Consider the following 58,756-nt stretch of genomic DNA (forward strand, 5'->3'; position numbering starts at 1 on the left):
TGTCTTATTTTTACGGAAGCCATATCATCAATTTCAGTAGTCATGTCATATTTGTTTTGTGAAATTGATTGTAGAGAGATATGTGGCAAAATCACTTCGCAGATACAGTCTAGGGGACTAGAAAAGCCAAGTGCCTTCTTAATTAATATTTAATATATAGTAGGATACATGTGTAAATTAAAACTCTTGACTTTGACCTGGTTGAACAAAACCGAGTTATATTCTCAATTTGGTTGACTTCTTAAACCTATACCTGCCGGAAATAAGTGTATATCGGAGAACGCATTTGAGAAACTTAAAACAAAAAAACTCAACGGAAGTATAGGCAACCATATTAACCTTACCGTTGACCACAGTGGTGGAAATCCGCCTAACTTAACCATAAACAAAGCCATCTAAATCAAATGATACTAAGAGCTAAGATCTTGCTACATCCTTGAATCAAAGAATTTACATAGCTTTTGCTATGTTGATTGATCAAATTAGGATATATAAGACATATATATTACATAATCAATCATCCATAAAATCTATCAAATTGACTCGCAAACTTTTTTGGTTCTTTTAATCATAAGAAAAGAAAAAACTAATTGGTAAAAAATTAAATTATCCAAACAAATTCAGTAGAACCCCAAGTTTCTTTTTTCTTAGATTCTCCTCATTTCCTTCCTATCTCCCTCAGTTGATTCCCTTACTTTTCACTATCTCCAAATCATCAACCTCAAACTCAGACACCAAAGTAGCCTTTTGGGTGTGTTCTTATGAGGTTGCAATGGTATAAGAAGATTCGACGAATGGTGAAAACTCAAGAACAGCTCAAGGTCTTTCCATCATTATTTGCTCGACTTCTCAACAGTGTTTAACCCTGTTGTTTTGCAAATTGGGCAAAGATTCTTCCTCTTCAGCCATTCTTTGATGCATTGGCTATGGAAGTCATGCCCACATTCCAGCACCCCCATTTCTTCTCCTTCCTTGTATTCCTCCTGCAGTATTTGCACCAAGTCAATATATACATTCATAACATTTTGCAAAAGTGAAGGTGAACACCAAATATTACCTGACAAACACAGCATGGCTCTACTTCTTGTGTAGATTTGGTACCACTATTGTATTTCCTTTGCTTCAACCGGTTTGATATTGTTTCTTCATTAAGACCGGTACAAACATCTCCAATCCTCTCTTCTAGAGACAACAACTCCTGCAGATTTGATGACACTGTTAATACGATGACCATATAAAGAGTATTTTATGTTCTGGCTTTACCTCATATGTCATGTCGTCAACATCAAGGCGCATGTCTCTATACCGGTCATGAACATCGGCTACACCTAGCATCATCGTCTGATTGAGAATCATAAAATCCTGAAATAAATCAGCACAACAAAAACATTAAACGACCATTAAAGTACATGTAGAGTTTGTTTATTTGATTGCCTTTTATCTAAAACAAAACATAGAAGTTAACCGAACCGAAAAATGAGGTTTAGTTCTAGTTTGGATCCTATCAATTTCCGAGTCAATCCTATATCTCTAGAACCGGAAAATTCGAAACCGAGAACCAAATGGGTACCCAAATTTCTATAATATGTACTTATAAATATTAACTATACTTGGTTTTAAAATAAGCAAATGAATTTAAAAATATTAATTATAAACCGAAATACCCAAAAAAAAAAGTTACAAGAATACATTTGATCTGAAATATTTAAAATTATCCAATTTTTTATTTAAAAACCCAAAAAAATCTAATAGTTAAATTCCAAACACCCATTTTTTTTACTTTTTTACCGACATTAACCGAAGAACCGGAACCGAATGAGATCCAAAATTCCTTTGGATATTAGTCGGTACCTAACTTTGTTATCCGAACCGAACCAAAAACTGAAATAACCGAATGAGTTTTCTAAATAACCAAACCTCTAGAACCGAACCGAGAACCAAATGCCCAGGGCTAACACAAGATGTGATAACACAAATATCTTTGGATGCAACTTAGACAAAATCTTTTTTGTTTAAAACGGTACCTCCACACGCAAGTTCCCTGTCCTACGCATATGATCCAAGACATTGCGGATCTGTTTCAAAAATAAAAATCACAGCGTCAGATCTATATAACCAAAACTATATCATTTTACAGTGTATATGAACCCACAAGGCAACACTAATCTTTACAGAAAACTAACCTCAGATGCAGAGGGTCTGCTTCTTCCTCGACTTGTGGATGCCAAGCCACGCAAAGAATGAGGAACGCCAACAGCAGTTTGTCCTTGCCTTGGTACTGCTCTCGAGTAAGCCTGATTCTGTGTCTGAAAGTTGTCATCACCGCCAGGCTGAACCACATGCTGATCCGGAGCGGGAGGAGGGACCATGGAACGAGCAGCAGCAGCTCTCTGGTTTGTAAGAAGGGAAGAAATCAACGACCTACGACGATGTTCAGATAATCTTCTTTGATTATGTGGCGACTGGTTCTGGTAAGGAGCCCATGTTGGACTCGAAGCTGGTGGCTGAACACTTGCCGATGCAACATGACCGTGGGCGAGATTCCTCGGTTCAGGAGGAGCTGGAACAAACAAAGGATTAGCTAGCATGTTGCTTCTTAGCCTGGATTGACCTGGACGAAGGGAGTTTCGGTCAACGGGAGCAGATGATCCAGCGGCTGCTACTGGGTTCCCACTCCATTGAAATGGTGGTATCATGTTTCTTGGAGGCATACTAGGAGCAGAAGCATTTGGGTTTAGAGGAGTAATATTGCTAAAAGGATGTCTATATCTCATGTCCATCAGCTGTTGATCTACAACAGGTTGTAGATGTCCTGGCGCGCTCATGGATGGAGGAACTGGTTGTCTCACAAAAACTGGTTGTTGAGCAGTGGGATTAGCCCCGAAAGAGAAGTTTCTGTTGGAGATGGCAGGGGAAGGAGAAGGAGACAGATTTGGAACCAACGCTCTTGGAGCATGGTTAAGAGATATGTTCAAATCATTATGATTATAAAACGAAGGACCAGACACCCAAGAAGAACTGCTCTCCCCACGGTGGAAAGCTCCGATTGATGATGATGACTGGCCAATGCCAGCATCAATAGCTTTTCTTTTACAACCAGCTCTAGCATTGTTCTCTGCTACGCTACCCTGACTAAGACCAGGATGACCTGTGACTGGATTCATGTCCTCAGCACGCTCAATATACTCTGCATTCAAATTGACATCACGAACAACTCGGTTTCCACTAGACGGTTGCTGCATAAACAAAGGGTTCAACTCTAGCTTGTCGTTTCTTCTTTCCTCAAAACGTCCCATTTGCATCCATTGCTCGCTGTGACTACTAGGGGCTTCGTTCTTTGTACCACTAGAGCTACCTTCACCAAGGTTAAACCTGTGTAAGTCACGTGGCTCATGATACACTGCGTTTGACATAGTAGTGTTTGTATCAGCAGCAGCAGCTGAACTCATGTAGTTCTGCAGATCATTATCCCAACGAATCTGCTGTTCTGCCACAGGGTTGCTAGATGTAGAACCATGCTCAAAGTTCATTGTCTCTGATAAAGAACCGATACTTGCCCTCTCTCCCTGCATCCTCTTACCACTTTTCACAATGTAACCGATGCTGGAAACTGAAACAAAACCAACAATGTAAACCTGTTTAAGTTATTTTTTTAATAAAAGAAATAAAAGCTCAACAATCTTGTCACTGGAAGCATTCAATTGTAAAGTTTTGTCAAGTAAAGTTAAATATGATATGCATAATCTTAAGACCACAAAACCAATTGTGTTGTTAACCACATACAAAAGCTGCATTATCAGTTTTGACATGTGCACTTTAAAATCAAGTGCAGCCTATATAAACCAATGGCAATTGCAACAGAAGAAGAATAAAAAGATCAAAGCTTCAGCAAATTCTCCACTTTAAATCACAATCTCAATTCAAAGAAAATCAACAACTTGAATGTATTAGGTAAACAAAAGCCTTGTTAGTTAACCAGAATCAATAAAATAAATCAGAAAAACAATAACAAAACATATTACATAATTAAAAAAAAAGAAAAAAGACAAGCTTTTGCCAAACCAAACACTGAACAGGTTCCTAAAGACAGAGATCCAGCCTAAAAACTCATTGCAAAGAAACTAACGTTTTTCTTACAAAACCTGAATTATTCAAGTTCTTTGGACGAACAGAGCCAAACCCACCAACTGATTTCACCAGTTAAGATCGAGCACAAAGAAGCCCACAACCCAGAAAGCAAAAAGAAATAGACCGATCTGAGAAGGTTTGGTAAGAGAAAGAAAGAAAGAAACGTTACAGCCCTAAATATCAAATAGATTCTTCAATAAAACACAATGGAAGAGGAAACCGATTGCGGAGAAAGGAGGAAAACAAACCACTTTTTATTAGCAGAGAGAAGAGGAGATGATGATGGGAATGAGGAAAGGTAAGCGAAGCAACACATAAACCAAATGGGAATAGAATCCGGAGATTATTAGGAAGAGAGAACAGTAATCTTGGTAAATTCACATTTAACCAAAGACTATATTATTCAAATTTGATAATAATAACAACAACAAAAGGAAGTTGAATATTTTTTAAAAGAAGAACGGGAATTAATTTTAAGAGAAAAAGTCAAGGAAAAAGAGCAGTTTCCAAAGACAGAATTGAATAGCTATGTTGCAAAAGAAGATAGGTACCAACACGAAACTATGGTAATAAATCTACTGTAGAGAGAGAAAGAGAGAGACTTTGTATTTGTAACGTGAATGTATATTGTATTAGATTTGGTGAGGAGAGAAGGAGAGAAAAGCAAGTTGGGCAAATTAAGACGAGAAGGTGTCTTTTGTCTCTTCTTTTCTCTCACGTCCAACCAAACGCACGCTGCCTCTTTTGCCTCTTCCTGTTGCCTCCTCTCTCTCTTCTTATTATTAACTTTGTAAATTAATAGTAACTTCAACGAATCCAAAGCTAATTGTGATATTAAACCAATTGTTCAAATTGGTGATAAATGTGTATAGTATAGTATATTATCTTTTCTTTAGAACATGTCTGAAAGTATGCGTTATCAATCTACTTGTTTTAGTTATATATTCAACATAGATTTCTAAATCATTATGTTATGGGCTGTCATACATAATAGATTTGATTGGCAAATGCTTTGAAATCTTTTCACAGCTATAATTTTCTAAAACACAATTTTTCTTATTATGTTTTATACAGATTTCTTAGAGCTCTTTTTTCTTTCTTTTTGGCTGTAAAGAGCAAAATACTTAAACACTAATGTCTCGACTTTGGAAGATTTATGAGTAAATCATTAAAAAAATTTCAAATCTACCATGGATAAAAATCTATATAGTCTTAATTCTACAACAACAAAAAAAGATTAAGATATGGCTCCTTCAGTCAGAGATTATCAATCAAGAGATAGGTTAGACATATGATTCACACAAAAAAAAAGAACAGATAAGCTTTTAAAAACTTATGGGAATTGGCATTAAAGATGAATCAAATATCAATGAAAATCATAGTCATATTCGGTTTGACTGTTTCTGATTTGAGTATTTGCAAAATATAAATGTATGTATATCATTATTGGGGGAAAACTAATTATTATTTGATTAAAAGTTCTAAGTAATAAAAACATAATTAAATCATTAAATTTGTGAAAATTATGTTTATATATTTTATCTATTAAAATAGAAGTCATAACTTATTTCATGTGTGATTTTTTTTTAATTTGCACAATCATTTAAATTTTTTATTATATGTATTTTATCAAGACTATTAATATATAAAATTTTTGAATTACTTTAATCATAATATCTTTTGATATCTTTCATTTTAAATATTAATATATTTATTTAAAAATTCTAACAAATCTGTTTCAAAAGATTTTAACAATATCCTAATTTTCAAAAAATATATTTAAATATTTTAAATAATTTCGAAATTAGTTTTGAAATATTCTTATAAATTAATATACTCAATTATCATTTATAAAATGAAAAATAAAAAAAAATTCTATCCTGTTTTTTAATCTCTTATATAATTATAATCAATCATATTAAAAAATACTATATTAAGCTAAATATGATAAAATTGTATTAAATTGATAAATTTATATATTTTATTTTCATAACTATAAAATATTATGTTAAAAAAATAAAATATGTTTGTAAGATTGATTAGCATTAACAGACTATATGATACATGTATAAAATCTTTGTAGCAACTTTAATCATGATATCTTTTCATTTTAAATATAAATATAAATTTAATATTCTATTTTAAAATTATAATAAATCAGTTGAAATATATTTTAACAATATCTTAATTTTCAAAAAGTTTATGTAAATATTTTTACTAATTTCTTAATTAGCAATGAACTATTATTACGCATTATTATATATTAATTTATCGTTTATAAAATGAAAAATTAAAATTCAATCCTATTTTATATACATTATAATAATAATAATAATCATCATGTTAAAATAAAATTATTATATTGAACAAAATATGATAAAAGTATATTAAATTGATAAGTTTATAAATTTTATTTTAATAAATATAAGCTATTTATGTTAAAAATAAAATATGATTATAGAATGACTTAAAATTAGCAAACTATATAATACATGTCTAAAAATTAATATATCTTAGACTTTGTATATACAATAATATATTATCTAAAATGAAGAACCATAAAAGATATTGGTAAAATGAAATCCAGCTTTGAAGAGCGGGTCAGAATTTAGCATAAATTAAATACAAAATAGTATCAAATATTTTTTCTCATGAATATATTAATTTTTTTTAATAACTAAATTTAAATACAATAAAATAATATATATAATAAGAATTGACAAATACATCTGACGGTTTTAAACAATCGATTAATTATAACATGTTAATTATAAAATTATTTTATTTGAAATATTTATATAAAAATTTAAGTATATGATTAACGTTAAAAATATATATCACTAATGATCAGAAAAATAGATATATATATATATATAAAACAGAAAACAAACACCGCGCGGTTGCAGGAGTCAAAATCTAGTAATACATCTAAAACAAAAGGATATTTAAAAAGATAGAGTTTCTTTTTTTATAAGTATCATACATTGTATTATATAAAATTTGATTATTAAATTAATAAATAACATGATTTATATCAAATTTATTGGTTAGTTTTCAATACATACGAACTAGATTAAGATATAATGTTAGTAAAGATAGATAATTTTAAATATAAACTAGATTTTGATCCACTTTTGGAAATCGAAGATTGCTTTTGAAACTAAATAAATTTTGTTTAATGAACTTTTATATGAGATAATGTATAGGTCTGGTCACATTTATCCGGAACCGCGAATCAAACAGTACCAAACTGAAAAAAAAAACTATAACTGAACTGAGTTTCAAAAATAATTGAGCAGATCATATATCTATGAACCAAAAAATTAAAACCGAATCAAGAACGAAATGGATACTTGAATTTTTAAAATATAAATTATATATTTACAAATATTACATAATTACTAAATAATCTACTTATAAAAAATCACAAGTACATTTATTTGACTCTTTACTATTTCTACCTAAACTTAATTGTTATACAATTTAGCTACAAAAGGATGTTATTTATAAAAAAATATAGGTTGGTAGAGAAACTCCTTGCTGAGATTTCTCAATCATGAATTTATTTAATTTTTTCTTATCTATACTATTATTTGCTAAGTAACTTTTTGCAATAGAACTCTCACGTTAAAAATTAGAATGGTTAATATAGTTTATACTCTTAATGAATTTTTCTTTTTTATAAATTATCTACAAAACAAAAACGAATTTAAATTATTTTCAATAGATAAATGATTAAAATTATTAATAATGATAAGAATGATCCAAAATCTAATATTAGAATAAAAAGATAATTCTTATATATATTGTGTTTTTATCTGACAAATATCTTTTAATAAAAAATTTAAAACTAAAAACAGAAAATACATAACCAAATATTAATCAAGTCCATTTTTTTTAATTTTATATAATTGAAAAGAGGAAATTGAGTAACATTTTAAATTTATTTATTAATAATTAATATAATGTATAACAAATTTTTAAAAATATTATATATAATAATTTTCAAATTAAAAAAAAAAAATATATATATATATAATAATTTGTTAGAAAACTTAATTAATTTATCATTATATTCTTTTAATTAGTAATCTATACTATTATTTGCGAAGTGATTTTTCGCAATGAAACTCTCACGTTAAAGTTACATTGCCTAAAGTCTATGTTACCCTTAGTGATTTTTAACTTATCATGTAATTAAAAACAAATTTATATTAATAATATTATAATATATGTTATATTAGATAATTGATTATAAATTAATATAAAAAATTTCCAAAAATAAAAATATATTCAAAAGTTAAGATAATTCTTATATGTATTGTGATACTATTTGGAAACAATATTTTTATCATAAAATTTAACACCTTGAGATATAAAACAATTTATAATTATATATTAATCCGAAAAATATCTCTATAAAGATATTTTCTAAAATATTTCTAATACGTGAGTTTTTTAAACATTTAACACAATAATAAACATATATATTTTGATAAAAGCTTTATCATATATAAATAGTTTGATGTTTGATTTAAGCTTTTCGAAAATATTTAAATTAATAAAATATAATTAATAAGTATTCATAAGAAAATTATGTCTGCATCTGCGGGGAAAATACCTTGTCTTTACTATAATCATAAACTAGGGGTGGATTTTTATTCTATTTTTTATTTTGTACTTGAATATATATATATATACATATACATTGCAAAATTAAGTTTGTATACAAATATATAACTATTTTATCAAGTGTTATCTACCTAATAAAATTGAAATGTTAGATTTTAGTTTGTTGCATATTTTATTATATAAAATTATGAGACGATGGTATGAGTTAGAAATTAATTATACATTATTTTATTTAATTATTTTTATTTCTTATTATGTACATTTCTATGTAAAATAGTTGTTATATTTACTATGATTTAAATCTTGTTATGAGTGTAGAATCATTAAGCATATATTTTACTTATCCTCTGTTTCAAAAGAAAGTCTAAAACCCTGTATAAACCAATTTCTACTTGGTTTATTTCAAAAATTAAATATATTGGTCTAGCTAAATTTATATTTATACACGTAGATACATACATGTATTCTGGTAATACTAAGTAAATCATGTACTGATCATATTTATTTTCATAACTATAATCGTGAGTGAGGATGATTAAAATAGGAAACATCAAGTTTTTTTTTTGTATGTCAATTATGCTATTATAAAGTACGGGAAACATTACATAGACAATATTACAGCCGACAATTCTACATGTTTTATGAAGATTCACATCTGACTGCATCACCCTTGAACTGTCGTATGAGATCAATTCCTTACGGTATTTTTACGCCATGCTAGAGATCTCTGGTAAATTTTTTCTCCAATACTCTGTATATTTCGTCTTTGCTGGGAATCGAAACCTACACTTCTTAGTGTAGAAGCATTAGTGGACCATTGGTCAAACCACTAGACAAAGGGAACTTCCACGAGGAAACATCAAGTTTATGACTTTTTTTTATAACTAAAGCTTTGAATGTTACGATCCGTACCGTACCGCAATTAACATTAACAAAAATATTTACATATACCATTTACAGTTAACATACTATATATGGTTTTATTATTGTTTTAACCGAACCGCATTTGTACCGCTTGACCTGCATTGTTCAGTCTGTTGTTATCATATGGAGTCTAAGAAGTAAGCTCGACAAAATGTAAGTGGGTTGTGTTTTAGACCATGTGGCGTTGAAAAATTCGGCATATCGAACATGACCTTTTTGATCTCTTCATCTCTATCCTCATGAGCAAGGTAGTCGTGATCTTCTTTCTCGCATCTGAAATCCATTACAAAAATTTTAGCCGTTGTCTAATTGTTACTAAGACTTTAATGACCACAAAAACTGATTTTCTTATTATTCCCTATTATTAGTGAGTGCAGTTTGTCAACAATTGGGAATATTTTTCTGCTATCTACTGGAAATATCTTTCTGCAATCCAATTATGAACTCGTTCAAAGTGAAAACTAGCTTCATGTGCATTTCTTAAATTTGAACCTATATATTTGATACACTAAAATTGTGTCTTTACTACTCCAATCTAACAGTGTAGATGTAATATTTGAGATTCAATTCCAGATAATCAGTTTACATTTTATCTTTATTGGATCAATACTTAACTAAAATAATGATGGGTTTTGAGATTAAAGTTTCGTGAGAAACAAGTAACAAGATTAATTAAAGTATGTAAATTAAAATGAAATGATACACTAAAATTGTGTCTTTACTACTGCAAGCTAACAGTGTAGATGTAGTATATGAGATTCAATTCCAGAGGATCAGTTTACACTTTTTTTTTTTTTTGTCGAATGGCTATTCTATTACTGAAACTTGAGGTGGTCTGGGTAGCAAGACCGGAACAGAAAACACTTTATCTTTATGAGTTCAATATTAAGCTAAAACAATATGGGGGTTTTGAGTTTAAAGAAGAGAAATAAACAAGTAACATATTGGACTAAGGTTTTCAGATGATTAAGAGAGCTAGGTTCAGGGTGATTCATTGGGATACTTAGGACCATGAACCACACAACTATCCAGGAAGACAATACGAGGCAATCTAGAACTTGAACAACAAGATTAAATAAACCCACTGTCGTGGTGGTGTCTACCAATTTATCAAGCAATCCTAATGCCTAAACTGTCGTTTGGATTAGAGAATGATGACAAGCATTAAGTTCAGATTCAATTGGTTCACGATTTTCCTTAACATCAGCTTTCGTTGGCTAAGGACAAATCACCTATCTATGCTTTTTCTAGCAACCTAAAACACTTTTGGTGATTAGATTAAACCTATGATCAGATGATAAATTTCCAGTTTAACACAAGAAATAAGTATAGCAATAGATAGAGATGTCAAAGAATAACAATCATATTTGTTTCTAGCTCATTGATCTATGATCCCTAACACCCTAAACCTAACAAGCGATTACCCAGCCATGAGCAGAGAAATCACAGAGACAATATATGAAAAAAACATGCTGAATCAATAAAGAAATAAGATAGGGTTCAGGATTCATCTCAAGAGTGTAGAGATCCTTCTCCCTTTACAAAGTGGAAAATCCCAATAATGGAGCTCTAGAGTCTGGTTTCTTCTCCAAAAAATAGCGTAGAAAACTATAGAAAAACTGAAAAAGAAGTTATATGGAAGCCACAGGCGGCTGGGAGAGAAAATATAGAGATTAGGGCAAATTCCGATATAGGTTGTAGTTTCCTTAAAAATTTATGCTGTTGGAACAGGCACTCGGGTTGCTCCGCTCGATAGGATACAGTCACTTTAGACTGTTCTGCGTGAAAATCACCAAATTGCACTGTTTTCTGCCTCTTTTGCTCGAATTGGTCCATCTCCTATCCACTGCAACTCCAGACCTGTAATAACTCGAAAAGGACTAGAAAGAATCGATAAAAACCTGAAAACCAATTAGAAAACTTATATACAAGATGTCTAAAACACCATATATCAATTCCCCCAGACTTAGATCCTTGTTTCTCCTCAAACAATGTCAAGTATCAAGAACAGGGAGAAAGGTTTGAAAGTGTGGGAACTCTCCTATTCTCAGCAACAATACTTTAACCACGAATCTCTGAACCATACAAGCAGTAAAACTAGGACAACACACCCTTACCAAAACCCCACTGACTGATGTTCAAGATCGGCTTCATACTCTATATCTCAAACCTGCAAAAGTTACACTTTCCAGACAAAGCTCCTTACATTCAATTAAGAGTAGCGTGAGCTTCTTATCACAGGCACTAGTCAGGGTAGACGGTCTAGGTATTGAATATGTTATTTGATGGTGGAGTTAAGAGTGTTTAGGGGCTACCATGTTTTTGTAGAGGATGCAGCATATCGCACAAAACTGTAAGAGAGAACGGATCCTTTGATGTCCACAGCCTCTACTCGTTTTTGCTTTTTCAGGAACGACTGTTCTGTTCTGTCTGGATCAGCCGTCTGGCTGCTCCGATCATCCGCCTGCTCTTCATGTTTTCAACTCGGTATCCCACTCTTTTGCTCGACCTTCCCTGTGGCTCATGTTTCTTTGATCTCTTCCCCTTCTCCATTACCTTATTCTTGTTTTGTTTGAAGACTGATATGGTGATGTGACGAAGAAGGAGGTAATACATGATGGTTCTGAGTGCCACTGGTGGTTCTGATTTCACAACCATTCTGGTTCTCCACCCCTGCTCTTGCGCAGTTCTTTAGTTATGGAGTGGTTGCTCCCTTAATCTGCTTGTTCTCCTTTCTGACTGAATATCTGCAGCAGTAACAAGTAAGAGGCTGCGTTGATCCTTTCCTCTCCGACCTTTTTGCACATATCTGCACATATGACACCGAAAAACAAATGCATGAAGGTCGAATAAAGGGTAAGGTGGAGAGTGGGAACTAGCTAAAGATGAGCTAGCCACTCAGGATCAGTAAGATGGATAAAAAGGATAAGAAGTCCTGAGTGTATTCTCGTTTCCCTGATCTAATGCCCATAATAAGAAGAATTGCAGTCAAGATTACGTTCAAGTTAAATGGAGCTAAGTCTTTCCAGTGTAACCTCGACAAGCCGAAATCTTCTGGAGAACCAAATGAGATAATGTTAGGGTGTTCCAGGTCTACAAGTGTGTCTTTCGTCACTGCTAAGGTCACTGAATAAGATAACTAAAGCACGAGGTGGTTAGTGATCAACACAGAATAATGTCATAATTCCCACAAAGTCTTGACTGACTCGATCATAAAAACTGATAAAATGACTCAAAAAAAAAACAAAAGAAAGAAACGAGTTAGTAAACGACGAAAACCCTCCCTCAGACTTACTTCACACCGTCCCTGGTGTGAAAATAAATCAGAGAGAAGGTGAAAACAAAAATTAACAGTTTTTTGGTCGAGATACTTACCTGAGTGGAGTGGGCGCTCCATGAAAATTATGGGTGTTCTATCGTCAGATGGTCGCCTGGAACAGCCGCTCTTTTCAGAGGGCAGGTTGTTCCATTGCTGCAACCCAGAATTTTTGAAGTATCTCGGGTTTTCTGCTTTTTGACCTGAGACTCAATAAACTAAAACAAAAAATAAGTGAACAAAAACAAAATCAACTTATATGTACACTTACGAGTGGGTTGCCTCCCACCAAGCGCTTGGTTTAAGTCACTAGCTTGACTTGGTGACAGGGATCAGTCGGGTTGATCATGATGGCTTGTTCCAAAACAAGCTCCACAATCAGACATGTTCAGCTTCAGAACTCTGCTCAGCAACCCCTTCACAGTAGCTTCTCCTTTCTCTTTCAGCTCACGTGTGAGAATAACTTTAACTTTAGAGAAAGGTTTGGAGGTACCTTTGCACTTTACTTCATACTCAATGGAGTTCTCATCACACATGTGAGGTATCAAAGTCTTTGTAGGATCACCCTTGACCCTTTTCTTCTGGAATTTTTCCTTCACCATTGCATTTCCACTGAGTTTCTTGGTATCAGTGTGAGGATCTCCATCCAGAAATTCTTTGATCTCACTCTTATCACCAAACTCCTTCTTTGGAACAATTTTCGGCTGTTCTCCACTGACCATTGAGATGCAGAAGGCGTATCGGATTTGTGATCTGGTTGGGACAGCCTTGTAGAAAACCTTCTTGTTGGTGTTGGAGAAGGAGACTCTCTTATTAGGCATGTCGACGATTGCTACCACTGTAGCCATAAATGACCTTCCAAATATCAAAGGCATCTCATAATCCTTCCTCATCGCAACAACTTGAAATTCGGTATGGAGCACACAGTCCCCAACCTAGACAGGAAGATTGTGAATGGTTCCATAAGGGACTGCCATGAAAGAGATTGCAAAAGCCAGCTTCACCTGAGAAGGCTCAACATTAACAATGCCCAGCTCGTCTATAATCGCTTTTGAGACAAGGTTCACACTAGACCCAGAATCACAAAGAGCTTCCTTGAATTCCACTCCAGCAATGAAACAAGGAGAAACAAACTTTCCATGGTCATCAACCTTAGGCAGTACCTTCAGCGATGGTGTCAGTGCTTCAGTAAAGATTGCCTTGATTTCCTCCTAAGATTCTCTGTAATTTTTGAAGAACATATGCAATGGGCGAATCTCCCAAGCATGTTCAAATGAGATATTTTGAGGAAGCCTCCTCACCATCTTCCTAAACCCAGCCAGCTGTTCTGCACTAATGAGATCCATCAAATGTCTAGGTGGAATTGGATATGGAACCTTAGGAACATAGACTCGCACTGGTGGAATCTCAATAGGTTCGTCGGGAGCAGTCAATTCAGAGCTAGCAGGCTGCTCTGTTCTCTCTTTTGCGCATGGAGCAGTCTCAGCAGACAGTTGCTCTGGTTCTTTTCCCTCAGCTTTCTCACATCTCAGCTCTGTTGCGTAAGTGCTCAACCTTAGGATTCATCGCACTCTTTCCAGGAAGCATACCATGCTGCCTCTTAACACTCTCAGCCGTTTGAGCAAACTGAACATCAATCCTCTTTATGTGGTCGCTCACAGTATCATACTTTGTATTCAGCTCGGTGAACATGTTGTCCATCCTAGTGTTGATGTCTGTAGAAACCTGATTCAATGCCTTGCCCTGAATCTGCATACCCTGCAACAGCTGTTGCATCATCATACCCCGACCCTTCAGCTCATCTGGTTGACTGTTCCCGGTAGCTGGAACAGCTTCCCGATTGCTCTGCGGTTGTCGCTGGTTCTGGTTCTGAATCTGCCCGGCCGTAGCTTGCTCCATGCTGAAGACGTGCCCTTGGTTGTTTTTCAGTAGCTGATCAACCTTGGCAGTCAGCTCATCTATCTTCTGGGTGTCGGAACTGTTCCCTTTCTTAGAGCAATCACTCTCCTCTTTCTTATTAGCTGAGCTAGCAGCAATGTTCTCAATCAGCTTAAACGCTCCATCAGTGGTCTTAGTCATGAAGTCTCCATTGCTGGAAGAGTTTAGAGCACCTTGGTATTTCCAGTCCATTCCATCATAGAAAATGCCCAGGAGGTAATCATCATAAAATCCATGGTGAGGGCATTCTCTGTGGTAGTCATTGAAGCGCTCCCATGCATCGTAGAAAAGCTCACCAGTGAGCTGTTTGAAGGAGGTGATCTTGTTCCTCAATGCAGTTGTTCTCGCCTTAGAGTAGAAATGGCTGAGGAACGCTGATCGGACCTGCTCCCATGAAGTGCAAGAGCCGGTAGGGAGGGAGTTCAACCACCGTGCAGCTTTTCCATCAAGAGAGAATGGGAATAGCATGCACTTGATGTAGTCTGGTGGGACACTATTCGTGCGAATGAAACTGCAGACTTTTTCGAAGCTCTCAATATGCTCCATTGGAATTTCAGTAGAGAGACCAGAGAACACCTTTCTCTGCACTAGGCCGATGAAAGCAGGCTTGATCTCAAAGTCCTGCCTGGTGCAGTCCGGAGGAACAATGGCAGAGTGTGTAGTAGGGACGTTACGCGGAAGGTTTCTCTCTTCAATCGGAACAGCCTGCGCCTGCTGTTCCTGCTGCGCGAGAGTAGCCTGTTGAGCAGCATCCTGCTGAGCTTGGATGGTCTGATGCATCTGAAGCATCTATTGTTGCATCTGTTGCAACTGAGCAGTGAGTTGCTCTTGATTGTCGTAGTCGCCTATTGTGGCGTTGTTCCGCCCTAGTTGTTGACGGTTTGTTCTTTCTAACCTTGCTAGCTCCTGGTTGCTAAATGTACCTAACTCTCCTTGTGTGTTTCTCCGAGTATGTCTACTGGTCATGCACCTGGAACATTAGCTGCAGCAAAAAGGATAAGCCAAGTTAGAGGTCTTAGACTAAATATGTAACCGAAAAATAAAGGTAAAGAGTTGGTCCCCGTCGCAACGGCGCCAAAACTTGATACACTAAAATTGTGTCTTTACTACATCAAGCTAATAGTATAGATGTAGTATTTGAGATTCAATTCCAGAGGACCAGTTTACACTTTATCATTATGAGTTCAATATTAAGCTAAAAACATATGGGGGTTTTGAGTTTAAAGAAGCGAAATAAACAAGTAACAGATTGGATTAAGGTTTTCAGATGATTAAGAGACCCATGTTCAGGGTGATTCATTAGGATACTTAGGAACATGAGCCACACAACTATTCAGGAAAATAATACGAGCCAATCTAGAACTCGAATAACAAGATTAAATAAACCCACTGTCGTGGTGTCTACCTATTTATCAAGCAATCCTAATGCCTAAACTGTCGTTTGGATTGGAGAATGATGACAAGCATTAAGCTCATGTTCAGTTGGTTCACGATTTGCCTTAACATCAGTTTTCGTTGGCTAAGGACAAATCGCCTGTCTATGTTTTTTCTAGCAACCTAAAACACTTTTGGTGATTAGATTAAACCTATGATCAGATGATAAATGGCCAGTTTAACACAAGCAATAAGTATAGCAATAGATAGAGATATCAAAGAACAACAATCCTATTTGTGTCTAGCTCATTGATCTATGATCCCTAACACCCTAAACCTAACAAGCGACTATTCAGCCATGAACAGAGAAATCACAGAGACAATATATGAAGAAAACATGTTGAATCAATAAAGAAATAAGATAGGGTTCAAGATTCTTCTCAAGAGTGTAGAGATCCTTCTCCCTTTACAAAGTAGCAAATCCCAATAATAGAGCTCTAGAGTCTGGTTTCTTCTCCAAAAAACAGCGTAGAAAAATATAGAAAAAATGAACAAGAAGTTATATGGAAGCTACAGGCGGCTGGGAAAGAAAATAGAGAGATTAGGGCAAATCCCGAAATAGGTTGTAGTTTCCTTAAAAATCTCTGCCGCTAGAACATGCACTCGGGTTGCTCCGCTCGATAGGGAACAATCACTTCAGACTGTTATAAGTGAAAATCACCTAATTGCACTGTTTTCTGCCTCTTTTGCTCCAACTGGTCCATCTTCTATCCACTGCAACTCCAGACCTGTAATAACTCGAAAAGGACTAGAAAGACTCGATAAAAACCTGAAAACCAATTAGAAAACATATATACAAGATGTCTAAAACACCAAATATCAAGAAGCCAGCCTAGGGTTACTTCATCGGGTGTCAATACTTGTGAGCCAAACAATTATTCAAGTTCAATTTAGCACTAGTCTAGAACTCGGATCACTTAAAACAGATCAGCCCACTGTCGTGGTGCTTCACCTTTTGTCAATCGATCTCAGTACCTAAACTATCGTTTGGACTGAGACGCGATGACAAACATTAAGATCAAGTCCAATATCTTCACAAAACATCTTAACCTCTACTTTCGCTGGTTAGGGATGCAATGCTCATTCATAACAGATCTAGCAACCTATACACGGTTAATGAACAGGTTAAACCTAGGATCTAACATTAAGCGGCCAGTTTAATGCAAGCATTAAGAACAGCTATGAATGAAGACAATCAATGGATTCACTTATCTATGTTTAACTCATGAAATCAACACCCTAGAACCCTAGACAAGCTAGATCGACTACTCAATCATAACAAAAGAAAACGCAGAGATCAATTCTGAATAATACTACATGTTAATAAAAGAGATAAAAAGAGGGTTCAGGGTAATCTTCTCTATGGCGAAAGAGAGGGAGCCTTCTCCCTTTACAAAGTAGCAAATCCCAACAATGGAGCTTTAGGGTCTTGTTTTTGTGTAGAAAATAACGTAGAAAAATATAGAAAAAAGAAAAAGAGGTTATATGGAAGTCACAGGCGCCTGGGAGAGAAATATGAGGTGATTAGGGCAAATCCCGAGATAACTTGTATTTTCCTTAAAAATCTACTGGAACAGACACTCGGGTTGCTCTGCTCGATCAGAAACAGTCACTTCAGACTGTTCTGCGTGAAAATCACTAAATTGCACTGTTTCCTGCCTCTTTTGCTCCAACTGGTCTATCTCCTATCCAGTGCAACTCCAGACCTAAATAACTCGAAAAGGACTAGAAAGATTCGATAAAAACCCGAAAACCAATTAGAAAAGATACATACAATGATGAAAAACACCATATATCAATATTATGCCTTTGGCGTTCTTCCAATTTGTTCTTTGGACTCGGCTTTTGAAGCTTCAAACAATATATGAACTTGACCATAAGCATATACTAGATTTTTGATCCGCGTTAAAACGCAAATTATAATTTTTTTTCATATAAAACCGATAAATAAAATGATACAAATGATAGAAAAAATCTTATTAAAACTTTTAGGGTTGAAAAAAATATTTGAACCCAAAGAAGTGATCTAAACTAAGACAAAAAATCATAGCAAATTCGAACCAAAATTGGTAAAATATCAGAATAGATCCAAAATTTTGGTATATGAAGAACCGGATCTGAACCTGAACAATACCAAAATATTTCAGGTATCACTATATACGTAAATAAAAATTATATACTTACATATATTAGTTATCTTTAAATATTATATTCTTAAAATATCCAACATACTCAAAATACTTGAAATTATCCAAAATATGTGAAAAATAGTTAAAACTAAATATCTAAATATATTCAAAAATACTCAAAAACCAAAAACATACCCTAAATACTTATTAGTTTTCAATCCAAATAGCTAAAAGTAACTAATTTCATGTTAATCTTAAATATTTGGCATAAATTATTCAAATTTATATATTTATATTATTTTATTTTTGGACTTTAATGTATTTTTAAATTATTAAATCTGATTATATAGTTTTAAATGAATCGAACCCGAAATGAAAATTATAAATAGTCAAATGGAACTTAAATCTCTAACTCCAAAAACCCGAAACCAATATAAATCCGAACCAAACCCATATATATATCCTAACCGAATAGACTCTAATCAATCTAGAACGGATACTTGAATATCCATCCCTAAAATTTTTAGTGATTATTGTTAATATTATTAAAAATTATTGCTTAAATATATAGTTAAGATCGGGAAATAAAAACATCTAGATTAATATTGAACTAGATCTCGATCCGCGCAACCGCGCTGATTTTTGTTTTCATTTATTTTTATATAAATATTTTTTTTTTCAATTCTAAATTGGTATATATTATAATATATATATATGTGTCTATCAATTTTTAAAACATAATAAATTTACGGTATATTTTTTCATTGAATAGATTATTTCAAACTTTCACCTATATTTGTATCTTCATCTATATATATATTTTCGAATTATTATTTCATTATTAAAATCGTAACTATATATATAAAGATTAGTAAAATATTGTTTTACTGTCATATTCAAAGATATTGTAACATTTCACAAATTCAGATTTTTTTTTTAAAAAAATAAACTTTTCGCTTCATAGATTTATATTATCGAGTAAATAATTAAACATTTAGTTTTTGTTTAATTTTTAAAATAAACTATATAGTTTAAAATTTGTTTTCCTTGGTTTAAGGTAGTAAAGATTAATCATTGTTAGATAATATGTTTTTTGTTATTTAAAAAAAAATCTTCATAATTTTAAAAGTCAACATCGATAAATATTTAACATATGGAGTTATAGTATTACAACATTAAATTATATATATTTAATTTATACTATCTATAAATCCAATGAATTATCTATTGTTTAAATCCAATTATTTATAGCCTAATAAAAATTTCTGGTAGGTCCAAAATTTAAATGATAAGATTAGAGATTAAATGTAACATGACTTTCTAAGAATAGGTCCATTAGGTCTATTTAAAAAAAAATCACATATGAATCAAAGTTATGACTTCTGTTTGAATATATAAGACTAGATCACGATCCGCGCAGGTTTTTGTTTTCATTTATTTTTATATAAATATTTTGTTTTCAATTCTAAGTTGGGATATATTATAATATATATATATGTGTCTATCAATATTTAAAACATAATAAGTTTACTGTATATTTTTTTCATTGAATAGATTGTTTCAAACTTTCACATGTATTTGTATCTTCTTCTATATATATATTTTCGGATTATTATTTTATTATTAAAATCGTAACTATATATATAAATATTATTAAATATTGTTTTATGGTCATATTCAAAGATATTGTAACATTTCACAAATTTAGAAAGTTTTTAAAAAATTAAACTTTTCGCTTCATAGATTTATATTATCAAGTAAATAATTAAACATTTAGTTTTTGTTTAATTTTTAAAATAAACTATATATTTTAAAATTTGTTTTCATTGTTTTAAGGTAGTAAAGATTAATCGTTGTGAGATAATATGATTTTTGTTATTTAAAAATTATCTTTATAATTTTAAAAGTTAACATCGGCAAAAATTTAAATATTTAGCAGATAAAGGTATAGTATTACAAGATTAAATTATATCTATTTAATTTATACTATCTATAAATCCAATGAATCATCTATTGTTTAAATTCAATCATTGATAGCCCAATAAAAATTTATAGTAGGTTCAAAATTTAAATGATAAGATTAGATATTAAATGTAACATGACTTTCTAGCAATATGTCTATTAGGTCTATTTTTTAAAAAATCACACATGAATCAAGGTTGTTACTTCTGTTTTAATATATAAGATATGAAGATACGAAGCATTAAAATTATGAATAGTGTACGTGTCCAGGACAATGCATCTTTTACTTACTATAGACATTATCATGAAAAATATGTATAACTGGAGAACCCCGGTTTTACTGCAGAACGGTTTACTAAACCATAATATTTTGCTAAAAATCATCCATTTATATTCAATATATGCCCAAAATTTTAAAATATTAGAAGCAATATTTTTGGTAACAATATTTCGAACATAACAAAATCGGTTATAGATTTGTTCAAATCATTTTTTAACTCTGGTTATTATTAAAATCATCAATGGTTTGCCATACCAAAATGGTTCAGATAAAAAAATAAAAAGCCATACGGCTTCAAATAATAATAAAATAGTTCTACACGAGCTCAAAAAGGAAGAAATGCAAAACAGAGTACAGAGAGCTCTCCTGCTCCCATAGTTGAAAACATCAATGAAAGGACTTTATGATCCTCAATCTGGCACCATTCTGAACAACATAAGATTGATGTATGTGATCCTTATAACGCTTTGAGCCATTTCAGTTGTCATAGTGTTATTGATATCCAGTGTATGGTCAAGAGACCAGGCCGAATGAAGGAGAGGCTAGTCGCTATTCCTTCAAGGAGGTAATGAAACTGAGGAAAGAGATGAGTGTGGAGCATAGCTTCCCTTGTGTCAAACATTGACGACTCAAAGATGATCCTATGGGGGTGATTGGTAGTTGCTGTAGGTGTTGTCCACAGCCATATTTATTTCTACAGCACCAAATTCAAGCAATCAAGTTTTAAATTTTTTTTTGAAACCACAGCTCTTGAAATAACCTACAGCTGTACAAGTGCTCTGTAGAGCCAAATATCCAAAGCAATTTTTTAGTGCTTTCCATAAAATTCTACAGCAATAAAATTTAAAGCCACAGCAAAAAATCTACAGATTTTTTTCTACAGCAAAAATTTTAAAGCAACAGCCATTACCAATCGGATTATATGGTATGTAAAAGTTTAGATTATTGATGAGTATTTGGTTATGTAAATGTTTAGATAATTGATGAGTATTTCGTATTGGTTAATTTCGGTTAGTGTTTATAGGGATAAATATTGTATAACCGAATAGTAAGAGATGTTATATTTATTTTTAATGGAACGTGAATAAGTCCAAAACTAAAATGACAACATTTTTAATTAGATAAAAAGTAGGACTCTATTTTAATAGAGTAGATATTTTAGTTTAGTTTTTTTTTTCGAAAATGCATATATAGTTTAGTTTCTACAATTTTGTAAGATATCATACAGCTGCCTGTTTTAAATAAATTAAAGACTAAATCTTTTCTGCTTTAAATAGAAGAATATTTTCAAAAAAAAAAGAAAGACTAAATCTTTTTATATACCTCGTTTGGATTTGGTGTGTGTTTTAGGGTTGCAGTTGGACGGTTTGAATTCAAATTTATAATATAAAGAATTATGGTAAGATGACTTTTTCTGCAATCATATAAACGAGACTTATCTTGTAGGAAAGGTTGCAAATGTCGGTCTAAATTAGAGTTATTGCAAAAGAAAAGATAACAAAACGAGGACCCAAACTACTTTTCAAGATAACCAATTTATAATATATGACGTGATTCTCTTAATCACCCTATTATATACTTGGTCATTCATGTTTAGATTTTGGAAAATGAATATGATTCAGTGTAAAACATATGCTGGTTTGAGTGTTTGGAAAATTTGGCTGTGAGATCTTTTTGATTGAATAGAAATTTGGCAGAAGTGTTATTATTATTTTCTTGGTACTAATGTTAGCAGAAGTGTTATTTACTTATTCATTTTGAATTTATACAGTGGAACTATATTGAGTTGAAATGGTTTGTGACTACTTATTTCTAAACTCTTGTAGTGTTCTTTTATTTGAGTTTTTTTTTTTTTGGAGTTTGCTCATTAAAATCTTAATATTTTGATCACTGTTCTAACTCTTATTTACATAGTAAATTCTCAGTAGAATATAGTTTCGTGTTCTTTTTACTTTTTACATCGAAATGGTTATATTTTCGCTTCTCATATATTTTGTCATCATCAAAATGCTTTTTCTCAGCCCTTTCTAAAAAATGTTTTTTTCCTGGCAAATTACATAAGTTCGATAATCTTTACCCACTCTGATATTTATTTGTTAAAAGCATTATAATGACCAAAATGGAAAAAATCTTGATCATTTTTACAAAAAGAGCCGCTTCAAGTAGTTTGGAAAGACCGGGTGATTTTGGTCGGGTGGTAAGAAGGTGGGGTTAGGACCCTAACACGTTTCAGTTTCGAACCACCTGCTTTGCAAAACTAAATCCCAATTATTCTGGTCACTTAATAAGAATATAGATCCATGCTTTAGAACCCATTTGAATGCCCGGAAAAAAAAATTATTTATGGACTGCACCTTTTTTGGGGAATTAGTTTGGACCTCACTATGGACCTGAGATATCTCCAAATTAATTTTTAAAAAAGTAGTTTGGGAAGAATCAGATATTATCCATGATGGACATAACATATGGTAAAAGTATACTGTACTTTATAGAAGAACTAGTGATATCTCCCACGGGTATTGGTTATATATATAGATACACTAAATATAGTATTTGGGTATTTGACAATGAAAAAAATGTTATTTTGCATCTGAAAAATAGAATGTTGATATTTATATCTTACAATAGCCTAATATAAACCCTGAATGTAAGATATCGATCTCTTTTCAGAACCAATTTTTTTTATTACATATGTATTTTTCTTTTTGAAGAAAAGCATATTTTTTATGAAGTCCAATTAAAATACAACTTTTAGTTTTGTAGGTAATTGACGTTAGTATCTTCTGTAGCTTTTGTTTTTTTTTTCCATTGTCTCTTTTACAGCAATTCATTTTCAATGATCTATTTGCTTCAACTTTTTTTTGTTTCTAAAACTCTACAAATTTAGTTACTGTATATAAGAAAAAAAAGGAAAAAAAATATCGATCAAAAGTAAACAAAACAAACACATAAAGAGAAAATAAGGAAGACCAACCTGATCAAATATGGTTTCTCTAGACAGTAGGCTCTTTTTGGTGTACCTATCACATGAGTTTCTTAAATTCCATTTGTTGTTATCAAATTTATTTTCTTCTTGTGAGATATCTCAAAGGCCTTATACGCAGAACTGATTTAATCGAGAATTGATTTAATCGAGAATTGATTTAAATCATTTTGCAAATGTTATTGACTTGTTTTGTTTTCACCCAGTATGTAGCTTTTGTCTATATCCATTAAAGCAGAAAGAAAAAGAAAAGAAATAAGTAGATTAGAAAAGAATAATACTTTTTTTTTTTTTTTGTCATCAGCATTACAGACTCATGTTGACTCTGTGAACCAAACCGGGTGAGCTGAATCCATGTGAACGACAAAAGACGATTGCTTCCTAGCACTGCGTGCCAGACTATCCGCCTTTGAATTTTGCGTCGGTACATAGATAATGTCTGCTCTTATGAAGCTCTCCTTCAGGATCGTGATGTCTTCTAAATAATTTGCAAAAGCTGGCCATTCTTCTGGTTCCGAAACCATCTTCACCAATTGAGAACAATCCGTTGCAAACGTAACCTGAAATTGACGTAAATTCCTCATGCATTCCATTGCCCAGAGTAACGCTTCTATTTCCGCATGAAGAGGCGAAAGACTAGCCCTGACATTTCTCGCCCCCAACAAACCATCAAACCCTTCCAAAGTACTAAGCCAACCTTGTCCTGAGAAACTAACACCCTCTTTCCATGAGCCATCTGTAAAACACCATCTACCTGGTATCGACGGTAATATCGGATCTATTATTGATGTTATCATCCTCTGATCGATTGCTATTTGTGCTTCCGCCCACAGTATCGATTCTGTTTCAGCCAGTTTAAGCGTATCCATAGGGTCCATATCCAAATTACTAAAAACTTTATTATTCCTAGCTTTCCAAATGTACCAAAGTATCCATGCAAACTGATGATCTTCCATCGACGGGAGAATTCTCCAGAATAGATAATCGAAAAGAATAATACTTTATAAAAAGAAAATTCAACATGATGCAAATTAAGATTTGAGCATGAAAAGTTTGAGTGTTTTAGAGTTACTAACCTGGACTTTACGTTCTTCAGCATGCTATATGGAGTGTGTTTGGTCTACTCTAGTCCACAACATCTTGTTGGTTTTTTTCTCTATTCATGAAAAGAGTTTTTTAAGATTATTGGTGTGCCACTTTTTGGAAAGAGATTGTGTTGATATAGATTCAGAATTGTAGAGATTCATGGATACTGTCAGTAGAATTTAACATAAAAATATTTCATCGTATTTTGGAGAAAGAGTTAAAAGCTATTATAAAGAGTTTAGGGACTAAAAATTTCTGAAAACAAGTGGAAATGAATTTACCTGATAGGCATTTTGAGTTTAAAAAGAGAAAGATTAACTGTTATGATCGTGAGTTCATCATGGGTGTAAAATGAGAAAATGTAGGGATTTTTTAATTTAAAAACTGTTAGAAGATAATTAAACGAAATGTTTTTTGAATTTATTTTTGTTTTTGCTTTATTTTTTGAAAATATATTCCACTTGCCAAAATTTTATTGGGCAAGTGATTTGTGATTTAGTATACAACTAGTGTTCTTTCCCGTACGTAAATTTCCTTAAATTTTATATCAGAATTAAGATGTATGTAGCGTACTTAGTGTTCCGTCCCGTACTACTACTACTTACGGGTAAATAATTCCTTAAAACATAAGATATAGTGAAATCAATGCTTGTGGGGGAAATGCAGCTTAAAGCTAGTTTGTAATAAGAAATTGAGTCATAATTATGAAAAAACAAAGATAGAACTGTAAAGTTTGCAGAATCTATTACCTTCTCTATTGGACGGGATTTCTTTTTGCTGCGTAGTGCCTACAAAAAAGTTAGACATAACTGAATTTCTAATATTTCCTCATTTGCAAATGGTGTTCTTATTTTCATGTCTTTCTCTTTTGAAGAAATAAGCTTTGTAAAGCCCTTTTAAAAAGAATTGAAAAAAGCTTTAAAGGAACAGTGTATTTAAGTGACATATTCTATCTGAATCACGCTAAAAGAATCAACCGATATAGATTTGTGCAAAATAAAAAAAAATGAACACGAATATAGTAGTCACAACCCTCTATTGATTTTTGTTGATGCTAAGAAAATCTGAGGGAAAAAATTGATGAAGAATATGAAACATGGAGAAGAAGGAAGAGAAAAGATTGTTCAACAAAGAAAAAGGGGGAAGAGAAAAGACTTTACGTTCTTCAACATCCTATATGGAGTGTGTTTCGTCTACTCTCGTCCACATCATCTTGTGGGTTTTTTCTCTATTCATGAAGAGTTTTTTAAGATTATTGGTGTGCCACTTTTTGGCCAGAGATTGTGTTGATATAGATTCAGAATTGTAGAGATTCGTGGATACTGTCAGTAGAATTTAACATAAAAATGGTTCATCGTATTTTGGAGAGAGAGTTAAAAGCTGTTATAACGAGTTTAGGAACTAAAAATTTCTGAAAACAAGTGGAAATGAATTTACCTGATAGGCATTTTGAGTTTAAAAAGAGAAAGATTAACTGTTATGATCGTGAGTTCATCGTGGGTGTAAAATGAGAAAATGTAGGGATTTTTTAATTTAAAACTGTTAGAAGATAATTAAACGAAATGTTTTTTGAATTTATTTTTGTTTTTGCTTTTTTTTTTTTGAAAATATATTCCACTTGCCAAAATTTTATTGGGCTTTAGTATATAAAAGATATAATTAATTAATTGTTTTGAAATTTGAAAAGGTCACACATTAAGAAATAATTAAATCGAAAGAGATATTATTACAACCGCGAGGTCGTTGATCCTATAACCAACCAACACCATTGCACTCTAATAAGAAGCTTACCAAAACCATGAATCTTTCTGATTCTCTCTCATCGCCGCCCTCGTTTCCCGGAAGAAGCCATATATAGCCTGCCTCGCTGAGAGGTCTTCAATTAGGGTTTTCGTAACCACCCTCCCTGTTATGGATCGTAAGGATCGAGGCCTTTCTTCTGAAGTCTCGATTCCTTCCGGTTTGAACCGAATCAAGACTCGGTTAGCTCCATCTGGTCCCAAACCCGATGAATCGGCCGTCACCGTTCCAAAGCCTCCTCCTCCTTTTAATAACCGTAAGCCGAAAAGTATTGCTCCTCGTCGTGAATATGGCAAAACCACTTCCAAGCAAGGTTTTGATTTTTCCTATGATCATTTTGAAACTTGCCTTCATAGAAAAACAAATTGATAAGCTTTTCTTGATGTTTCAGAGCATAATAAGGGAAAGAAGTTGTCGAGGTGGCTTGCTTCTTACAAACCCAAGTATTCTGTGAACATTCACAAAGATTATGGCTGCTCAACTAGTGAGGTATGAAATGGGTTTTTGATGAGGGCGTTGGGGTTTTTGAAACTATCTGACCTGCTTTTGGTGGTGGCAGGATGCCAAATCTAAAGTCAACAACTCTCGTAAAGACGAGGAAACGATGGTCAAGCTATCTGAAACCAACCTTTCCTCTTGCAAGGTGCCAGCAATAGGTATAAAGAGCTTTTCACATGAGTTAGGGCCACGCGGTGGTGTTCAAACTTGTCACCCTCGTCCACACAGCTACAACGACCTCAAGGTGATGCTTGTTACGGGAGTGGGTTTGTATTTTGATTTTTTTTGGTTTAGTGTTCAAAAATATTGAGTTTGGAGATGAAATGATACTCAGGAACTTTTGGGCTCACTTCACTCTAGATTTGATGTTGCAAAGGAGATTGTGGATAAGAAGCTGGATGACTTTGTCATAGATGTGGAGGAAAATATGGAGAAAATGGATCCATCATGCCCTCAAGATCGAGAAACGGCAGAGGAGTTACTTAAGTTGGCTCAAACCTGTATAGAGATGACATCTGCTCAGCTTCGTGCTACTTGTGAATCTATTGTCCAAGACTTAACTAAGAAGATGAAACAGTGCCAAGCAGGGCTTGTGAAGTGGTTTGTTTCTCAGTTGCTTTTTATACTGACTCATTGTACAAGAGTTGTCATGTTTCAGAAGGAGACTGAGCCCATTGATGAGAATTCCTTCCGGAAATTTAAGGAATGCTTGGAAAATATCCCTGCTCTGGAAACAAATTGGGTTTCCACTTCTAGAGTTGATGAAGCAGGAAAAAAGTTCAAGAAACAGGACAAAGAATCTTTAGAGTCAGAGGCAACTTTAGGCTTTGGGATAACAGATGATCAAAGCAATAATGCTGCTAGAGAAGGTTATGGAGCTTCTAAACAGGGGTCTCAGTTTAATAGTAAAGTGGTGGAACAAAGATCTTATTTAAGTAATGAGTATCAAGATAATATGCCAAATGATCCTCCTAGGAAAGAGTTAGGTGGATGGGATTCTGTAATATGCCGCATATGCGAGGAAGAAGTTACTCTCTCCCATCTGGAACCACACTCTTACATATGCGCATACGCAGATAAATGTGAAATAAATTGTTTGGATGTTGATGAGCGCCTTTTGAAACTTGAAGAGATACTGGAACAGATCATTGATTCACGAAGTTCAAATTCCTTTCATCCCCAAGCTGGTGGCCTGGAAAACCCGGTCTTGCAGAAATCTGGAGTTGCATCTGAAGGTTGTTCTCCTAAAGTAAATGAATGGCGGAACAAAGGTGTTGAGGGAATGTTTGAGGATCTGCATGAGATGGACACTGCCTTCATAGACGAGTCTAACACATTTCCTATTAACTTGAAGAGCCATGTAGGGGCTAAATTTTGCCATCATGGCACTTCATCATCAACTGGTAGCATCACTTCAGTATCTTCAACAAATACCCCCAGAACAAGCCACTTTGACTCTTATTGGCTAGAGCGGCATAGTCCAGAGCAAGAGGATCTTCAATTGGTTAGCTTTCTGTTTCCACTATGTCTTTCTTATATATTTATTTCCTAATGAGTTTTGCCAGAATTTGGAAATCATTAATGTCTTTAATCAAAAACTGTACACTCAAAATTTTTTGTGGGTACTACTGCTGATGTCATTAATGGGTTGAGAATTTCTCCTCTATTGTTAAAACCTCTATGGGTTTTAGCGAATCCATTGCTTCAAATTTCTTCAGATTCAAATTTGTGTTTACCTGTTTCACTGATTTTAGTATAAAAGAATCTTAATTCATAACTGCTTATATTTTTTCCCATCTTGCAGATGATGGACCTTTCTGATATTGCCCGGTGTGGAGCAAGCACAGATCTCTCGAAAGAGGGTTCCTGTGACTATTTGCTTGCCTGCATGCAAGACATACAAGCTGTCTTGAAGCAGAGCAAGCTCAAAGCACTTGTTATAGATACTTTTGGGGGGAGGATCGAGAAACTTCTCTGGTAAAATTCAATGTGTTATAAAATTCTAGCCATATCTGTAGCGAGAAATATATAATAAAGTATATTAATTTCTGATCTTATCTGCAGCGAGAAATATATGTATGCCTGCGATTTGATTGGTGATAAGAGTTCAACGGGCAATGTAAAAGAGAGTGAAAGTGTCTCGGAGCATGCATCGCAAGGTTCCGCAATGACTACTCCGCACTTTGCGCAGAAAGAAAGGACAAGCATCGATGACTTTGAGATCATCAAACCAATAAGCAGAGGTGCCTTTGGTAAAGTCTTTCTTGCACGTAAAAGAACAACAGGGGACTTTTTTGCAATAAAGGTAGCTGCATTTTATCTTCTTTTTGTTTTTGTTTTGCTTTGTTGTTGTCACCTTCTCCATGTGCTAATCTTATGTTGCTCATATACCAGGTACTCAAGAAGCTGGATATGATAAGGAAAAACGACTTCGAACGGATATTGGAAGAGCGAAATATACTAATAACTGTCAGATACCCTTTTGTGGTAAACATTTCACTTCTTTGCTACTGTCCAACCCATAATACTATTTTCCAAAGGTTGAACACCTGGTCTTATTGATGCAGGTTCGATTTTTTTATTCATTCACCTGCAGTGATAACCTCTACTTGGTAATGGAATATCTTAATGGTGGTGATCTATACTCTCTGCTCCAGAAAGTTGGCTGTCTTGACGATGACATTGCTCGTATTTACATCGCGGAACTGGTTAGTCGAAGGCTTCATATGGGGATGGTTTGTGGGATTCTTAAAGAAACGGTTATCATTTATTTCAGGTTCTTGCATTGGAATACCTCCATTCTCTAAATATTGTGCACCGAGATATTAAGCCTGATAACCTTTTAATAGCTCATGATGGGCACATCAAGGTCTGTTATCTAACCTCTTGCATACCTATTTCTTGCAGTAGAGTGGTCAAATGTTTTTCCTTGATAAAATGAGAGTTCTATTGTGTTCTTACAAATATAGGAAAATAGCCATATGCTAACACTGTTTCCACTGCGATTGTTGAATTTAATTTGTTCTGCTGTTTAACCATCCAGCTTATTATTATCTTTGTCACCAGCTGACAGACTTTGGGCTGTCAAAAATCGGTCTTATAAACAACACAATAGATTTATCTGGCCCTGAGTCAGATGCATCTCCAAGAAAAAGTTCTCGTCATTTTCAGAAGAGCAAAGAAGAAGAGAGAATTCGACATTCAGCTGTTGGGACACCTGACTACTTGGCGCCGGAGATTCTTCTCGGAACTGAACATGGTTTGCATAAAACCTTAAACGTAGGTTCTTCTAAAGTGCGAAGAAATTATATTTACCTTCTTGATGTGTGTGCAGGTTATGCTGCGGATTGGTGGTCTGTGGGAATCATCTTGTTTGAACTGATAACTGGAATTCCACCTTTTACAGCAGCCCGCCCTGAGGTGCTTACAACATTTTAAACTTACTGACTAGAGTGTAGTTCTGGAGCTGCAGCAAGTTTTAAAGTCATAAAGCTTACTAGTACCATAATCATATGTTCACTGTAGTCCTATGTTCCTCAGGCATATATCTGACTAGTAGCTATGTATTTCCGTCTAAGCAAAGAATTCTCTGAATAATTCATTTTACAAACATTTTATCAGGCTCAACTTTTCTAATTATGCTGCGCAGATCATATTTGACAACATCCTCAACGGAAAAATGCCCTGGCCTGATGTGCCTGGTCAAATGTCTTATGAAGCTCAGGATCTGATTAACAGGTATTTTGGTTCCGTACAACATCAGCTGACTTTATGCTGTATATTTTACTAGTTGCTCCATTTTTATATAGATTCATTTTCTTAGGTTTCTTGTTCATGAGCCGGAAAAACGACTGGGGGCGAATGGGGCTGCAGAGGTACTCAACTACTTTCCCTTTTACTTTTTACTAAAGCCGCAGAACAGAGAAACAACTGGTTTCTAAATGCATGCTACAGCAGAAGGATATGTAACATTTCTGGTCTCATTTCCAGGTTAAATCACATCCCTTCTTTCGAGGTGTTGACTGGGAAAATCTTGCTATGCAAAAGGTAAGAACATGACTCCGCACCTGTTTTTCTGTCAAGGCAGATTTGATAGACAAATTATTGTTAGTCGCCTGGTGAAGAGATGGGAAAAACAGAAGTCTTATAAATGATCGAGTTGTTTCCTTGTTCTTGCTTTTTGGCAGGCTGCCTTTGTACCACAGCCTGAGAGTATACATGACACTAGCTATTTTGTATCACGGTTTGGTGAAAAGAGTTGCAGTGATTCTGATACTGACAACGACAATGAATCATATCCAAACTCAGGAGACGAGGTAAAAACATCTAGAAAACTCGCATCCTTTTCTCTCTCAAGTACTTCACTTGCAAACCTCGTATCTAATGCATATCTTGGTTTCGTCTGTTTTTTAAGTTGGATGAATGCACCAATCTGGCCGACTTTGATTCTCCACCTTGCTATCTCTCGTTCATAAACTTTTCTTTCAAGGTAAAATCTCTGCTTCCTCGCTAACGCAGCTAAAAGCAAAGTACGAATCTCAATTTACTTTAGTTGACGTTGTTGGGTAATCTTGGGAAACCTTAGGAATAGGTAACGTTGAGGATTATATTATTCCGTCTTGGGATTAATTATTATCAGCTATAAGATAATGTTAATATTATGTTGCAGAATTTGTCACAATTGGCTTCGATCAATCATGATGTGTTATTGCAAAAGGATCCAGCCAAAGGAGGAGGAGGAGCCTCACCTTTTAATAGCCATGGAACGTAGAGCGTTGCTACAACCGCCAAAGCTGGCTTTATTCCACGGGTTGGTCTGGTTTGCACCTGCTTTGACGTTTGTAGCTGCTGCTGCTGCTGCTGCTACTCTCCCTTTTTTTCTATGCGAGTTCGTTACCTTGAAGGTTTAGGGTAACTATTTATGCAGTTTTGTCATAAAATCATTTGGAATGGTTTCAAATGCAAATCTCAAAACTAATTAATAGTGTGGCAACAAAACTGGCATACCCGCCCACAGCACATATCTATTACATACGCATTTGTATTATTAGATTGGTGTATATTTCAGGGTGATGAAAATAAAAGAGAGTTTCTGGTTACTGAAAATTATGGCACCCCACTTCTCTAACATTTTGTCACAGTCAATGACAAAGGCCTCTTTAGAGGAAATTTCATAATGTTGGGTTAAATAATGCGTAAAAATCGCACAACTGCTTAAACCGATTCGGACATGGAATTCAATTTTTCTGATTTTAGAGGATTATTTTTCACTTAATTTGGCATGGTAATTTTTAATCGAACCTGAAGAATAACAGTGAAAGTAAACAAAATGTACTGAATAATCATAAAATGTTTAATACATTTATCAATATTGTTAAATTGGATCCACTTTTGGGATTCACCTTTGATCTACTTTCAGATATTACAAGTGTCACTTTCTATATGTATGTCTAACAATATTAACTATTATCGATTAAAAAACTATACATACATATTGCAACATCTAATAGTTTTTAACCGGACTTGTTTACATATACATACTAAAATTAATTTGGGAAAAATTCCATATTAATACACATGGTTTTTGTCTGACCGGGAAAATACACAATTTTTTTTCATCTAAAATCCGTGTAGCCAATTTTAGTTTGGCTCGTTAACACCATTACCGATACTGTTAACATCATAAAGTAATAGTTAATCTTATCGTTTACTGTTAAACCATGGTTAATAAACTAACATTTATCTTAAAAAATGTCAATTAGTTTACTCTCTTACTCACCTCCAATAAAAAAAACCTAATTTATAAGAAAAATAGCAATTGATTTTCATTTAAAAACACCTTCTTCATTATGTCGGAATGTTCGCCGTAAGAGTGTATCTTTGAGAAGAACAATGACTTAAGAAAGCCATCGTGATTGTCGTTGTTTGGTTCTGTGAATCATTGAATTGTTTGGTTCTGTGAATCATTGAATTATTTGGTTCTGTGAATCACTCATAATCTTGTTGTTTTTTGTGTTTACAGTGACATCGATGGTGTTTTAAAGATGCACATTGGTTATGGCGGTTCAGTGTCATACAAAAGAGAGAAGTTCTCATACTCGGTGGAATTTATGTTAGAGATTTGGTCGTCGACCCGGATCTTATTACATAGTCAATTTTTGAGGATTTTATAGTAGACAGAGGAATCAAGGGTAAGGTGGAGCAGGTTTGGTATAAAGTAGCCAACGAAGATATATCTACAGCTAGGTCGATATACAAAAACAAAGATGCTAAGATTAAGAAGTTGTGTGAAGAAACAAAAGGTGTTGGTGAAGCTGATTTGTATATTGTCTATGGTCAGAATGCTGACGAAAATAAGAGTGATGATGAAGAGAAGAGTGATGATGAAATTAGAGAAGAAGTTAGTGATGAAGAAGAAACGAATGAGACTTAGATTAGAGAAGAGCAGGAAAAAGCTGTAAATGGTCAACAATCTGAGGATGAAGAACATATTTTGGGTCAAGGAGTTGATCAAGATGTTCGATTCCAAAATATGTTTTCACAGGCTGCACAGACCGAGTGTACACAACCAAACCTTGTTCATGATGAAGAAAGTGAAAGCAATAGTGAAGATGAGGAGATGAATATACAGATTCTTCGGTTGATATAGCTGAGGATGGGCAAATTTTCACAAAGAAGATGGAGAAATAAGAAGAAGAAAAAAGCAACCTCACAAAGAAGCGGTGCAGATTATGATAAGCCTCTATATTTGTGACTAATTCAAACATTTAATAATGGTGATGAGTTCAGAGATCAGCTGCTAAGATATGTCTTGAAGACTAGTTTGACGTCAAGCTTGATAGATAGGAGTCAACAAAACAAGCAGCTATGTGCACCCATGAGAATTGTAAGTGAAGGATATATTGTTCTGTTGAGAAACTAATTTTTAAGTGGCTGGTTAAGGTATATGAAAGCATCCATTGGCATTTGCCAACAGGAAAACTTCAGATAATGAAACAAGGTATTATCACCAAACTGTTCAAATAAGAAGCTAGAAGATGGCCTAAAATAAAAATTACATATATCAAAGATGAGTTGATGCATCAGTACAATGTCTCAATTTTGATATATAAGTGCAGAAAAGCAAGAAGGATTGCCTTAATTATTGTGCTAGAAACACATAAACAACAATTTGCAAAGTTGTGAGATTATGAGGCAGAGTTAAAGCGATCTGGCAACAATTGCACATGAATTATAATAGTTGAGAAGGATGGAAGGCAAGTATTTGATAGGTTCTGTGTGTGCTTTAAACCATTTAGAAGAACTTGGAATAAATTTTTTGCCCTTTGATAGAACTAGATGGTACTTTCTTGAAGTGAGAATTAAAAGGAGAGATATTAGCATATGTAGGGAGAGATGCAGAAAATAAAGATTCATGTTGCTTGGACTATAGCTAGAGGAGAGAACAAAGATTTATGTAGGGAGAGAACAAAGATTCATGTTGCTTGGACTATAGCTTGGAATAAATATTTATCATGTTGCTTGGACTATAGCTAGAGGAGAGAACAAAGATTCATGGGAGTGGTTTGTTAAAAAATTGCAAGTGAACTTGAATTGGGTTCATGAACTGGATTTACTTTCATTTCAGAGAAACAAAAAGTATGTCTTTTACCTTAATAAATCACCACTTATAGCTTTCCCTTGGAAAATCATGAATATGGTTTCTCGTTGTTCATAACACATTTTCCTTTGCTTTTGGTCTATGTTGTGTCTTTACTTTTCATCTGCGTCAAAAATCATGATATATGGTCAACATTTTATTTTACATCAATGTCAATGAATAGCTTTATAATCTTATAAATGTAAATTATGTCTTCACCTCAGGTTTCAAATAGTGTCGTCTTATAAAACCTTGAATATGTTATATGTATTGTCTTTTTCCAATGTAGTATTCTTGATATGAAAAATATGTACTGGTTATATGCATGTAAAAACAAGCTTAAGGTATTTCAAGAAACTTGATTGGTCTCATTGTTTGATACCGAGGAGTTCCAGGGTCTGCAAGAGGATATCAAACTTAATTGGTCTCATTAATTTCTTTTTCTGTGTGTGTTTTCAGGGTATGGAAATTGCTCTAGCAACAGTTCTCCCAAACGAAGAGCATAGGAACTGTGCTAAGAATGTGTATGCTAATTGGAAGAAGACTTACGTCGATGAAGACAATAGACCTTTCTTCTGGAGGGTGGCTTACAATCGAACAATTTCAGAGTTTGAATCAATGATGGATGAGTTGTGTGTATTTGATAGAGAATTACATGATGACTTAAAGACATCTGATCCTAGCACTTGGTGTCGTGCTTTCTTCTCCACTGTAGCACAATCTGATAACGTCTGCAACAACTTATATGAGAGCTTAAACATGACAATTAAAAAATTCAGAGAGTTGCCTCTGATTCATATGTTGGAAACAATTAGGAGGCAAGCTATGATGTGCGTTTCTTGAAGGTGTGTGAAGGAAAACCAATGTCTACTGGATTTCTCCAAAAAATTAGTTGTTACTTTGGAAGCAGACCGAGAAACAAGCAATCGTTGTACCATATAAATTAGTAGCAATAATTTGTATGAAGTAAGATTATATGGTTTTAGCTTCGAGGTGAGTCTTTGAATAAAAACTTGTATTTGTCGGAAGTGGGACCTCACAGGCATCCCATATTGGCATGCAGTTCGGGTCATCAATGACATCAAATAAGATCCAGCTAAGTAAGTTGTTGTATATTTTATTATATCATGGTGGTTACATTTTTTTTTGATAATGTTAACATTTTTATGCAGTTATGTGATTATTACTACAAGATTCAGGTTTGGATAGAGACTTACAGGAACAACATAAAACCAGTTAATGGAGAATTTTTTGGAGGAAGGCTGGTAAAGACCCCATTGGAGTTACAAGTTTCAGGAAAATGCCCGGACGTCCTAAGAGAAAGAGGATTAAGGCAACACATGAGTTACCTTCAAGACCTAACCGATTGACTCTGATGGCAGAACAATAACATGTGGTAATTGCCAACAGGTTGGACATAACCGAAACACTTGTAAGAATGCCGCTCATGTGGTTCAAAGTCCAAAACATAAACATGGAAGACCGTTTAAAATATTTGTGAGTTATATGATATCTTCTTATCAGATTTGCCACTTATATTAATATGATAGTTTCGTATCTGAATTATTTAACATTATAGGATGAAGAAGAAACAAATCCAAAAAGACCAAAGAGACAGAAGAAAACATAGTTCCAATCTTCCATCAACACACCTGATGTTATATCTTCATGTCCCGAGGCATCTACAAGACCATCTTCGTCGATTTCCACTGATGAAACAACAAGACCACCTGCAACTGATGCATCAAGAAGACCACCTGCAACTGGTCGTGTCCGTGGACGTGGACATGGGCGACCTCTTGGAAAAGGACAAGCACGCAGAGAGGTCATTCCTAGGGGACATGAAGTCTATATAAATCCAATTACTAACAAATTATTTGAAGTTTATGGAGATAGTTCATGATTATAAGCTCTTCTTCTAAAAAATTAGTCTTTTGTTTTACAACTCGAGTTATTATGCTGTCTTTGGATGCTTGTCTTTTGTTTCACAACTCTAGTTATTAACCTTGTTAAGCTTTAGTTATTGTATTGTTTTTGTGTGCATATAGAATTTCAAAATCAAAGAACAAAATCTTATTATAACACGACAAACAACTTATTACTTGCCTTGGACAACACAACCATGCACACACTCTTACAACGAACATTCTGATAGAATGAAGAAGGGGTTTTTTTTAATGAAAATCAACTGTTCTCTTTCTTATAAATTAGAGTTTTTTATTTGGGAGAAATAAGAGAGTAAACTAATCGATATCATTTAAGATAACAGTTAGTTTATTATCCATGGTTTAACACTAAACGACAAGATTAACAGTTACTTTACGGTGTTAATAGTATTGGTAACAGTGTTAACGAGCCAAACTACATGGTCTTTAGTTGGTGTTTTAAATGAAAAAAAATTGTGTATTGTGTATTTTTTTGCCAGTCTAAAAATCTGCGTATTAAGTTGGAAATAGTAAATAAAGTTGTTTATTAATATGAAAATTTCCCAGTTAATTTTGCCTTTAAAATTCTAAATATACATATAGTTGATATATTTAATAGTTGTCTATTTTATAACTTATACTAATCATTTGAAAAGTTTGGCTTACCGGCTCTTATAGTATTATTGTGTATTAGTGAAATTAGTTTTTTATATTACATGTCCTAAAACATAATAACAATGATATATTTTTACACTAATATCTAAAAAAAATCATCAACGATATTGCATATTCTTATTAAATACATAGTGTCACCATCACTATTAATCAGCATGATCGATCATACAATATAATTATAACATATAATTCCATATTTATGTTTAGATAGTAGTTTAAAAAAAGATTATATATATATATATATTATGGTATAGTTGTGATTCACATACATATAAAATGTTGAAGTATAACTTTAAACCCTATGTTACAAAACCCTAAAATCCAAAACAATTTTTGAAAAACAATATTCAAGATTTTACCAAATATTCTACGGGATCTTTTATATTAAAATTGGTTCGTCTATTAATAAACTCTCTTTTGAATATATATATATATAGAAACTATCATACCAAATAAGTTATACGATTTTTGAATGTCTTAATAACGGATCTATTAATGGTCAGATTTTTTTATCTACAAACAACCAACCTCTTATACACACCCCTATATATTTGTATATATAATTTATGAAAGCAGGAACCTAATCGTTGCTGTATAATACAACATATCCAAAATATATTCTATTCTGTATATATCAGAAAATATTATACATAAAGCTCAAACAAATATAACTACATAATATATGCATATCTTAAACTAAATTTTCATGATTAATACACAATAAATTCATCGTTTAACCTATATCTTCTACCACTATAAATACCACCAATCTACCCCATCAAATACTAACACAAATTTCTTAAATGTTTGGTGTGAGAATGGAGGTCCCAAAAAATATAATATATATTTCTAATGTTAAACCATTTAAGACAAGTGGGTTTATCCAAGTCAAGATCATTCACACTTGGAAACATTTCAACGCACAATTTGATGAATCATTAGAAATCATAATCACCGACGAAAAAGTAATTTGACGTAAAATTAATATGATATTTTTTAAATGTCTTGCTATTAATATTGTTATAAATATTTAATGCAAGGTTCCTAATCCATGCAACATGTTGGAATAATTTAAAAAAATTGGGGAAGGTTCACATTTTTGGTTAATGGAAGAACATAAAGCATTTCACCCTAAGTCCTACATTGAGTCTATATAGACCAACAAATAATGTTTACAAAATATCTTTTATAAGCCACACCACCATTAATTCAGTGGATATAGTTAATGATGATATGTATATCTCGGTAGTTGATTGTGACACTGTTATGAGGGGTTCTCTTCTTGATTTGTAAGTTTTTATAAGGTAATCTTCATTTGGTGGTCACCAGCGTCAGCGACAAGAGTTAGCGACCAGATTCAGTGACTAGAGTCTGTTACTTGACGACGTTGTTCTTTTGAAGATTGTGCGGTTGAGCATGACAATCGTCGATGCATTGTTCGTTTTAATGTTTTACAGTTTTTGTGGCTATTGTTGATGCGTTGTTCGTTTCAATGTCGGTTGCGACCAAATGTTTACTTTTATTTGTTTTCAGTATTCAATTTTGTTTTTGATTTATATTATCTTTTGAACAGAAATATACTAATAAACTAAATATAAAATAAATGTTTAGAAACTAAAAGTCAAATGTCATAAAACTAATAAATAAAAATAAGTACAAAAGGTCAAATAAACTAGGAAGGTAAATGGTGTCCCTTACTCAACTCACTAGTAATATAATCACATAAATTTTCTATTGCTATATCTTGTGGGATATCCAACATCAACCAAATAATACTTTCCATTTAACGGATGTGGAAAAAAATCTCATTCCTCACATAATAAGTCAATACCTTTGTGTCATCTTTATTACCCGGTACACCCACATAAGCATATATGAAATTCATATCAAAGTTACATATAGCAAATAAATTCATGGTATATTCATGTTTTCTACCTTTGTATGCTTCTGCATTTCGCTTTGGATGACGAACTGAGATATCACCAAAGTTGTAATCTTTCTTAAAGAACCACCATAACTTTATTTTGACCCACCACTTCAAGAAACATTGCAACTCTTTCTTTAATATAAACATTATTCCTCTCTTGTAACTCATATCTCTTTGCTAACATCTTACATAAATTTTGAAATATTCTTTGGTTCATGCGAAACATCATAACACTTATGATATGATATGTGCATAAGTTGTTGAACATGATGTCATCTTGCGTCTTGATATGTTCTTTGAAGCAATTTATTTGGCTTAAGCACATCAAAAAATTAGGTTCATCATCCTCATCATCCTCATCATCAACATCATTCAACATCCACATAGCCACCTGCAAAATATTAAAAATCATATATATATAAGTACTGAATGCTAGTATATAAGTTGGTTTTATGAACATAAAGAATGATACCATAAACAAAATTGATTCTATAATCAATCATAAGAAATCGTAACAAAAATAATGAAACAAAGTTATACACAAAAATACACTAGAATGTTAAGAACATCTAAAAAGACTACAATCCACCATAAACCTTAACTCCAGATATATGCTCAAGATAGCTAATCTTATCATCATCACTAGGGATTATAGACGTTTGTATGTTTCCTTCATCGGCTTTGAGATGATTATTTACAGAAATGTGAAATGATGACCATTTTATCACTCTAGACAGCTCATTAATTATCTCCACTACATAGTCGAAAAGGCATTTGTGATCAAGTTCCAAGACATGTAACATATATTCAGCTAGCTTTTTTTTTTGCGAGAATTGCATTGCATACACATAAGGCTCTTGATCAGTTTTGACTTTGTATATCAAACCCTACTTTTCCTGCTCTTACCACTGACATATCAGTGTTAACTGAATCAAATTCATATTTCTTTTATGCATATACTCTAAAAGCTAAACTAGCTTCTCCTTGATGAACGTTCCATCCTTTTGCTTCAGTCACAGTAATAACACTAAAATTTGCTTCTAACATATCCATCTTTGGAAACAATTTGTTCTTATTCTTTCTTGCACCATGTGATTCATGTTAAAAAAATATATACTTAGAAACATATAAATATGTGCAAGTTATTAAAGCACGGAAGATTAAGAGAGCAATACGAAACATACAAAAAGAATATGATGCTCACATTATTAAACATGAAACACATACAACATTCTCAAAACAAATTGTACATTCAAATCAAAGAAATTATTAATATGTTAAAATTCCACCAAACAAAATTATAAAAGAAAAAACCTTAAAAAAAGTTAGTTAACACAATGCGTCTACCCCACCAAACATCTAACATCTCCAACCTTCCCATAATATCATAGACAAGCCCGGTTCTATTATTAGCCATCTTCTTAAATCTGACGTTTGTTTTTCTACTAACATCAACCTTGTTCTTGAACATGTCCCATATGTGTAGCTTACTAAATTTCTCTTCAAAATTCTTAATGATGAACTTTTTTCCAAATTCATTCATGCCAAGCTTCGTTATGTTTCCATTCATTTTCTTAACTGAATAAATGGTAAAAAGTATGGACATTCTTTGTCGGTACAACTCTAAATAACAAGTCTCATCAATAGTTAAACAAACTAAATTAGCAGAAAAACAGTCACAAAACATCTTTTTTGGTCAAGTCACAAAACATCTAAAAAACTAGATCTGCATAAAAAATTTCAGTTTAGTCATTCTTTTTGTCTAGTTGTGATTTATGTCCAAATATGAAAAATAAATACAAACATAAGTGAACATAGAGACAACAACGTTGGCCACTAATTACGAGAAGTCACCAATCAAAAACATGATGCAACTGAATCAAAATATACAAAATCATACTAATACACAATTGACCAGAAGTCATGTTTGCTTCAAGGGATGTTTCATTTTCTTTTTACTATCACTCAAACGTCAATGAAGACCAAACATCATCTTTAAGACATTGACTACAAGAAACTGAACACTCATGGATCCTAATGCATATCCACAACTTAATTTTTATCCAAATACTTGGGACACACCAAATGAGTATTGCTCCCAAAGTCAAAGTTATCAGACAAACTATCAAAAACGTATTTCACAAAGAGAAAAAGACTTCTCTATCACACTTAAAAGCTAATCAATAAAATCTAAAAGTAGAAACATACACCCTAGAAAATATCAAAACATATGATACAAAAGCAAAACAACATATAATAACTAGACAAATATAGATATTGCACTTTTTATACAAAGACCAAACCTTGTCGAGCTCAAACATTTGGAATAAAACTATGTAAACAACAAATCAAAACCTAAACTTTTGTGTATGAAATTATTATCTAACTCGTATAAATATACTAAACAAAAGAAATCAAAAACATCAAGAAAATACAAACACAAAATATAGATACCTAAATCAGAATCAATATCGAAAATTCCACAACCGTATTCATACCCACGCGCTCGAATTGAACTCGAAATTTTATCAGTTTCTAACATTTTATTTGAACCAAACTAAAAACTAAAATAACGAAACCCAGACTAAATCCCAATTTAAAATAAGGTTTATATATTTAAAATACTAGTTCAATTTAATTTAAAATAAATAAACTATGTGAAGTTTTTATTTATAAAGTAATTATTTTTATTTAATATTTTCTAAAAGAATATTCCAATATTTTTGACAACAAACCACTACAAGAAAATAAAAGATTATTTTTTGTCACCGAAAATAAAAGATAAACACAAATCTTAAAACAGTCTTGTTTGCCGAATTTTAATCCAAACCTGTGTGCAACATAGTTAACAGTAGATTGGTAGACTCCGTGTACTTAATCAAAAATTGTTTTCTCGAATCAAAAAAAAAAAATTTAAAGAGGAAATTGTAAAATTTATTGTTTGTGCTTTCAAATTTGAAAAGTACCTATCTTTTTAGCTTTTAGATTGCAATCAATTTATTTCGAATTAAGAGACTTATATATTATTTATTACTTCGAATTAGAACTAAACACTTAGTAAGCTGTTCATTGTTATGATTTTTCTTTTTTCAATCTTTTGGCGGTGCATTGAATTTCCTTTTATTTTTTTAACAACATCATTGAATTTCCTTTTTTGAGTGTCAGAAAAGGAAATTGTTAATTCAAAATTTCCTTTTTTTCGCATGTGTGCCGAAATCTATAAAAACAGTCTGAGATCACTACTTCTCATTCACTACAATTTCCTTTTTTTGCTCTCTTCCTCAATTTTCCTTACGTTTTTTTCTCTGCAAGCGATTCTGCTTCTAAACCCTAAAAAGCTTTTGCTTTTTTTTTCTTTCTCTGCAAGCGACTCAGTTTCGAAACCCTAAAAAAGCAGCAAAGATGCAAATCATTCAATCAAAGGAAGAATTCATAAGGTTTCTAGGAGAAGGCTCCTTTGGTTGCGTTAATCTCGTCCGCTACTCCAATCCCAACGACGGCTCTTCTTACCTCTCCGCCGTCAAGAACTCTTACGAAGAAGACTACGCCAATCTCCAAAGCGAGTTAGACATCCTGCTCGAACTCAGGGGATATCCCAATATTGTTACGTGTTTCGGAGACTCTCTCGAAGAAAGTTTCCGCAGATACGGGAAGAAACTCTACAAACTCCAACTCGAGTTCGCTTCTGAAGGTATTCTAAGCGCTTTCATGGACAATTACGCCGACAGAAAGTTTCTGGAACCTTTGATCAAAGATTTCACGTGGATGATTTTCGAAGGTTTGGTCTCGGTTCACGGCCACGGCTATGCTCACTGCGACATCAAACCAGACAACCTACTCGCGTTCCCTTGTTCGAGTAGTGAAGGTTACGAGATCAAGATTTCCGATTTCGATAGCGCGTTAGAGGTGGGAGACGTTCCCAAGTTCTGGGAAACAAATATGCCGTGGATGGGGACTCCGTTCTACATGTCTCCGGAGTCGGTCCGTGACGGGGTCGCCGAGATGTCTGTAGACTTGTGGTCGGTGGGATGTTTGGTTCTGGAGATGTACACGGGCGTGATTCCATGGGAAGGTGTTAATCTCCATCTTCTAGCTACTCTTCTCCGTTGTGGTGAAGCTCCTGAGATCCCAGAGAGTTTACCTTCCGATGCAAAGGACTTTATCCAGACGTGTTTCTCGAGGGAGCCTGAGGAGAGAGGGAGCGCTACTGAGTTGATGTCTCATCCTTTCTTGTCTCGTCCACAAGTTGAAGAGAAGAAAACAGAGGACGCGAAAACAAGAAACTTGTTTTTGTTGAAGTTGCTCAAGTTGAGAATCAAACGAAGAAGTTCCAACAAGAAACCAACGACAGATGCTGTCGTTGTTTCAGACAAGAAGCCTCTAAAGCTGAGGTTTTTTCCTTCAAAGGCCACACAGTTTAAGAGAACTCTGAACAAAGTCTTGGGGTTGAAGTTTATGCCTGTGAACAAATCGGCCTACTTCAGATTAGTGTCTGTTTATTAAGTACGATAGTTTTCTGTTCATTAAGGTTTAGTCATTAGTGTCTGTTCATTAACGTTTTTGTCCATTAACATTTAGGATCCCGATTTAGTATGTAGTTCTTTGTTCATTAGTACATCTCTGGTTTAGTATGTATCTGAGGTCTCAAATCAGTAACGACAGTATAACTGTTAATAAAAAATTAAAAATCTTTTCATTCTGAATTGCTCACTATACAGAGTTCTTTCCTCTGCAAACTCCAGTCTTCATATTTTTACTGTGATAAGCAATTGAAAAGCATCTTCTTAACTCTGGGAATCCTAATACAATTTGATCATCAGAACAAGCTTTACGACCTAACAACACAGTCCCCTTAGTTGGAAATATAGATTTTGAGTTAAAAAATTTATATAGTTTAAATCACGGGATTTATTTTGAGCTAGGATAATTTATGTATTCATGAATTTGTCTATAATTTATGTTTAAATTTAGGCACATGATTTGTTTTACTTGTTTTAGATGGCCTAAGATTTTACACTTTGAAAATATTCTGAACTTGTAGAATTTTAATTTGCGATGTCAAATATATTTAAACGTTTGGTCCTATTGATATTTTATTTGTTTTTTTAAATTTTTTTTGTTTATATAAATTTAATTACATGAGAATGAATAGTATATGTATCTATACTATTAAAACAAAATATCTCCTAGTATTTTGATCATAGTTTGACAGTATAATTACAGTTCTCTGCACTAAGCGAATATTTTGATATCCAAAAAAGAATGATGGGACCCATTAAAAATCGTTAGAAGCAAAGAAAAAATGAAAAAAACATGGGATCCACTTAAAATATTTTCGCTGGAAAAAATAAAAAACAAATGGATCAACCTAAAATTAGTGTTAGCTGGAAAATGAAATATGAATCGCAGCCTTAATGTTTTTTGCTGGTTGGTCCCATTATCACAAAGCAGCTCCAAAATTGGTTTGGTTCCAAGATGTTGAATATATGTTGAATCACCATTTAACAGGGCTATTAGGACTTAGGTCCCTTTCGTGGGCAGGATATCAAGTACATGTATCTTTACCGATTAACCAATTTCTAAATGTTGGAGTAGATCCTAAAGAAATACCACTTCCTCATGAATTTATCTTGAATCGGGATCTTTTGGCTCAATTTTATCCAAGTTTTGCTGAAAGAGAAACCCCCCTTTTTACCTTGAATTGGTCAAAATACTCACTTTTTACTTTTCGTGTTGGATTAGATCCAGTGACCGGGGGTATATGGTTAACCGATACAGCGCATCATCATTTAGCTATCGCAATTCTTTTCCAAATAGCAGGCCATATGTATAAGACTAACTGGGTATTGGTCATGGTCAAAAAGATATTTTAGAGGCTCATCAAGGGCCATTTACATGCCAAGGCCATAAATGTCTATATGAAATTCTAACAACATAATAGTATGCTCAATTATCTCTTAACCTGGCTATGTTTGGCACTTTAATTCCTATATGGAAGTTTATATGGCATAATATAAATGGCGTGGTAACTCTTGAAAAAAGGTGAAAGAAGTCTTTTCAATCTTCTTTTATTTTGAAAGTATATTAAAAATCATGTAAAAACGAAAAACTATGGAAAAGCTGGCTATTGGAATCGAACCGATGGTCATCGCATTTGTATTGCCATGCTCTAACCTCTAAGCTAAGCGGGCTCAAATAAAATAGTGTATACAAATTCACTAAACTAATAGATCGTATTACTTAACTATGCTATTCACATTTTTCCTTATCTATTTAGAATTCATCAACATGTATCAGTTGTTTTAGTTTATTCGACCGGCCGGCAATTTTTTTTAAGTTTTTTTTTTAGAAATTGGATTTATGTTTTGTTTTATTGACTCATTTGATATTTGTATATCAGAGTTTACACCTTTAACCATTCATGTGATAACCCTTTTTCGAAATACTTCTTGAACCCTCTATCCGCTCTAAATTCTAAATTGCCCCTTTTTATTAGAGACAATTTTCTGGAAAGTATTCTAAAACACCTTAGTTAGAATTTTTTTATTCTTATCACCCCACTTTTTTCTAACTACCCCATAATTTTTCCTTTTACCCTATACCCTTTTTTTTATATTGGTTTTTATGTTATCTGCGGACCCCACATCCTTCTCTCTTCCCCGCGGACCCCACGTCCTTCTCTCTTGTTTGTGGACCCCACTTTTTTGCATTATTTTAATCTCATGCGGACCACTTCGTAAAGTTGATGCATTAAACCAAAATCTATTTGCGGTCCCCACTTTCACTTGTCTTCTTTCTTTTTAACACTTGTCCTTTTTTTTTAATTCTCTAACCATATTCGACCTTTTTTATGTTCATAAATTTTATTTAGCGATTTTAAAAGTGATTATTGAGGCGATTTAATTGCTTTTTATGATTTTTTTTTAAAAAGTATTATTTACGTTTTTTGTATTAAAGGAAACGAAAAATATCAAAGATTAGTTTTAAAATCGTGGGGGTTTTTTAAAAAAAAATATGAAAATGAACTTTAAAGAAGATTATGTATATTTTTCTATATTTAACACTGTTTTGAAGGAAAAAAAATATTAAAATGGTGTTAGACGATAATTTGGATTGTATAACACGTTCTTGGTCGTTTAAATCACCTAAATTGATGAAAACTACAGTTTTAGATATATTGGTAAAATACATATGAAAATGATGTTTAAGGACTATTGTATATTTGTTGCTTATTTTTCACTATTTTGAAGCATAGTACATTATAATGGTGGTAGACGATATTGTGGGTTGTATAACACCCTCGTATCGGTTAAAATGGTTAAATCGACTATGTATTACTAGTATTATTGGATCTACTATGCATCAAAGTTCTTGAACAACTAGATTCTTTAAATGGTTAACTAATAAAAATTCTATTTTTTTCAGGAAAATCTATGGCCTCTCATATTACAATCACTAGGAAACAAATCCGCGCATTCGCGCGGACAATTTATTTTTTATTAAAACTATATTAATTAATATTAATTGAATGTATATACTCAATAATTATATTTATTTATATTTTAATATAATTCATCTTTGTTTCATTTAGGTAGTGGATATGTAAATTAAAAATAACAAAATTTGATAATTTAAAAGGGAGAATTTAAAATGTAGGGAACAAATTGCTACAAATTGTCTATTGAATTTATAGGAAGAATAGATATACAGTTTTATTAAGCGAGCAAAATACATTTTTAACAAAACAATTCAGTTAAATACACCAATTTCAATATATATACAAATATAATTTTGGATGTGCAGAAAAAGAAACAAAATTCTAAATCATATATGGTGTTGCAAAACTTGATCTTTAGACAAAAGCTTGTTTGAAATTGCACTAACAATTAATGAAATTTAAATCTTGTAACAAAAATTGGAATAGTTTAATAACACTAATTTTAAAATACTATAGAAATGAAACAGAAAATCAATGAATTTCAACTTTTGTCAAGTATTAGGTAAACGAAATCTATATGTAGAATAAAACATCCAAAGTTTTTTTTCAAAACTAATATGCAAAAGATATAAATAGATTTTCTAATGTTTGTATATGATTCTCCAAACATCTCTCGTGATCCTTTCAAGTAGCGAAACCTTTTTTTTTCTCGTTTTCTTTCTTTGTTTCCTCACTATTTTTTTTCTTACATTTTTTCAATGTCTACAACTCTTTACATAGAAACCAAATCTTGCATCAGTCAACCGTAAAAGATTGTGACCACCAAAAGTTACAGGAATGATCACCAAACCAAATGTTGCAGTGGTTGATCTTCAAAGATTATAATGGTTCATAAAAATAGTTTTTTTTTTTATGTTCATATGACTATTTTGTTCAAAAGTGAATTTGAACAACAATATGTGAGATTATGCCTTTTGCTGTATAATACAGTTAAATGGTTTATCAAAATTTTGATTTAAGAGCATTCTGAAACTTCACTTTGGGAGAAGATGTTGTACATATTGTAATATATAGAATTGATAAATAATTTTTTTAAAGATGCTACTGTTCAAGTACAAAGCAGTTATAATACAAAATGTATATAATATATAGTAAATATACACAATTTTTAATAACATAACTGAAATATTTTTTATTAAAAACACTTCGTAAAAATCATTTGTTGGGATTATGTGATTGTGTGACCACTCAAAACATGATATTCATTAATACATATGTACGGAATAAAGAAGAATTAAAATAGGATTTCTATAAATTAATATTCGATAAATTAATAAACACTATAAATTAATAAATTTTTCTGGTCTACATTTGGACCGGTTCAAAATATGACACAAATCAATAAAATAATAAAATAATAATATTTAAAAAATTCCTATGTAAATATATGATCTCTTTAAAATATAAATTAATAATTTTTGTATGTATACATTTATTTTATTTCACAATAGAATTATCTCTATATTTTTTAACACTTCAATATATTTTGTTAATATTTAATAACATTATCTCTAAACCACATTTAACTTTTATAAAACGTATTCTATATACACCAAATAATACAATAAAAATTACGTGAAAGTTGAATTTTAAAATTTTAATTAATGCATATACGGTAAAATCAATTATTTCATTTATTTTATAAAAATTATTCTAAAATAAAAAATCCAGAAAACAAAATTTTTTGTAAATTAATAATATTTGATAGTTCTAACATTATTAATTTATAGAGTTTTTACTGTACTATGTTTGAATTTGTGTTTACAAATTTATAACATTATAAATATTGAACTTTTTCAGAAACTTACCGCTATGTTTGCCCACTTATTTTTTGACACCGGACTTCCCAACTTATACGCAAACATAGAGAGATGAGTAATGCACTTGATGTTGTGAAGGCCGTGATGGACCATACTCTTTAGTAATTGTTTTGGTCTTCCTAACAATCCGTCATAGATAAATTCTGAGCGATCTGGATCAACCTTTTGAAATCCTGAAAATGGTGCTTTTATCTGGCTTTCATTTTAAAAATCCAGCATAAAAAGTCTTATATAGAAGTGTTAAATTTCAAAATCATTAGAATCTTCAGATTTTACTTTCTGGCTATGGTGTAATATATGATGAATATGAAAAAAATTTGTCCACTGTGCTAATTTTTTTAAGGCTAAAAAAGAAAAATAGAGAATCGTTGTTTATATATTGCAACACCAAATTACCATAACTTAGTGAAACTTATAGTTCTTTATATATTGACAAGTTCATAAAGTTGTAATAAATGTATATGTTTCTGGAACATATATTGAGCATGTTCGTTTGTCAATCCAGATGAACTATTTAGATAGAAATGAGAATCGTTGTTCGTTTAAACTTAAAATTATGTATCATCCGAATGGCTCAGTTGAATGAGTTTTATAAATTTAGTTTTAATTTTTAAAACTAGTCAACTAAACCAAATAGAACCATCGAAATTGAGATAGTTCAATCAAAATTGTAAAGATATTGTTATACCCTGATACAATTTACGAATTATAAAACACAAACCCTAAAATCTAAAGTCAAAATCTTCAGATCTCTCTCACCGTCTGACTCGCAGTCGCAATGACAGGCGCTCGAAGTTTTTTTTTTTTTTAAGTTCTCACTCTCTGGCAGTCTGTCTCTCACTATCTTCCATTTTAACATGATTAACTGATTAACCTGAAATGACTGATTTGATGTATGTGCAGATCAGTATTAAACCTATTACAACAAAAGACTTTAGGAAATAGCTTCACGGCTCGCTGAGTTTTCAGCATAACAATAGGTCTTAAATAAAATTAACTGTTTATACCAAATGTGAAAACATAAAATATAGAATGTATAAGCCAAAATTTTATGTATATAGTAAATGATCAAGAGCAAAACAAATGTACAAAGACTTAAAACTCTTGAACTTCCTAAATGGCTTTTATCAAAGATCCGTCCACAACTTTCTGGTCGACTTGCTTCCTTTGTGGATACACATCCTGTGAAGGAAGAGATGAGTCGTATTATACCTTTCATCAAAATAATTTATATATTTCCCAGTAAATATTATTACCTATTTCTCTGTCTCTGAGAAGGTTCTTTTTATGTTCTTACGAATAGGCATTCACGTACCGTTCAGATTCGGTTCCGGTATATTCTGTTTTGAGATTTAAGGGATAAATATTTAAACCCTATTCGTATATTTATAGATTTTGATTCGGGTTAAGTTCGGATCTTTGCAAGTTCTGTTCTGGTTCGAATATCCATTTAAACTATGTAAATGAATTTTAAAAATCCTAATATATCTTAAAATTAAAAATAAAAATAATATACATCATATATACTTGAATAATGTATGCTAAATATATAAAATTAACATGAAAATTGATCCGGTTTATATATTTGGATAATGTATTTAAAATAGTCCAGATGTTTTGAGTATTTTTTGATATTTTAGACATTTACTTTTAGTTATTTACAAGTATTTTGGATAATTCCAGGTATTTGAGCATTTTTAGATATTAAATATAAAAATAATTATTATATTTAAGTTTATAAATTGTGATTCGAATATTTTCGGGTACCTAATATTTCAATTCGGTCGGGGTCGGGTTCACTTCTTCAGATATAAATTTTTTGGATCTGTTAGGATATCTTAATAGTTTTGGTTCGGGTTCGATACAACTTTTTGAATCGATTCGGATATTTTGCCCAACCTTAACCTTTCCTGTTTTTCTAATCGAGCCACCTTTCTATAACACATCATTTAATTTATCTTGGCTAACACCAGAGGGTTCCACCTTAATTGGTGTGCCAATAACATAGGACTGGTTAACACGTGTCAAAGGAACACCGTTGTTCTTAAATGGTCTTGAGGGGTCATTTACAAAACATGAACATGTCAGGTGGCAAAAATAGTGAATGCTTCAGATGGATAATAAAAAGGGACATAAGTTAAAACTCGCCGGTCACAGTAAGTAAACGAGAGGTATGCAGTATGCAGTATGCAGTCACAAGCCTAATCAGTAATAAAAAGGGAAGTTGCTTCAAAAATACAACTCTCTTGCCCCCTACCAGAAAGGATGAACAGCACTGTCCCAGCGTGATGCTGGGTATGCAGTATGCAGTCACAAGCCTAATCAGTATGCAGCGTGTAAATATTCAATAGACATCTCCTTCACTTGCCATCATCTTATCCATTAGATTATATATACTACATATAATATCAAAAGTTAATTTTAAATATTATAATTTCAAGTTCTATGTGTACGTACATGAATTATATATTAGCTGTATCACAATTACAATTAAATATTTTGCACATACTCTGGGGATAAATTACGTAAGGAAAAAGTAAACACATAAGAGAACAAATCTAATAAAGTTTTGGACATGAACGTAAATTCTCTACTGTGGGGCCGTCTAGTTGACCCTAATCAAAACAGTTCGAACGATCCACGTACCTCAGTAATCTCCATTTCTCTCGAATTGAAATATAGATTCCCCAATCGAATCCGACTGATTAACATTATATTGCTTGCTTACCCTAAGCGCATCTCCAAACCTACTCCATATTTTACTCAAAAATTGAGAAAATAGAGTAGGAAATGGAGTGATAAACAAACAATAAAAACATTATTCTATTTTATTGTTTGTTCATCACTCTATTTCCCACTTTATTTATTCAATTTTAAAGTAAAATATGGAGTGGAGTTGGAGATGCTCTAACTGATGTTATCTTCGAAATCAAATTTTTGGTATAAGCATAAAAATTCTAGGTCCTTTAGTGTCAATTTGTAAATTCGCACATCCTGAAACGTGCCCAGAAATTCTTTGCCGCCCCCTCACCGCATCAAATGTCTTCTCGGGACGTTTCCGAGATGTCCCGTACAGGAGATGGCTGCTGAGTGACTACCGTACATCATAGGTAAAAAATGGAACATAGATATATATATTGATCAGAGATGTGTGATTTAAGGAGGTATGATTTTAAGGGTTGTGTTGTTTGAGAATGTAACGATTCGGTGAAAGTAACTGTGACAGTTTTTGATGACGTAAGCCACTTAAAAGCATGGGAATTTTTTGTCCGCTAGATGAAAAATTATAACCAAATCTGACTGTTGGATTTAAAGTTTTTTTTCCTATAAAAACTGATTACATCAAACAAAAACATGTTTGCTATTATATATAGATATGTTTTGACTACAAAGAAATTTATATCAATGATGTGGCTGAAATAAGATGGATCTCGTGAGAAGATGAAATTCACACTTTAGTGATGAAAACATCTTTGGAAGAGGTTACGTATTCTGGATCGGTTGAGAATATATGCAGAAATATTAATAAGGTAGATGGGATGCTGAAGATTAGTTACTTTCCAATGGTATTGTATTCGAACAAGCTATCAAATATTTGGTGTGATGAAGACGTTTTGGGTTATCTAATGCAAGTGAATATATAGAAATGTAGAAGTGTTCCACATGTGGAGATAAACAATGACATAGATGATACATATGGTGGTCATCAACACTACCCTATTGCATTTGGTGTAGTTTATGAATAAGTTGAAGTAAGTGATCAGATGAACTCGGATTGGTGTTTCTTTCGGATAGAAATGAAAGTTTGATTAAGTCAATACGTGAGATTTTCCCAATAACTGCACATGGATATTGTATCTAACATTTGTTTCAAAATGTCAAAGAACATGTTGTCAAGCACAGACACGTTTGCGCGATTAAGATGTCAAGGAACTACTAAATACTAGGAACTACCTTGTACTACTATCACTACAAGAAAACATGGGGATTCTGATGGCCGAAATCGTCAGAAATTCGTCGGAATAGACCGATTCCGACGAATTTCTGACGAACCAATTCGTCGGTATCTTTTTGTCGGAAAAAAAATATTCGTCGGAATTTCGTCAGAACTTCCGACGACTTTCTGACAAATACCGAGAAACGTCATTCTGACGAACTTCCGACGATATTACGATGCGGACACACGAGACCAGAGTTAATCGGAAAAACTATATACCGATGGAGAACGTTCATCGGACAATTCCGACGGAGTGGATTCCTCGGAAAATACCGACAAATTATGGGCGTCGGAATATATCAATTTTAAAAACGAATTAATTTTGCATTTTTTATATATATTTTTTATATTAAAAATTAATTAATAAATAAAAAAATCTGAAATTTAAAACTAATAATATTATAGAATTTAAATTCATGCAAACCAAAATAGAAAAAAAAAACATTCAGAAAGATTGAAATTCATACAAACCGAAATAGAAAAAAAAAACATTCAGAAAGTTTTAAAAAGCAGAAAAAAACTAAAAACTCGAAGACATCAAACGATCTAAGCTTCTGCATTATCTCGGTGTTGAACTTCTTCTGGGATGCCAATTCAGCAAGGATAGTGGCATTCTCCGAACGGATAGTGGCATTCTCAGGAAGGATAGTGGTTTTCTGCTCCTCCAATGCCCCAATCCGTTCATCTTTGTCATGTAGCTCCTCGAGAATCATGGGATCGGCATACGGAGCTTGCGAAGAAGATGCCGTATACGAAGAAGCACAACAGGCCAACCCAACTAAACGGCCTCCTTTCCTTTTAGGAACCGCCTACAAAAATATTTAAAGTTAGTAAATAGGGACAAGTTAGTAATCGACTTTATAAAAAAAATATATTAATAAAAAAAATTACATTTTCAACCATCTCATTTATTTGCAATAGAGACAAGTTGGTTGAAGCTCCCTTAGAATCGCCGTCATCAGAGAGAGGCTGAGATTGAGATGCTATTTCAGCTTCCACCAAATCAACGACACCTTTGATCACGGGGTCCTGAATTTGACCCGTTGTCTTGTTAGTGTGAGCCACCTCAATGAGTTGGAGACGATCAACGGGATTACCGTCATTTGCTTCGATCTAAAAAAACCATCATTATTAGCCAAAGAATATATAAAATATTTATTTAAAAAATATTAAGATAAATAATAATAAAAAACTTACAAGTTCATCCTCCTTAGTAGACATAGAGCAAGCGCCGAGATGTGCACATACATACCTTTCCCGCCACGATCGCTCTTCCGGTTCTTGGAGTTCCTACAAGACGTCTCTGCAGTTTTTTCCTTCTCCCAATGAGCTATCAACTGCTCCCACACCGTCCCGTTGATGAACCGTGGCCTCCTGTTCTTCTGCCAAACTGTCTTCCACGCGTTTATCTGCTTCGTATAAGAGTCCATGGCCTTTTCGTTGAATTTCTTACGGACTGTTTCCGTGAGATCGGAGTGCCAGTTGAACTCTTGCTACAATACAAACATAATTTAATAAGTAAATATATTTAAAAAAATGTAAAAACTTAAAAAAATATGAAGAGTTACTACCGCAAACTGACGAAACCACAACTCTCGTTCGTCGGAAGGGATCACACTCCACTTTGAATATCCAAAACGGAGCATGGAGTACATCATCTGGTTGATGCTCCTGCTAATGCCATTTTTCGACTTGGTGAACCTTTAAAAAATATACAAGTTAGCAAGTTAATTAATGGAAAAAAACATAATGCTACCAATAAAAAAAATACTAACCAAGTGCTATGTCCTCGTCGTGGGTTGGGTTGGAGAACCGGGAGATGCTCTCGACCTGGTTGTTGAACCAATAGTTCAACTGACATGACTCCCGGATCCTGTTGAGCAGCAGCGGGAGGGGTAGCGGGAGCTGGAGCGGGAATATATGCGGGAACCGAGTTTTGTTCATGAGATGATCCCGATGCACGGGAACTGCTCACCGAACTACGTCGAAGACGGGCTGCGGGGCGGGGTTCATCCTCGGACCTAAAAAAAAATTAATACATCAAAAATCTTTTCAAATCATTTCTATTTTTAATGTTTTCATTTATATATTTACAAATGGTTTTATAAACGTTTTAAAAAAAACTATTAAACCTTTTATTATACATAGTTTATTACTGGAAACTTATAAAAATAATAAAAATTTTAAAATATTTTATTATACATGATTTATATATATATATATATGTATACACAATTATAAAAAATTTACAAATATAGAAAAATGTTGTTAAATATTTTTAAAATTTTTTAAAAACATTTTATTATACATAGTTAATTACTAGAAACTTATAAAAAACTATAAAAAATTTTAAAATTTTTATTATACATGATATATATATATATATATATATATATATATGTATACAAAATTATTAAAAATTTATAAATATAGAAAAATGTTGTTAAATATTTTTAAAAAAATTTAAAAACGTTTTATTATACATATTTTATTAATGGAAACTTGAAAAACGTTTTTAAAAATCAAAAAACGTTTTAAAATAGTAAAACGTTTTGAATTTTAACAAAAAAAAAAATAATTCCAAAAAAACTAAAACAACAATCCAAACAACAATCCTAACTTATATATCCTAAACTATCCATTCAATCCTAAAATTTTCAATCAAACAACCTAAAATCCGAGATCGAAGTTCCAAAACCCTAAACAATTGAGATAAAACAAGGTTTGGGATGATTCTTACATGATTTGGGGTTTGGGGAAGAGATATGAGGGTGAGAAGAGGATTCGCCGGTGTTGGGAGGTCGAGAAGGGCCGGAATCGCCGTGAGAGAGAGAGAGAGAAATCGCCGTGAGAGAGAGGATGTTTGAGAGAGAGAGGCGGAAATAACGAAGAAGGAAGAAGAAGGGTTATTATATCTAATGTTCCCGACGGACACGAGTTCGTCAGTATTCCGTCGGTATAATTAAAAATATACCAATTGGCGATTCGCGAAAATTTTCACGCGGTTTGGTTCTCCCGAGCAGATTGGAATTCCGACGGAATGTGTGTCCGTCAGTATATTCCGACGGAATACTGACGACTTTTTCCGACGAAATTCCAACGACTTAGTGTTTAGGGTGTTGATTACAAGTTTCTAAATGCAAAATCCAAATCTTTGATAATATATATAGTATTTTCATAAAGATTCAACAATAAAAATGTTTTTATAACACGATTTTACACAACAACATTTTTTGTAGTGTAAGATTATATGAATATGATTGTATAAGTATATGAGTGTTAAGATGAGATGTAATGAAAACAATGATATGCATACATAAATATTTTAATGAGTTGTTATATTTAAACGGTTGCGATCTAATGCTATACTAAACACTTATTATGTGTTATTTTCATAGTTTTGGCATCTAAATTTATAGATTTTTATGATTGAAATTTTTTAGAAACACATGTCGTCGGTATATTCCGACGAATTACCGACGACATTTCCAAACTTCAATGAAACCCTTGGTCGTCGCTATGTCGTCGGTATATTGCGAGGGATTTCCGACGGACCAATAAAAAAAAAAAAAAAACTAATCAGAATCTTCTGAATCTTCATCAAACTCCCCAACCTCGGCTTCTGGCTCCGAATGTACAACAGCATCATGTCCAAACACAGTCAAATTCTCAACGAGTTGAACATTTTCCAAATCTTCAACTGCCTGGGCGTTGCTGGTAGACTCTGGTTGCAATGGTTCATCATCATCAGAAGTTCCATCCACTCGTCCTCTTGGGTTAATTTGCGTTACAGTAACCCATGGATCGTCTCTGTACGTCACCCGAGGGTAACTGATGTAGCACACCTATACATATCAATTATACAAGTATTAGTATAATATATAACATTAATTAATTATATTGGTAAAAAGTTATAAATAGATTGACATACCTGATTAGCTTGCGAACCAAGAATGAAGGGATCATAATATTGAAGTTTCCGCCGCGAATGAACTGATGTAACACCAAACGCATCAATCTTCACTCCTCTATCTGGGGTGGTGTCATACCAATCACAATAGAATACTACACAACGCAATCCAACCATTTCAGGAAATTGGATTTCCAATATTTATTTTATGTTGCCGTAGTAGACATCGTCACCGGAAGAAGATGAAACACCAGCATCATATGTTGTCTTAGAATGACCTTTCCTTGTGAATGCATATCCCCGTGTACAAAATTTAGGATATGATTTGATCACATAGTTTGGTTCCTGCACAAATTCGCATATCCAATCATCGAACACAAGACCTCTTGCCAAACCATCATTCACCTATAAATTAAAAACATATATGATTGAAAAGTTAATTTGTTTATATTAAATTTAAACCAATCATTTGCATAGGGTAATATGATATATGACTCACATAACTACGAAGCCACGCAGCAAATCCTTTATCTCTAAGTTGTCGAAGCTCATCTTCTGTTGCATGCCTGTGAGTCATACGCAACTCCGCCATATATACACTATATACAAAAATATTATCAATATGAAATAAATTTATTGAATATTAATCTAAAAATAAATGAATAAATATTTTTACCTCTCATATTGTAGAACATCTTCACAGTTGGTGAGCAAATATGTTTGCAAATGAGCATGCTCAGTGTCCGTAAGTCTCCGCTTCGTGAATTTTCCACTAAGTCGTCTGATTTCCTTGAACATGCTTGGGACAGTAACATGATATGTTGCTCTCTCCCCTCTATCATCATGCCGAGCAGGTCTTCGGTGTTTTGTATGCACTTCTGGTGGAAAATAATTTTCAGCAAAGATTGCAATTTCTTCATTGATCACCTGTGCCACTATAGATCCTTCCACCCAGCTTTGATTTTTGACCATCTTCTTCAGATGATGCATATAACGCTCAAAAATATACATCCATCTGTACTGCACAGGACCACCAAGTTCCAATTCTCTTGCGAGATGAATAGCAAGATGTTCCATTACTTCAAAGAATGATGGAGGAAATATCTTCTCAAGGTTGCACATGCTGATTGGTGCGTTTGTCTTCAAATTATTAATACCCTCTTCAGTCACTACTCTGATGCATAATTCGCGGAAGAAAACACTTATCCCTACATAGATAAAAGACATAATTTTCATAAGTATTAAGTTTTTATAAGCATAATTGTTAAATATAAAAATAAATTAAATTGTAAAAATGTAAGATACCTGCAATTGCTTCATGAACATTACGTGGCAATAATGCTGAAAAAGCAAACGGAAGGAGGCGATGCATAATTACATGACAATCATGACTCTTCAAGCCAGTAAACTTTCCTTCGCTTCTATCATCGCAGTTCCCCAAATTTGATGCATATCCGTCAGGAAATTTCACTTTATCTTTAATCCAATCAAAGAACTCTTCTTTTCTAGCACCATCCAGCCGATAAATGGGAAAAGGGACCGTACCGTTCTCATCAACGTGAAGTTCAGAACGATCACAAATATCGACTAAATCCAACCTTGACTTCAAATTATCCTTCGTTTTACCTTGGATGTTAAGGACTGTGTTCATCAGATTGTCGAAGAAGTTCTTCTCAATATGCATGGCATCTAAATTATGCCGCAATAGATGACTCTCCCAATATGGCAGATCCCAGAAAATACTCTTTTTGTGCCAGTTATGTAGCTCTCCAACCGCACTGACTCGAATGTTTTCATGTCCACCTACATCTGGCGTCCTTTCTGCATCAAAATACCTAAACTGCTTCAAAAAATCTTTCCCACTAACTTTCTCAGGTGGACCATCAAACACCTGCTTGTTCTTCGTAAACGAAGTCTTACTCCTGCGGTATGGATGATCAGGTGGTAGAAATCGTCTGTGACAGTCAAACCAACACGTTTTCCTTACGTTCTTTAGTTGGAAAGCATCTGTGTCATCTTGACAATATGGACATGATAGCCTCCCATGTGTTGTCCATCCAGATAACATACCATATGCTGGAAAGTCACTTATTGTCCACATAAGTACTGCCCGCATCTGAAAGTTTTCTTTGCACGAAACATCGTATGTCTCAAAACCATGCGCCCATAGTTGTTGCAACTCATATATCAGTGGTTGAAGAATCACATCTAGTGATCTTTTAGGATGATCTGGCCCGGGGACGAGAATTGAGAGA

The 58,756-nt window shown here is 33.1% G+C and overlaps 3 protein-coding genes and 1 non-coding gene across 7 annotated transcripts; 3 read left to right on the plus strand and 1 right to left on the minus strand.

Moving 5' to 3' along the window:
- Positions 1 to 441: 441 nt before the first annotated feature.
- LOC106390666 (probable E3 ubiquitin-protein ligase RHG1A) lies at positions 442 to 4,700 on the minus strand. Of its 4 annotated transcripts, none has more exons than XM_048765595.1 (7): positions 4,377 to 4,700; positions 4,127 to 4,256; positions 2,184 to 3,610; positions 2,025 to 2,075; positions 1,264 to 1,362; positions 1,058 to 1,198; positions 442 to 983 (listed from the first exon to the last, which is right to left on the minus strand). In XM_048765595.1, exons 3-7 carry the CDS (start codon positions 3,570 to 3,572, stop codon positions 834 to 836), a joined length of 1,830 nt encoding a protein of 609 aa, XP_048621552.1. In that variant the 5' UTR covers positions 3,573 to 3,610; positions 4,127 to 4,256; positions 4,377 to 4,700; the 3' UTR covers positions 442 to 833. The 4 variants fall into 4 exon arrangements, with proteins under 4 accessions (XP_048621552.1, XP_013686635.2, XP_013686636.2 ...); XM_013831181.3 differs by having other exon boundaries at positions 4,143 to 4,256; positions 4,377 to 4,699; XM_013831182.3 differs by lacking the exon at positions 4,127 to 4,256 and having other exon boundaries at positions 4,377 to 4,699.
- Positions 4,701 to 15,167: 10,467 nt separating this feature from the next.
- LOC125592145 lies at positions 15,168 to 15,274 on the plus strand. The gene has a single exon (XR_007327994.1). It is a non-coding gene; the product is annotated as a small nucleolar RNA R71 (small nucleolar RNA).
- Positions 15,275 to 26,558: 11,284 nt separating this feature from the next.
- LOC106390669 (probable serine/threonine protein kinase IRE4) lies at positions 26,559 to 32,209 on the plus strand. Its single transcript, XM_013831187.3, has 17 exons — positions 26,559 to 26,925; positions 27,004 to 27,101; positions 27,172 to 27,354; positions 27,445 to 28,614; positions 28,915 to 29,087; positions 29,175 to 29,415; positions 29,505 to 29,597; positions 29,678 to 29,818; positions 29,887 to 29,979; positions 30,177 to 30,369; positions 30,445 to 30,530; positions 30,760 to 30,848; positions 30,934 to 30,985; positions 31,101 to 31,157; positions 31,298 to 31,426; positions 31,525 to 31,599; positions 31,780 to 32,209. The coding sequence occupies exons 1-17, from the start codon at positions 26,724 to 26,726 to the stop codon at positions 31,879 to 31,881; spliced, it is 3,177 nt and encodes a 1,058-aa protein (XP_013686641.2). The 5' UTR covers positions 26,559 to 26,723; the 3' UTR covers positions 31,882 to 32,209.
- Positions 32,210 to 41,846: 9,637 nt separating this feature from the next.
- On the plus strand, positions 41,847 to 44,108 carry LOC106393701 (mitogen-activated protein kinase kinase kinase 20-like). Its single transcript, XM_048766617.1, has one exon. The coding sequence runs from the start codon at positions 42,679 to 42,681 to the stop codon at positions 43,777 to 43,779; it is 1,101 nt and encodes a 366-aa protein (XP_048622574.1). The 5' UTR covers positions 41,847 to 42,678; the 3' UTR covers positions 43,780 to 44,108.
- Positions 44,109 to 58,756: the final 14,648 nt, after the last annotated feature.

Source organism: Brassica napus, chromosome C8 (genome assembly GCF_020379485.1).
Source record: "Brassica napus cultivar Da-Ae chromosome C8, Da-Ae, whole genome shotgun sequence".
NCBI lineage: Eukaryota > Viridiplantae > Streptophyta > Magnoliopsida > Brassicales > Brassicaceae > Brassica > Brassica napus.

Coding starts and splice junctions, on each gene's coding strand:
- LOC106390666 (XM_048765595.1), bottom strand. CDS start 3,572: ATGCAGGGAGAGAGGGCAAGTATCGGTTCTTTATCAGAGACAATGAAC. Junction 1,199..1,263: donor TTGACGACATGACATATGAG/GTAAAGCCAGAA, acceptor TCAAATCTGCAG/GAGTTGTTGTCTCTAGAAGA. Junction 984..1,057: donor AGCCATGCTGTGTTTGTCAG/GTAATATTTGGT, acceptor CAAATACTGCAG/GAGGAATACAAGGAAGGAGA.
- LOC106390669 (XM_013831187.3), top strand. CDS start 26,724: ATGGATCGTAAGGATCGAGGCCTTTCTTCTGAAGTCTCGATTCCTTCC. Junction 30,531..30,759: donor TTACAGCAGCCCGCCCTGAG/GTGCTTACAACA, acceptor TATGCTGCGCAG/ATCATATTTGACAACATCCT. Junction 31,427..31,524: donor ATCCAAACTCAGGAGACGAG/GTAAAAACATCT, acceptor CTGTTTTTTAAG/TTGGATGAATGCACCAATCT.
- LOC106393701 (XM_048766617.1), top strand. CDS start 42,679: ATGCAAATCATTCAATCAAAGGAAGAATTCATAAGGTTTCTAGGAGAA.